We start from the raw sequence: 72,089 nt of genomic DNA on the forward strand, positions 1-72,089 counted from the left end.
TATATAAACAGTGAGAATACAGCAATAAACAGAAATGGGAAAAAATTGGATCTATCTCCTCAAGAAAGAGGATTTCCCAAAGGTGGCAGCAAAGCTGGGCATTATCCTGGAGGGCAAGTCGGACGACATGCGAAAAGCCCTTTCAGAGTATGTTACGAAGACACAAAACGACCCAGGAATGGCGGAAATTTGGGCTGAGCTGGAGGAATTGTACGACAAACCAGGCTCGAGCGGCAAGTTGCAAGTCCCAGACGCCGAACAGCTCATAGCTAGCCTGGGCGTGGAGAGCATGAAGGAGGCAGGAAGATCCAGGGGCCCAAGCCAAGAAAGAAGAACAGAACAGCAAAGGCCTAGCGCACCAGACTATGCAAAAGTCGCAAAGCAAGTCGGGGAATGGTCGTTCAAGTTTGACGGCACGGAGAAACCACTGGAGTTTCTGGAACAAGTGGAATGGTCAGCAAACACATACGGTTTGAACCTGAACCTCATTCCACGAGCCATGCCTGAATTGCTGCAAGGCAAGGCCCTAAAATGGTTCATATCAAACAATAAACACTGGAGGACATGGGGAGAGATCAGCGACAGTTTTCAAACGTATTTCCTGCCAAGGGGTTTCTTCTCAAAGCTCGCAGATCAGGTCAAAGAAAGAAAACAGGACTTCAGAGAGTCCTTCAAGGACTATATGGTTGACATGCAGACCATGATGAGACCACTCGGCTACTCCCCAAAGGAAACACTCGAGCAGATAAAGGAAAACTGCACGCCGGACCTGAGGATTTCCTTGAGGACGTATAAGATAGACGATCTAGAGTCTCTAATGGTGCTGGCTGACGAATATGAAGAACTCGAGAAAGAGCGAGAAGCATTTATTCAAGAAAACAAATTCTCGCGAAGCAAAGCAACAGCACCACAACAAGTCACGTGTAGAAGGTGCGAAGAAGAAGGCGGACACCAAGCACCTATCGACGGTCCAAGCCAATGGACTCCAAACACCTACAACCACCAGAGCACGTTATGGAGGCCACCCAATACCAACCAGAGACCACCCAGCGCAGCACCAAGAGCCCACAGGTCACAGACACACATCGTGAACCCACACGAAGCTTGTAGACGGTGTGGCGGTCACGGACATTGGGCAAGAGGATTTAAAAACCAGCGGCTGCTTTTCTGCTGGACTTGCGGCAAGGTGGGGGTTAGGAGTGTAGAGTGCTGCCAGAGATCGGGAAATGGCCCGCGATCCCAGCCGCAGAGAGGCGAGCAGGGGTCGCAAGGTGTTGTCTCTCCAAACTAACTGGCGAATTAATCGAAGAAGAGCAGCAGTTATCCGCAGCGGTACAGATTGGCAGAACCTCACACAAAGCCACAATCGACACCGGGGCAACAGCGAGCTTTATAAGCGAGGAGTTGGCGGAAATACTGGCTGCTTATGGAAAGATTACAAGGACGAGAAGGCAAGTTAGGTTGGCAGATAGCAGGTGCAGCGGGATAAACACGCAGCTCGATGTGGAGATCGAATTCGGCAATAAGCGATTGCCCATGAGCCTGCTGATCCTACCAGCGGTGGTAGACTCGCTGGTGCTAGGATGGACATACAGTGGTGATCCCAGAAAGAAGAAGGCACAACGGGTGGTTAGAGGAAAAATTGTCCGTGGCAGTGGTGCAAACCACCTCTGAGGAATGCGATGTGGAAAAATTCATAGAGCAGGAGCTCCCGGAATTTAGAACAATGAGTGGAACATCCAACATAGCCGAGCACCGAATCACCATGAAGGACGACAAACCAATCAAACAGTGATACAACCCGAAAAATCCAAAGGTTCAAGGGGAAATCAATGCGAAAGTCGACGAGTTGCTGGAGAAGGGATGCATAGAACACTCGACAAGTCCGTACAGCTCATGGTGAAGAAAAAGACAGGTCAGAGGAGGCTTTGTGTCGACTTTAGACAGATCAATGCCAAATCCATCAAAGATGCTTATCCGATGCCAAGGATAAATTACATATTGGACCAGTTGAGGGAGGCGAGGAACATAAGCAGTCTGGATTTGAAAGATGGATACTGGCAAATTCCTCTGGAAAAAAATAGCAGGCCATTCACGGCGTTCACAGTGCCAGGAAAGGGGCTTTTCCAGTGGAAAGTAATGCCATTTGGCTTACACTCCGCCTCGGCGACTTTCCAGAGAGCACTGGACCAGGTTATTGGACTGGAGATGTCACCACACGCGTTTGCATACCAAGACGACATCATCGTGATCGGACGCACACTGGAAGAACACAGTAGGAACCTAAGAGAAGTTTTCCGACGCCTTAAACAGGCAAACCTGAGGATAAATCCCGAAAAATGTCATTTCTTCAAAAGCGAACTGCTTTACCTGGGACACCGCGTTACGAACCAAGGAATTGGCACTGATCCCGAAAAAGTAGCAGCCATAGCCGAGCTGGAACCACCCACAAGCATCCGGGAACTGCGCCAATATTTGGGCGTTGCATCGTGGTACAGGCGATTCGTGCCCGACTTTGCGCGAATAGTAAAACCACTAAATGATCTATTGCGGAAAGGCACGAAATGGACATGGAATTCAGAGCACCAGCAAGTATTCGAGGCAAGGCTAGTGGCCGATCCTGTTCTGGCATGCCCAGATTTCGATAAACCATTCGTACTGCAGACGGACGCAAGCGATTATGGTATAGTGGCAGTCCTGAAGCACGAAACTGAAAGCGGCGAAAAGGTCATTTCATATTCAAGCCGGACAATGAATGGCGCGGAAAAGAACTATTCAACCAGCGAAAAGGAATGCCTGGCAATCGTGTGGGCAATCCGGAAGCTCAAACCATACTTGGAAGGATACCACTTCAAAGTGGTGACGGACCATATGGCGCTTAAATGGTTGAACAGCATCGAAAGTCCCTCAGGAAGAATAGCGACGTGGGCCCTGGAGTTGCAGCAGTATGATTTTGAAATATCATACAGGAAGGGGCAGCTTAACGTGGTTGCTGATGCACTGTCAAGACAGCCTCTACCAGAAGCCTTTAGGCTAACCAAAGAAACTCCGGAGGACACGCAGGGAACATGTAGCTGGATCAAGGATATGTGTGAGAAGATTAACACACAGCCACAGAAGTTTCCGGACTACATCATGGAGGGAGGCGCGTTATACAGGCATATCCCGCACAGAGCAGGCAGCGAAGACGTGGCAGCATGGAAGCTCTGTGTCCCACGCGGGCTGAGGAAAACAGTCCTGAAGGAGAATCACGACTCACCAGCCGCTGGACACGTGGGAAGTCGGAAAACGATTGCAAGGCTGGCGACTCGATATTACTGGCCAGGAATGCATAGGGACGCCCGAGCACACGTACGGAAATGCGAGACATGCCTCAAATACAAGCCTAACCAGATGCAGGCAGCTGGGAAGATGCTGACGCAAATACCCGAAGAACCATGGGCAACTGTTTGTGCAGACTTTGTCGGACCATTGCGCAGGTCGAAGCATGGCAACCAGATGCTGCTAGTGCTGATAGATAGGTTCTCAAAGTGGACAGAATAGGTGCCACTGCGAGCAACAACGGCAGAAACACTTCAAAAGGCGTTCCGAGAAAGAGTCTTCGCTAGGTTCGGAGTCCCGAAGGTGGTAATAACGGACAATGGAGTTCAGTTTGCGAAATGGGCATTAAGCAACAATTCACAGCACCATATACACCGCAGGAGAATCCGACGGAAAGAGCAAACCGAACAGTTAAAACCATGACAGCGCAGTTTGCGGGACAGAACCAGAGGAATTGGGACGAGAAGTGGCCGGAGATTATGCTAGCGGTAAATTCAAGTACGTCAGAGTCAACAGGGTACTCCCCGTGTTTCCTCACGCAGGCTCGAGAGCCTCGACTGCCCAGCGCCCTGTACGACAGGGAAACCATCGGCACAGGAAAGCAGACGGAAACGCCTGAAAATAAGGCCAATAAGTTGAAGGAGATCTTCGAAATTGTGCGCCGGTACATGGAGAAAGCTGCTCAGGACCAAGCCAGGCATTACAATCTGGGAAGGAGGCAATGGAATCCAACAAAAGGGGACACGGTCTGGGCGAAGAAGCACCATTTGTCAAAGGCAGCCGAGGGTTTCGCGGCAAAGCTAGCGCCGAGATGTGACGGACCGTATACGGTGGTAGATTTCGTCTCACCAGTCATTTGTAAAATCCGCCACAACGATACACTAAAAGAACGAACCGTCCACGTCAGTGATCTTAAGCAACAAACACAAGAACTCGGTACCGACAAGCAAGGACAACACGAGCATGCAACGACAAAAAGTGCGGACTATAGCGTCGGGCATAAGCCAGAGTCTATATAGACCGCAGGGTAGCACAAGCATGCAAAGACAAAAAGCACAGACTATAGCGTCAGGCATAAGCCAGAGTCTATATAGACCGCAGGAACACACGAGCATTCAACGACAAAACATTCGGACTATATCGTCGGGCACAAGTACCAGAGTCTATAAAGAACGCAGGACGCGCACACACATAAACGGCCACGATTAAAAAAAAAAAAAAGGAAATCACACACACATGAAATGCACTACGGATGATCCGGCAATCTGAAATGAGAGATATACATAAAAACCGGGGTCGCTGGGAAACAAACCACTTGCCAACTAAATGCAGAACGACGCAAGAAAGCGATGAGCCGAGCAGGGTCATTGACCCCGGCCCCAAGGGCGGGAAAGGTCAACTGTGCTATCCTGGGCCAAGCTTTGGGGAAAAAAAAAAAACATGAAATAGATAGGAAATTGCGCTTACCAAAGCATTGTGCGAAGTCAATATAAACAAGGGATGGGGGCACTTCGATTCATGTCGGCTGATTGGCACTAGACGATAGTGTCGATCGGTGGGCACAAGTTAATGGAAATATCGACACAAGGAGTCACGCTGTGGAACATCGATAACTTTGGGTGGCAACGCCACGTTGGGTCACGGAACCGATAACAACTGGAGACCGATCGATTTGGCGGAGAGTGACACGGAGATCGAGAAAATCATCGGGGGAAACGTCTGGGCGGGAATTCAAAAATCTACGGGGAATATGTCTGGGCGGGAATTTAAAATCTACGAGGGAAACGTCTGGGGCGGGAGTTTCAAAATCTGGAAGGAGGATCGGCGCTGTGGAACTCAAGAAAGAGCTGTGAGCGTCGTGGGAACCGTCTGGAGGAGCGAGTCGACTAGAAGACTACAAGCAAACGAGGACAAGTACGAGGAGAAGACACGACGACGTCGAAGGATGTGGAGTATACCAAGGCAGAGAGAACAGCGAGTCTCTTTTTCATTCCCGAAGTAAGGGGAGAATGTGAGGAGTTGAATAACTCCCCACAGGTAAAGAAGCAAGCAGAGTAAGCGCATGCAAGCAGTGGCCTACCAGTTACCAGTTATGCGGCAAATTCGCCGTAGTAACGGTAGTGCGGAGAGAGAGAGAGTGGTGCACGGAGCACCAGACAAGGACAAGGAGAGTCCGAGAGGGACAGCAATAGAAGAGAGCGGCGAAGGGCCGTGGGCAGAAGGAAGTAACGGGACGGCACCGGACTTTGGACCCTGATATTGGTGCCGTGGGCAGAGGGCGAAAGGGCTAACGGTAAAACCGTGGACTTTGGAACAGGAGGCAAGGAGACGGCAATAACTAGCGGTAAATGGAGGCCTATATTAACCGGCCGAGCGCAGGAAGCTGGATCAGTCGATTTCTACCAAGTCAACAAGTAACAGTCATCAAGTGAACCAGTAACCAGTGAAACAACGTGAAGGAGCAAGTAAAGCCGTGCGGTGTCATCAAGGAAACAAGATCGCTACGTCGAGACGTTCGGGACTTAGAGGTAAAGTCTCCGAATTGAGACACAGGTAGCTGAGGTCCTTACGGCATCACATGGCTAAGTCCAGGCGCTTTGTCACAGCTTCTGTCGCGATTTGAGCTTGGCATCCCACACGGCGTGTCCGGCAGAGTTAAACAAATAGAGTCCTTCGACAGAGAACCGTGGGCTCAGAAGGAAAGTTGTCTAGAACTAGCTGCCTGCCTACAAGGACTGCATTGGCGAACTCCGGCGTATGCCTGATCGTCCTGCAGGAACTGTACAAGGTCCTGCTGCGAATAGCCCGGAAGGACGCGCGTTTGTTCAGCTGGTATCTCGAAAGGCGTATGCGTTGAGAGCACAGCGGTCCACCGCTAGAGTCCCAGAACGGCAGCTTACCGAGTCGCCAACAAGGAGCGGAGCTGGTCGAGATACCTGGAGGCAGAACAAGGACAACGAGGACCCCAGGACGACGAACAACGAGCGTCGAGCCAGCAGCCTATACGTCGAATTCTTAAGCCTGCGGCAGAGAGGGTAGGGTGGAAGCGTTCGTCTAGAACCTGGCGTTTGTCCCAGGGACTGCGTTGGCGGCTTCCGGCGTACGCCTGAACCGTCAGATAGAAACTGAGCCGACGTCCGGTGCGACCGGCCGGGACAGAGCAAGGGACAGGAGGCTGCGGCTGCGAAAGGCGTACGCCTTGAGAGCACAGTGCCTGTTCACCCTAGTCTGGGTACGGTGACGCATCCCTAATCCCTTTAACCCAGCCGAGCCAAGGGCAGCAGAAGTCATCGCAAGCCAAACCGGCGAGGGAGACACCACTTCGCAGCCAGCACGATCCAGCGAGGCGTTCAACGTGGGAAGGAGACGACGGAAGAACGTAGTTCTACATTATCATTACACTACCCCGGCCGAGGGTCAAGTCGGCGAATAAAAGATCACTGTGTTCTCCCAATCTTCTGTGCGTTTTTCACTGATCAACAGGGCGGTCACGTATATATAAATTTGGTGGGACGAACACTTACATCTTCTGAGCTAGCCGCATGACATTCGTAGCGAGCAGATAACAAAGAAAATCAGTTCGTTACAGAAGCAATGCACCACACGTTCTCAAGAATTCGCGAAGCCAATGTTCGCGATTCTAGACGGTAAACCCTACACAATACCATTATTATAATACATTTGTCAAGGCTTTAAAATTTTCGAGGAAGTTCTCATTGCACTTTTAATAATATTTTATAAGTAGGACTTAAAAACTCTTTTGACTTACACTCATTTTAACTCAGTACTCTATCACTCGCTTTATGTAAACAAGTGAATCAACAACCAAGTCAAGGAAAAAACTTATATGTTTGTTACTTGTAAGTGAGTTGACATGGTGGCTTTTTATTCTTAATCCCGGATGCTATCTAAAAAACTTCCTGACCTGTGGTTAGCTTCACTTAGCAAACAATAGGCGGGTTATTCCTAGTCTCTAGTGGGGGTTCATTTGGGAACAGGTGTGGACTATTCTCTCAATTGCACAGGATCCCTTGGCACGGGTGGTCTACATAGCTTTCAAGTGACAAGCTTGTACGCAGCTCCGCACATTTGGCATCTGCTTCATCGCACAGTGGTCAATTTAGCCAACCTGGCGGATAAAAAGCGAATTAAATTAGCAAAATTCTTTAGACCAAATTCGATATTTTGCTTATAATTCTAGCAAAAACAGTTTATAAAAAATGTTTTTTAAATATATATTTTTAATATTTTTTTTAAATAAATCCAAAGAATGTTTAAAAATTTATTCAGCTTTATTTCCTTAGAGATTTTTATCCTATTCATCCAGTTCAATAAATTGAAGATCTTTTTGATAAGCTCGATATAAGAGGGTCTGACCTCAGTAACAGCGTGAGCATCCTCCATCGTATTAATCCTCGAATTTTTTTGAGTATCATTTATTTTTATAGTATCAGCACCGTAAAGAAAATTCCTGTAAAAAATTTGTTGAGCTCACCCAAGCGTATTTACGAAAATCTTATACTTTTACATTATAACCACATGCCATCGCGCGTAAATAACGCTAAATCTTTTCATAAGTTGTAACGAACACGGGAATGTGGCAGCGTACTTTGCCCACGGAGTTCGGAAAATGGGTGTGGGCTTTCTGTGCTACCTAGATAACCGCGCCGTCACATAAACTAGAATTGTAGACAGACTAAACTAGACAAAAGAAACAAAAATCAAATTGATTCTAGGTGTGAGGAATATTAGGTGTTGGGGATTCCTCTTGAAAACCCTCCCAGCCTTGCATAGGTCCGCTTGAATTTTCGGACCAATGCCCGTTATAATATAATGCAACATTTACTTTAGGTGTCCCAAGTCAGAACTGATTTACTTCACATCGATGCTGGTTTTTATATTTTATAATACAGTTAACGTCAGTTTTACCATTTCAGTTTACAATGTTTCCTTTATTCATTTTTCAACAAATTATTAATTATAGACTTTTTATCATCTATTATTAATTATATATTTTTAATCATACATAATCATCATAATTTGTGGCAAATACAAACGAAATTAATTAAAAATAATGAATATGAGCGAGTTTACTCAGCTCTTTAATGCTCAGCAGGTCATCCATAATGCGACCGAGGCATTTGCCAAATTGGACGACAAGGAAGAGAAGCTGATTGCGTTGTTTGTCGGGTTTTCAATGGAGACCACCACAGTTTCTAAAAAGGGCAAGAATCCCCGTATATGTGGGAGTTATTTTATGCCAGAGATCGAGCAGTAATGCGTTGTGGAACTGCGAGAAGAATTTGCAGCGTGCGATCTAGTTTTCAGTCATTTTTTTACAAAATAGATTTTATATTCAAAAGACATCAAAAATTGAGCCAACCTTGCATAAAGAAAACAGCTGTTGTAGTGGTGTCACGAACAAAATATCGTTTAACATCAGTAATTTCCGGTATTTTTTCTAAAACCGTTCGGTGCGAATGGTTTTTAATCGCATTTAATTATCGCATTTATTTTAAATGCGGCATTTAACCCTATTGGATTCCCTGTGTAAATAAATGCTCATTAGGCTTAATGCGTTTAAATGCGCCAATGGAATCCGGCTATAAGATTGTACTTTTCAAAAATGTCGGTTATGCCGTACTTACAACTTTCTTTGTCAGTTGAAATTCGAATGTAGTCGACAGTCATGTGGACTTGCTGTTAATTGCTGTAAGGATTACATAACATTGTTACAATATCATCAACCTAAGGCCAAATAATATGATTGGAGTACAAAGTAAAGTAAAGTAGGCGCGCGGCTCGACTTGAGATTAAGGCCGGCTCCACGCGGTAGCAGCCAAGATTCTGCAAGGCCAACTTGCTATGATCCCTGGTGCAGGTGTTGGGGTTGAGATTTATCCGCAGCCTGACTCGAGGCTCACGCCGGCTCCACGAAATGGCCGCCAAGATCCCCAAAAAAGCTACAGGCAATAGCGTTTCACTAAGGTTTGGCGTTCCTAGTATGTTTCCGTTTAGTAGACGCAATCCAAAATTTTCCTATGCTCACCCTATTCGTGGTAATACGACGCGTTAGGGGTTAGAGACGCGATCAAAATCGCGTAGAGTACCAATCCACACTAAATCTCGCCACTCCCGTCAAATTCCTTGTTGATTTAATAACAGTTGAAGCTGGCGCAAAAGTTAGCCGGTTATCGAGTTCTGGCTTGGTGAAGAACACTTATACAGAGCACTGTAGTTTTCTTTGAAGGTAAAACGCGTGTGCTTTTTACGAATGCCCAGAATTAGAAGAACGAAAGCGCAAATGGCGATAGCTGGCCTCAAGGAGTTTGAAAAGTAGTGTTGGAAATTACGAAAATATCGTTTAGTATTTTCCTGAGGTAACAGAGCTGCCAGATTATTGCGGAACTAGTAGGGCCTAGTCTCTCAAAATTTAATATTATTAATTACAAAATCGATTCTAATAAATTCCACACCCCTACAACACAGGATTAACCTTTGTCTTTACGACAAAAAATACTGAAAAAGGGTGAAAGCTATGGTATCGCCAAGTATCCGTTGCATGAAATGTTTCTAATTCCTTTCCAGTTAAGACTTCTAAAAAATCGAGTGAATTTCACAACTTTGGTTGCACGAACTTAATTCCTACCGGATCAAGCTTAGCCTTAAAATTAGCTGCTGAATTGCAAGGGGAGAAGTTACGTTTCATCACTTCGTCTCCTACCTGAAATGATCGAGTACCAAATCGGTCTTCTCGGTTTAGTTGTAAGGTCCTTCATTAAGTAAATTTAAGTTTTTAAGAACTTTATAATCTTTTCCATGACAAATCATATGCTATCCAAAGACAACAAAGAAGGGAGATTGACCTATAGACTGAAGTATATGACGACGCAGGGAACAGTTTATACTACTGAGATATATATCCCATTCTCTCTGCTTAGATCGGGTATACGCTCTCAGAGTGGCATTGATGGACCTGTTAACTCTTTGTGCTGCATTTGAATGTGGCGAATAGGCTACGGTACAGATGTGAGTAATTCCGCACTTAATAAGAAAGGAGGAAATATCCTGACTTTTAAATTGCGAACCGGTACCGCTTACTATGATTTCCGGCGTTCGGTAGCAATTTCCTTTTTCAAGTATGTTATAACAATTTTGGTTTTAAATTTCTTAACAGGTTTGAGAAAGGTGAATTGGGATGAAGATTCCTTTATTACCCTTTCTTGTTCTTGTTAAAGGACCAATGAAGTCTATATAAAGTCTTGGAAATATTCGCTCGGATGTTTGGAGGTTTTACAAATCTCACAGTTCTCGATATAGTTTCGAACGTCCATCACCATTCGGGACCAGTAAAACTTCCCTCGGGTGTTGTCTAAACATTTGGCTCTATAACAATGAGAGGAAGATGGCAGACACTTTCTCTAAGTTTGACTGGAACGACTAGTTTCCAGGATTCTTCCCAAGTATTGGACGAGTTGTCATTGAATCTAACCTTGGGATAAAGAAAATCATATATTACTTGAAAATCTGGAAGTTGAGACTGCATCAATTTTTCTTTGTTGAGAGTAGCCAAAAGATTTGAAAAATTCAGATTCCACATCAATTTCCGGAAATATCTCAATATCTTCTGTCTTTTCGATATCAACCGGTTCAAAGGGTCGCGAAAGACCATTCATTTTCACTACCTCGGCGATGTTCAATACTGAAATAGAATCCTTGGAGCGTGAGTGCCCACCGAGCATGTCTTCCTTGCAAGTCTTGCTGTCATAAGCCATCGGAGGCTGGCATGGTCAGTCACAATAGTAAGCTGATGTCCCTCAATGTACATACGGAATCGTTTAATAGCCAAAACCACGGCCAAGGATTCAAGTCCGGTGGTAGTATAGTTTTTCTGAGCCCGATAAGGTTTTTTAGACATAAATGAAATAGGGTGTTCTATTCTATCCTCAATACATTGAGCTAGAAGAGCTCCCACACCATTAATTGATGCATCAAATTGCACTATGTGGGCTTCGCATAGCTAGGATGTACTAATAGCGGAGCTGAGGTCAAGTCTTTTTTCAATTGGTCAAAGAAAGCTTGTGCATTGTCAATCCATTGAAAATCTTTACCCTTTAACAATTCGGTTAGCTGGAAAGTGAATATTGGTTAATAATTCGTTGATACCAACCGGTCTTTCCTACAAATCTCATAAGTTGACGTTTGGTTTTCGGTTCTCGAAAATTGAACACGGCGGTTACTTTATTGGGATTTACTTGTAAGTTTCCCTCTTTAACAATATATCCAAATTACTCCACGCTTTTTAAGCAAAAATGACTTTTTTTTGGTAGTAATAGTAAGTCCCGCCTTACGCAGTTGGGTACCGACTTCTGTCAAATGAGAAAGTTGACTGGCGGAGAAGACCAAGATGATGCTGAGGCTTTTTCCAGAATTCCAAGACTACTCGTGCGGTCTACTTCTTGGCATAACTGAATATCTTTGGCTGGGGACCAATTATAATATCTTTACTTGATTGCTTTTGCCTCACATGTGTCAATTCAATTAGTATTGTTTTTCCTAAACCACTTCGATCGGACGATGGAAAAAAAATCTATCACAGCTTGCAGTCGACTTATGTCGTTTACGTTTAGCTGAAGGGTGTAACTATCGGCATTGCACTCAGAAATTTCAGATTCTGACCTTGAACTACATTTACATGATTACATTTCGGGCAAGTTGGCTTAAATGTCTCAAGAAGACCACAAATATAACAAAATACACGTCTGGCCTTGAGTGAATCGAGTGTCCTGTTTCTTTACAATTCCAACATTTACAACGCTCAGCAGCCTGCATTGCGTTTATTTCTATTGCATTAGTTGTCTAAAGTTGTCTTCATCCCTATCTTTTCTATCCCTATCTAACTCAATTACATACCGCCTGTTTGAAAAAGGACGGACGGGCGATTTAGCTGCTATACTATGACAAAAAGGTTTCGTGCTTGTGGCACTCTGCTCTCAAGGTGGCTATATATGGTGTCGGGACATGTATTAATTCTAGTCGTAATTCAGGTTTTAGGTTTCTTTTCGGCTGTTCGGCTGTGCTCAGGGAAAATGGGTTTGGGGTTTCTGTGCTACCTAGAGAACCGCGCCGTCCCTTAAACTAGAATTTAAGACTTAAGGAACTAAAGTAGACAAAACCCAAAGAAATCAAATTGTTACTAAGTGTGTAGAATATTTGGTGTTGGGAATTCCTCTTCAAAGCCCTCCCAGCCTTGCATAGGTCCGCTTGAATTTTCTGACCAATGGCCTTAATAAATTAATGCAACATTTACTTTAGGTGTCCCAAGTCAGAACCGATTTACTGCAAATTGATGCTGTTTTTTATATTTTATAATACAGTTAACGTTAGTTTATCCATTTCTGTAAGCTGCCCAATGGCAGATCTAGCCATATCAGTTTACAATGTTTTCTTCAAAATCAATTAAGAATTATAAAAATAATTATGAAGGGATATTAATTTTGCAACAAATTATTAATTATAGATGATTTAAAAATACTAAGCAGTAGATATTTCAAATGCCTTCAAAATGGGTCGATAGTTTATAATTGGGCTATTAATTTAGTACGTAATACTATTTGGCTTAGACTGGATTTTTCAAAAATGTCGGCTATGCCGTACTTACAACCTTTCTTTGTCAGCTGAAACTCCAACGTAGTCGACAGGCCTGTGGACTTGCTGTTAATTGCTGTAAGGATTACATATAATTGTTAGAATAGCATCAATCTAAGGCAAAATATACGTACAATACCCATCTATTGATAAAAAAATTCTTATTGATAAGTATTATAATAGGATTGGAGTACAAAGTACTAAGACAACAACGTCTCTGGTTATACTGAGACATGCAGATTGCAAGACGTTATGATATATGGTGGTTCAGAATTTTCCAAACTTGGTTTATGCGAAGTCAACATGCAGATTGCGTAACGTTATGATATATATTGGTTCAGAATTTTCCAAACTTGTTTTGAGCGAAGTCGAGAGCTTGGCCTTAACGCCGGTGTTCGCTGGGCAGTGTAACGTCCTGATTTCCAAAATATCTCGCTGGCTACGTAATCGGGCGGCTAGCTCGGGGAGGTTGTGGGATCATTCCACCAAACTTATATTGGGTTATTGCCTTTGACCAAAGATAACGCAAGTGTTGTGTTGGGATCGTAAAGATTTATTTGTCTCCTCGCGGCTCTTCCTCTACTGCTGCTCCTCGTCGTTGTCCTCTGCGGCGTCCCTCTTCGTCGCTGTCTTCTGCGGCGTCGCTCCTTGTCGTCGACTGCTTGTTGGTGTCTTTTTCGTAACGGCTCCTCTGAAACTCTGGATGTTATGCGAACCTGACTGACGGGAAGCGCAAGGTGTTTCGTTATCGCTTTCGTTGGCTTAAGTTGCCAGGGATGCATCGGTGTGACCGTTCATTGAGAAATCCAGTATTTTCTTGTACCCATCGATTGCAACTATCGATCGACCGCCTCTCGTCCAGGCGCCCCCGTCCCTAATTTTCTCAATGGCCTCGTTGTTTTGCAAAAATTCTGAAAACGGTGAGTAAATTTGACATTTTGAGACTTTTCCTTGACTAACGTTTCTTTTCTTTCCAGCAATACCATGTTCATGAAGCCCCTGCCATGTCTCGGGGTGCTGAGCGGTCCAGGCGTGCCCCGAGAGTGACTTCCAGGACCATACATCCCTGGTCATGTCCAGCAGCCAGGCATCGGTTTACACCCGATTGGCGCAGCCGAATCCTCTTACCACAAGCAGGTGGTTCTTGCCCAGCTCCACCTGGATTTGTCCGTACCGCGAACTGGGTCGCGTGTTGCCCACGAGGAGCGGCTGCCACCAGCGCTGCTCCGGCAGGTTAAGCACCCACGTATCGTTCGAGTTAACGTTGACATCGTCCTATATTTGGTAGCCGCCAAAGATGACCATTCGATCGCCGTTCACAGTGGCCGAGTGTCCAGCCATGGGCGGTGGACAGGACAGTGAGTTGTGCAGCAGCCAGCGGTTCTTGCCAGATCATAGTTGTGCAGCTCGTCGACCGCTTCCCAAATGGTGGCCTCCTCCTCCGCCTCGTTCTGCGCGGCCACGTTCATGTGACTGTGTCTGCTAATTTTTACGGCTTTTTACGGCTTTTTAACCCTCCCTTTCCGGCTCTCGCGCTCCTGATTGTGTGTGTCTGTGTGTGTGTGCCAACCGTTAAGCTCGATACCGTGTATCGTCCTCCCCTTTTTTCGGTTAGGGTACAGTGCTCCTCGGATACGACGGACTTGTTGTGACTGCCCCTCCTTGCTTTGCGGTTTTAACGGTCTTATGTGTTTTTCTTTCTTTGCCCGTGTTTTCTTCCCGCAGGTTGCAAATAACCGGAAAGTCAAAATTTATTATTTTAATCGGCCCTTCGTATCTGGGAGCCAGTTTTGCCGCGAATCCTTCTGCTGCCCTTGATAGCTGGTGATTGACCCATACCGTGTCTCCGATCTGCGGTCTCCAAAGGCGCCTCCGGAGATTGTAGTGGCGCGCCTGATCCATCTGACCAGCTCGAAGATTTCGTTTAGTTCTTTCGCGTTTTCCGACACGGTTTGAGTTTCCCTTCCTGTGCCGGTGGTTTATTTATCAAATAACGCGCTCGGCAACCTGGGCTCTCTACCCTGCGTGACAAAGGCCGGGAATACCTTGTGGACTCTGCCACACTAGTGTTCACGGCCAGCCTCAGTTCTGCGAACTGGGCGACCAGTTTCACCTTTTTATTCGCCCTCTCCGTAGGATTTCCTTGTGGCGTGTACGGGGCTGTGAACTGGTGCCGCACTCTCAACTCTGCCAAGAACCGCATGAACGCCCTGCTTGTGAATTGGACCCCGTTGTCGGTGATCAAAACCTTCGGCACGCCGTACCTTGAGATAATCCTTTCCCGGATTGCCTTTTCCAGCGTTTCGGTGGTAGCCCTACGCATCGGCACTATTTCCGTCCTCTTCAATAACCGATCTACGAGCACTAGTAGCATCGAGTTCCCGTGCTTCGACCGAGGGAGCGGCCCAACGAAATCGGCGCATACTGTGACCCAGGGCTCCTCTGGGATCTTTGTGAGCATTTTTCCGGCTGCCTGCAGCTGACTGGGCTTGTACGTGAGGCAGCTCTCACAGTTCCGCACGTACTTCCTAATGTCGCTGTGCATGCCCGGCCAATGATACCTCGTTGCGACCCTCGCATAACCTCGTTATGGCTGGAGGACGGAATCGGAGTCCCGTCTTCACTTCGCCACTGGCTGTTCCATGATGTGTGTACTTGTGTGTGTGTGCTTGACCGTTACTTTGCAAGACGTTATGATATATGGTGGTTCAGAATTTTCCAAACTTGGTTTATGCGAAGTCAACATGCAGATCGCGTAACGTTATGATATATATTGCTTCAGAATTTTCCAAACTTGTCTTGAGCGAAGTCGAGAGCTTCGCCTTAACGCCGGTGTTCGCTGGGCAGTGTAACGTCCTGATTTCCAAAATATCTCGCTGGCTACGTAATCGGGCGGCTAGCTCGGGGAGGCTGTGGGATCATTCCACCAAACTTATATTGGTTATTGCCTTTGACCAAAGATAACGCAAGGGTTGTGTTGGGATCGTAAAGGTTTTATTTGTCTCCTCGCGGCTCTTCCTCTACTGCTGCTCCTCGTCGTTGTCCTCTGCGGCGTCCCTCTTCGTCGCTGTCTTCTGCGGCGTCGCTCCTTGTCGTCGACTGCTTGTTGGTGTCTTTTTCGTAACGGCTCCTCTGAAACTCTGGATGTTATGCGAACCTGACTGACGGGAAGCGCAAGGTGTTTCGTTATCGCTTTCGTTGGCTTAAGTTGCCAGGGATGCATCGGTGTGACCGTTCATCGCTGGGCAGTGTAACGTCCTGATTTCCAAAATATCTCGCTGGCTACGTAATCGGGCGGCTAGCTCGGGGAGGTTGTGGGATCATTCCACCAAACTTATATTGGGTTATTGCCTTTGACCAAAGATAACGCAAGTGTTGTGTTGGGATCGTAAAGATTTATTTGTCTCCTAGCGGCTCTTCCTCTACTGCTGCTCCTCGTCGTTGTCCTCTGCGGCGTCCCTCTTCGTCGCTGTCTTCTGCGGCGTCGCTCCTTGTCGTCGACTGCTTGTTGGTGTCTTTTTCGTAACGGCTCCTCTGAAACTCTGGATGTTATGCGAACCTGACTGACGGGAAGCGCAAGGTGTTTCGTTATCGCTTTCGTTGGCTTAAGTTGCCAGGGATGCATCGGTGTGACCGTTCATTGAGAAATCCAGTATTTTCTTGTACCCATCGATTGCAACTATCGATCGACCGCCTCTCGTCCAGGCGCCCCCGTCCCTAATTTTCTCAATGGCCTCGTTGTTTTGCAAAAATTCTGAAAACGGTGAGTAAATTTGACATTTTGAGACTTTTCTTTGACTAACGTTTCTTTTCTTTCCAGCAATACCATGTTCATGAAGCCCCTGCCATGTCTCGGGGTGCTGAGCGGTCCAGGCGTGCCCCGAGAGTGACTTCCAGGACCATACATCCCTGGTCATGTCCAGCAGCCAGGCATCGGTTTACACCCGATTGGCGCAGCCGAATCCTCTTACCACAAGCAGGTGGTTCTTGCCCAGCTCCACCTGGATTTGTCCGTACCGCGAACTGGGTCGCGTGTTGCCCACGAGGAGCGGCTGCCACCAGCGCTGCTCAACTGCTTGTTGGTGTCTTTTTCGTAACGGCTCCTCTGAAACTCTGGATGTTATGCGAACCTGACTGACGGGAAGCGCAAGGTGTTTCGTTATCGCTTTCGTTGGCTTAAGTTGCCAGGGATGCATCGGTGTGACCGTTCATTGAGAAATCCAGTATTTTCTTGAACCCATCGATCGCAACTATCGATCGACCGCCTCTCGTCCAGGCGCCCCCGTCCCTAATTTTCTCAATGGCCTCGTTGTTTTGCAAAAATTCTGAAAACGGTGAGTAAATTTGACATTTTGAGACTTTACCTTGACTAACGTTTCTTTTCTTTCCAGCAATACCATGTTCATGAAGCCCCTGCCATGTCTCGGGGTGCTGAGCGGTCCAGGCGTGCGCCGAGAGTGACTTCCAGGATTATACATCCCTGGTCATGTCCAGCAGCCAGGCATCGGTTTACACCCGATTGGCGCAGCCGAATCCTCTTACCACAAGCAGGTGGTTCTTGCCCAGCTCCACCTGGATTTGTCCGTACCGCGAACTGGGTCGCGTGTTGCCCACGAGGAGCGGCTGCCACCAGCGCTGCTCCGGCAGGTTAAGCACCCACGTATCGTTCGAGTTAACGTTGACATCGTCCTATATTTGGTAGCCGCCAAAGATGACCATTCGATCGCCGTTCACAGTGGCCGAGTGTCCAGCCATGGGCGGTGGACAGGACAGTGAGTTGCGCAGCAGCCAGCGGTTCTTGCCAGATCATAGTTGTGCAGCTCGTCGACCGCCTCCCAAATGGTGGCCTCCTCCTCCGCCTCGTTCTGCGCGGCCACGTTCATGTGACTGTGTCTGCTGATTCGGCTCCGGCTGTTCCCTGGCGTGCTCCTCCATCACCTCGCGCTCCACCTGCTTGTTGCTGCTACGGCTTTTTAACCCTCCCTTTCCGGCTCTCGCGCTCCTGATTGTGTGTGTCTGTGTGTGTGTGCCAACCGTTAAGCTCGATACCGTGTATCGTCCTCCCCTTTTTTCGGTTAGGGTACAGTGCTCCTCGGATACGACGGACTTGTTGTGACTGCCCCTCCTTGCTTTGCGGTTTTAACGGTCTTATGTGTTTTTCTTTCTTTGCCCGTGTTTTCTTGCCGCAGGTTGCAAATAACCGGAAAGTCAAAATTTATTATTTTAATCGGACCTTCGTATCTGGGAGCCAGTTTTGCCGCGAATCCTTCTGCTGCCCTTGATAGCTGGTGATTGACCCATACCGTGTCTCCGATCTGCGGTCTCCAAAGGCGCCTCCGGAGATTGTAGTGGCGCGCCTGATCCATCTGACCAGCTCGAAGATTTCGTTTAGTTCTTTCGCGTTTTCCGACACGGTTTGAGTTTCCCTTCCTGTGCCGGTGGTTTATTTATCAGATAACGCGCTCGGCAACCTGGGCTCTCTACCCTGCGTGACAAAGGCCGGGAATACCTTGTGGACTCTGCCACACTACTGTTCACGGCCAGCCTCAGTTCTGCGAACTGGGCGACCAGTTTCACCTTTTTATTCGCCCTCTCCGTAGGATTTCCTTGTGGCGTGTACGGGGCTGTGAACTGGTGCCGCACTCTCAACTCTGCCAAGAACCGCATGAACGCCCTGCTTGTGAATTGGACCCCGTTGTCGGTGATCAAAACCTTCGGCACGCCGTACCTTGAGATAATCCTTTCCCGGATTGCCTTTTCCAGCGTTTCGGTGGTAGCCCTACGCATCGGCACTATTTCCGTCCTCTTCGATAACCGATCTACGAGCACTAGTAGCATCGAGTTCCCGTGTTTCGACCGAGGGAGCGGCCCAACGAAATCGGCGCATACTGTGACCCAGGGCTCCCCTGGGATCTTTGTGAGCATTTTTCCGGCTGCCTGCAGCTGACTGGGCTTGTACGTGAGGCAGCTCTCACAGTTCCGCACGTACTTCCTAATGTCGCTGTGCATGCCCGGCCAATGATACCTCGTTGCGACCCTCGCATAACCTCGTTATGGCTGGAGGACGGAATCGGAGTCCCGTCTTCACTTCGCCACTGGCTGTTCCATGATGTGTGTACTTGTGTGTGTGTGCTTGACCGTTACTTTCGATACCGTGTATCGTCCTCCCCCTTTCTTCGGTTAATGTACAGTGCTCCTCCGATACGCCGGATTTGTTGAGACTGCCCCTCTTTGCTTTGCGGTTTTAACTGGCTTATGTGTGTTTTTCTTTCTTTGCCCGTGTGTTCGTGCCGCAGGTTGCAAATAACCGGAGAGTCGAAATTAATTATTTTAAACGGCCCTTCGTATCTGGGGGCCAGTTTCGCCGCGAATCCTTCTGCTGCCTTGGATAGATGGTGCTTCTTGGCGCATACCGTGTCTCTGTGGTAACCAAGGGCGCCTCCGGAGATTGTAGTGGCGCGCCTGATCCTGCGCCGCCTTCTCCATTTTCCGTCTGACCAGTTCGAAGATTTCGTTTATTTTTTTTTGCATTTACCGACGGGGTCTGGGTCTCCCTTCCTGTGCCGGCGGTTTCTTTATCAAACAACGCGCTCGGTAACCTGGGCTCTCTACCCTGCGTGACGAATGCCGGTGAATACCCTGTGGACTTGGCTGTTCACGGCCAGCTGCAATTCCGGCCATTTCTCATCCCACGTTATCTGGTCTTGTCGGGCAAACTGGGCGATCATTGTTTTTACCGTTCTATTGGCCCTCTCCGTGGGATTATCTTATGGCGTGTACTGGTGACGCACTCCCAACTCTGTCAAGAACCGCTTGAACGCGCTGCTCGTGAATTGCACCCCCTTATCGGTGATCAAGACCTTCCGCACGCCGTACCTTGAGACAATCCTTTCCCGGATTGCGTTTTCCAGCGTCTCTGTCCACTTCGAGAACCGATCTACGAGCACTAGTGGCATCGAGTTCCCGTGCTTCGACCGAGGAAGCGGCCCAACGAAATCGGCGCATACTGTGGCCAAGGATTCCTCTTGGATCTGTGTCAGCATTTTTCCGGCTGCCTGCAGCTGACTGGGCTTGTACCTGCTGCAGCTCTCACAGTTCCGCACGTACTTCCTAATGTCGCGGTGCATGCCCGGCCAATGATACCTCGCTGCCACCCTCGCGATCGTCTTCAGACTGCCCATGTGTCTGGCCGTCGGCATATCGTGGTTCTCGGCCATGACTCGCTGCCTTGACCCGATTGGTACGCATAGCTTCCATGCGACCACATCCTCGTTGCCCGCTCTGTGAGGAATGTGCCGGTACAGCCGGTCGGCCTCCACTAAATAGTCCGGATATTTTTGCAAAATTGGCTAAAGCTGGCAAAGGTTCCGAAAAGTTTAACGGCTGAAGTGCAAATTTTAGGTATTTTTTCTGCAGTCTCTCAATTCTATTGATATGAACAACACCTGAAAAGTTCCAAATAAAGGAAGCATATTCCACTCTTGAACGCACAAATGATGAGAACACTTTCAGTCGTGAGTATGGGTCCTTAAAAAGTATAGTGTTTCTTTGACAAATCCGAACATTGCATACGCCTTCGGCAGAATATGGTTTATATGGTTAATAAACAAAAATTTACTGTCGAAGAGGACCCCAAGATCTCAGTAAGTGCAGAGAGTGAGTGGTTATTAATAACATAAGTAGAAAGAATATTTAAGACACATTTACTATAGCGAACAGGTTGAGAGGCAAATTGTTCTGAATACACCATAAACTAATATTGTTAAAGTCCGATCGTAGCAAATAACTGGCATTTAAGGAATTCACTGGCATGTAAATTTTAAGGTCATCCGCATAAAGAAGATACTTGGCAGATTGATTGCAGAAACAAATGACATTAATGAAAATAATAAAAAAAAGGACCAAGAGAACTGCCTTGAGGAAGACCAGAGGTTGCTTCATAGAAGCTAGAAACAAACCCGATGACTTCAACATGATAGGATCGGTTTGCCAAATAAGAAGAGATCCAATTTAGAAAAGAACCGTGAATACCAAGGCAATCACTTACCAATCACCAACCAAGCTGGCATGATCAAAATTATACATAGGAATAAAGTTCACAATTGCTAAGAAATTATAAAATTCAATATTAAAGCATAAGTGCTGTAACGTACACACTTAGGCGTACGATACAATTTTTGAATAATAATATGTTAGGTTATAGGTATAAGCGTCGGACCGTGAATATTAAATATTAAGTTAGTAGTATGTAAGTTATAGGTGTAAGTGATCCATAATGAATAATAAGTTTTAAGTTGAAATTGAATATTAAGCTAAGTTCCTAACCCGAGTGGCAACGCCAACAGATTTTTAGTGGGTAAGGAAAAATACTAGAAATTAAGAAATATACTAGAAATCCCGAAAGCGGGAAAAAGAGAGCGTGGGGAAGGTGGTCTCACACCGATCGAGCAGGCGGTCTCTGGTGCCGGAAAAGTAGAACGGAGCGGACGCGCCTCCCTTAACTCGCTTGCCGGATAATTCGAGTTGCGCCTCGACCGCGCGAAGGCACGCGGTTCGTGAAGAAGTGGACGAGTGATTGTTTTGAGGTTAGTGTATGCAAAATTCCTATCCGTCAAACAAAGGCGGTGTAGCGGACTCGTAGGAAGACAGTAGATAAATAAAAAAGGATAATAATAATAATAATAAAAATAGAATAATAAAACAAAGTAAATTCCATGATCGTGATTCTTTTTATTTATAGTAGCCTAGCTCCCTTCCTCGTAGTGCATGTGACCTGTACGTGGACATCCGTCCCGTCCGGTCTGGTATCCTAACCTCACTCCCCGTAGTATTTGGGACCTGTACGTGGACACCCGGCCCGTCTGGTCCAGTATCTTGGTTCCTCACATCGTAGCATTTGAGACCCGACGTGGACACCCATCCCGTTCGGTCTAGTATCTTAGATTCCCCCCCCCCCCCCTCGTAGTGCATGGGGCCTGTACGTGGACATCCGTCCCGTCCGGTCTAGTATCTTAACCTCACTCCCCGTAGTATTTGGGACCTGTACGTGGACACCCGGCCCGTCTGGTCCAGTATCTTGGTTCCCCACATCGTAGCACTTGAGACCCGACGTGGACACCCATCCCGTTCGGTCTAGTACCTTAGATTCCCCTCCTCGTAGTGCATGTGACCTGTACGTGGACACCCGGCCCGTCTGGTCTAGTACCCTAGTTTTCCTCCTCGTAGCGCATGCGACCGGCACGTGGACACCCGGCCCGTCTGGTCTAGTACAATAGCTTTTCTCTTCGTAGTGCATGTGACCTGCGCGCGGACATCATTCCCGACTGGTCAATCGTACCGCCATCCTTTCACCTCAATCCCCCCTCGTGTCTGACAAACCCTATCCGGCTTGGCCTCGCCCGAAGGTCCAGCCCGGTGGATTTTTGGCATCCGATACATCGAGAACGACTTGCGCGCGACGCAACTCCCCGGTCCTACTCTCGCGAAATAGTATCCTGGCTTGGCCTCGTCCGAAGGTCCAGCCCGGTGAATTTTTGGCCTGCGACATGCGGAAAGCGACTTACGTGTCCCAATCGCGGAAGTGATCGGCGGGACTACCCGGCGTCCCCATACTCGCGAAACCGTTCGTCTGGCTTGGCCTCGCCCCAAGGTCCAGCCCGTGGAATTTTTCACCCAGGAGCAAGACACGGCGTGACCAGCTCCGACACCAACTCTCTCTCCCCCGGCGTCTATGAGAACCTTCGGCGTGACTCCCCAAACGACTCATTCACTCGTTGAATGATACTCTCTAGTCCGGTGTTTCGGTGATTTACAAATTTCTTGTAAAGGACTCCTGGATCTGACTGAGATCTGTACCCCGGCCAGAGAGCATCCTTACAAGTGGCGCCCGAACAGGGACACCGAGACTAGCTAGAGAATCACCCAAGTGGCTTAAAGACCCACTGAAGAAAAAGAAGGGTAGAGTCACCCGAACCGATCTCCGGAAGGATCTAGAAGACTCGAGAAGGAAGTTCACACCAAACTAAATCGAAAAGGATAACCAACGATGAGTAACCCTAAGGAATCTGACGGTGAGTACGAAGAAGCCGATTTTGTTAAGAATCCAGGTATAGGAGTCCGCTGGATATACGCTCGCCGGAAAGATGAACTCAGCGCTCTCGCCCTGGAGTTTGGTTTTAAAGCCGACGGAACCGTCGAGGAGACCAGGAAGGTATTCGCCAACCTCGTCAACACAGGGTCGTTCCCACAAAGTGTGTGGGACCGACTGGCTCAGTTGCAGGAGCAATATAGTAGCCGGACCCCAAGTCCGAACCCTCCAGGCAGGAACGGTGAGACGGGACAGTTCGCAGAATCCCTCACCATTCCCATGACGACCGGAGCCACATCGATCGGGACACCAGCCCGCCATCGAGGGATCCACCCAGGATCGACGCACGGTAGCTGGATGCCACCGGTAGACGCCCGCTTACCCGCCAATCTACAAGGACAAGACACACGGAGCAGCACGGCTCCAACTCAACATCTGCTCCCCGAGAAGATGCACAAATGGAATCTACGGTTCGATGGGAGTTCGGATCCGTTGACTCTCATCGCCGCGCTCGAGGAAAAAATGACGACATACAGGATAAATCCAGAGGAGGTACCCCGCGTTATGTCCGAGATCTTGGAGGGCCCAGCGGCACGATGGTTTCGCACGAGCCACCTACAGTCGGCCTCATGGGGAACTTTCAGGAGGGAATTCCTCGACTTCTTCCTACCACCTCGATATTTCGAGCGGTTGGAAGATGAGATACGGACCCACGTGCAGCGGAGAGGAGAGCCTTTCAAGACCTACTTGATCGAGCTCAGAACCAAGATGCAGCAAGCCGGTTATCGAGAAGAGGAAGAATTGTACCGGGCATATGAAAACATGGCTCCAGAATACCGACTGTATATTAAACGCAGTGAATTCGAGACTTTGACACAACTGACCCATATGGCCACAGAATATGAGAGTGTCAAACAACTCGAGACGACTCGACGCGAGCCAAAAGTAACCACGGACCGGAAGCAAGAAGAACCTCAACTTCGCCGATCGCCGAACCCATTCCGGAATCCGGTGAATTTAACGCAGACAGGACACGTGACCCATCAGATGATCGGTCAAGGAACCTCTCGAGTAGATATAAGGCGGGCTTGTAATCGCTGTGGAGAGAACGGACATCTCCAAAGGAACTGCCCCAATCCACGTCGGGATTTCTGTTGGGACTGTGGACGATCAGGAGTTTTAACGATAGAATGTTGCCGTCGAAATGCGTCGGGAAACGGAGAACGCCTCCGCCGGAACCCGGGTGCGGCGGAGACGAACGGAGCAGCAACCCGACCCCAGTAAAACCCCCGTTGAGATTACACGGCGGGCTCATCACAGCAGCGATAGAAGTCGGAGGACAACGTGTGGACGCCACCATCGATACAGGGGCATCGAGGAGTTTCGTCAGTGAAAGTTTTTCTCGACTGGCCGCGCGTGCAGACGAGTTACAGGATGTTGTCACTAGAATAGCGTTGGCCGATCGGTCATGTCTGGATGTGACAAAGCTCTGGCGAACCTCGGTTACGTTGGCCGGCACTACGGTGCTCTTACCCATGTTAGTAATGCCCACCATGTTAGATCGTATAATACTTGGAATGGACTTCCTCAAAGTAGCGGGAACTCAGGTGCGATGCGGTCGAGCTACCCTCGACTTGCAAAATGAAGCCCAAGCGGCGGGAGACCATTTTTTACAGCCAGTACTTATAAAGGCGCGGGGCAACCAGGAGAAAACGGTACACCCTGTTGCGGTTGGTGCCCATTTGGGAACTGCCAGGCCAGAAGAAGCAGAGATACCCAGTCCTATTCCCACGCGAACTATAACCCCGAACATCAATGCCGGTGCGCCCATTAGGTTGGGGACGGTAGAAGACGAAGAACAGCGACAGAGCACATTATTGAGTCCGGCGCAACAAAGCTTCATCGATCGGGAACTGGCCTTATTCGAGAAACTGCACGGGGTGTCTCACGTCGCCGAGCACACCATCGTCATGCGCGACGACAAGCCCGTAAAACAAAGATATTATCCCCGGAACCCCGCGATGCAACATGTCATCGATGCCCAAGTAGACGAACTGCTCCGTGACGGGGCCATCGAACCCTCCAGAAGCCCACACAGCGCTCCCATCGTATTGGTCAAGAAGAAAACTGGCGATTGGCGCATGTGTATAGATTACCGTCAGTTAAACGCACACTCAGTGCCCGACGCCTACCCAGTCCCGAGAATCAATCACATTTTGGAAAAATTACGCCACGCCCGATATATCTCCACGTTGGACTTGAAGCACGGCTATTGGCAAATTCCCATGGCTAGGGATAGTCGCCAATATACAGCGTTCACGGTCCCTGGGAGAGGATTGTATCAATGGAAGGTCATGCCCTTCGGGTTGCATTCTGCCAGCGCCACGTTTCAACGCGCTCTGGATAGTGTAATCGGCGTGGAAATGGAACCGGTCGCCTTCGCTTACCTAGACGATATTATTATCATAAGCGCGACAGAAGACCAGCACTTTACTCATCTCTCGGAAGTTTTCCGCAGATTGCGGGCCGCGAATTTAAGGATAAATCCAAAGAAGTGTTGCTTCTTCAAGCAGAAACTCGTCTACCTCGGCCACGTCATCAGCAGTGACGGAATCCAGACTGATCCCGAGAAGGTGTCTGCTATCAACGGGTTGAAGGTCCCCTCTAACTTAAAGGAACTCCGCCAATGGATCGGGATGGCCTCGTGGTATCGGCGATTTGTCCCTAGCTTCGCGACTATCGTGCAACCGATGACCGCGCTACTAAAGAAAGGACGGAAGTGGACCTGGGGACCAGAACAGCAAGCCGCCTTGGAAGAAATTAAAAGATGCCTGACTACTGCTCCCGTATTAGGCTGTCCGGATTTCGACCAGAAGTTTATTTTGCAAACAGACGCGAGTGACGTCGGCTTGGGCGTAGTTTTATCACAGGGCTCCGAAAGTCAAGAGAAGGTCATCGCATACGCTAGCCGCCGATTAACCTCCGCGGAACAAAATTACACTACCACGGAGAAAGAGTGTCTGGCCATAATCTGGGCAATCAGGAAGATGCGGTGCTACTTGGAAGGGTACCGATTCGAGGTCGTTACCGACCATCTAGCTCTCAAGTGGCTAAATTCTATTGAGAGCCCTTCTGGCCGAATAGCGCGTTGGGCGCTAGAATTGCAGCAATTCCAATTCGACGTACGCTATCGACGAGGTAAATTGAACGTCGTGGCCGACGCACTTTCTCGACAGCCTTGTGAGATACTGCAGGGTGCTGTCGAACTCGAGGACCACTGCGACTGGATCAAAAGGATGAAGGAGCAAATACAGGAGGAACCCGAGAAATTCGCTGACTACATGATCGAAAACGACCAGCTCTACAGGAACATGGGTTACCGAGCTGACGATGAGGACTACTTCCCGTGGAAGCTCTGTGTGCCAACTTCTCGTAGAAGCCGCGTCTTACGTGAATGTCACGATTCCCCGACCGCAGGACACTTGGGAGTCCGAAAAACAATTACGCGTCTGACCCAGAGGTATTTCTGGCCCGGTATGTATCGCGACGCGAAACGCCATGTTCGCCATTGTGAATCTTGTCAAAAGTTTAAGACGGAACAAACCAAAGCGGCAGGTAAGATGCTAACCCGGGTTGTCAGCGAACCTTTCGACATTCTCTGCGCGGATTTTGTAGGCCCGCTACCCCGGTCAAAACAAGGTAATACCATGCTTCTGGTGTTTCACGACGTATTTTCGAAATGGGTAGAACTGATACCACTCCGGAAAGCCACCGCAGCTCAAGTGCAGAAAGCGTTTCGGGAACGTATACTTGCACGAGTGGGCATTCCCCGGAAGTTCGTGTGCGACAATGGAACCCAGTTCACAAGCCGGGTCCTGAAAGACTATTTCACCAAGCTCGGCGTAGAAGTCCAGTACACGGCTCCATATTGTCCACAAGAGAATCCCACAGAAAGGACCAACCGCACTGTGAAGACGCTGATATCCCAGCTGTCGGAAGGCGACCAGAGTTCGTGGGATAATATGCTGCCAGAGATATCCCTCGCGATCAATAGCAGTGTATCGGATTCGACGGGGTATAGTCCCGCGTTCCTAACTCAAGGACGGGAACCACGCTTGCCTGCGATGCTGTATGATGAACTGACCCCCGGATCGGCGGTCGTGCATACAGGTCCTGAAGACAAGGCGTCTCACCTCAAAGGCATCTTCGACATCGTACGAGCGAATCTTCAGCGAGCGTCTCAAGACCAGGCGAGACATTATAACCTACGAAGGCGAGAATGGAGACCCACGCTCGGCGGTCAAGTTTGGCTGCGTCAGCATCCCTTATCGAAAGCAGTCGAGGGATTCGCCGCCAAACTTGCTCCCAAGTATGACGGCCCTTATACCGTTACGAAGTTCACATCTCCGAACTTGGTACGCCTGCAACGTCCCGGAGATCGACGGCGACGCATCGCCAACATATCCCAGCTCAAACCGTACTACGCAGAAGCCCCTCCGGATAGGATCGACGATAGTATTGTCGGATCGAACGACCCGATGCAGTAAGCGGCATACAGCCGCAGAATAGTATAACAACTAGTCTAGTAAACATTGTATAACCACGGTATAACCACTGTATAACCACCGAATAACCATTGTGTAACCAGTCGAGTAACTATTGTATAACCATTATAATAGATTAAGGCCGAGTCCTTTGTTAGCTACACCGTCAGGTAGGGAGTTCGAAGAGGTGGGGCAATATCAATAAGTTAAGTTTACCATTTCAGATGGATGAAGTAATTGTGTTGTCGGACGACTCCAACGACACGGAGGTCTTCCACATGGAGACGGGTCATCATGACGGAGCCGACGAAGCGATGGAAAGGGAGTTCCTCACGTCGGACGGCGAAACAGACGGTAGCTCGGTGGAGACAGACGACTGTTCTCAGGCTCCGGAAGGATCCCGGTTCGCAGGACTCCGCGGAGGCTTGTGGAGCCCCCGACCCGACGGGTCGCGACAATATCATCATCCGACGTCGCCCCAGTCCGCTCCCTAACGCCTGGAAGACGACGCCAGTGACCAGGATTCGGAGATGTTCAGCAGGCCCCCACGTTCCAGGGAAAGCTCACCAGGTGGGTCCAGCGGTTACCCCAACGGACGACGACCAGGGGAGCCGTACCATACGGAGTCCCGACGGCCCACCTCGGGGGAGGAGTACCCGTGGACCCGACGCGACCCTCGGTCAGGTCATCCGGGTTACCCAAGGCCCAGTCTTCCGCGATTCCCGGACGTGGAACATTCGTACCATCATACGTCCGAAGACCAGGTCTGCCGGTATGCGGGACACGTCTCGTTCATGCGCATCGACGTCCGCTCGGTGGTAGTCAAAGTCCCGGGGTTACCAGCAGAGGGACCCTACGTCGACGAGCCGCCATCCCCGCCTCTGCCCCCGGCGTTGGAAAACAGCAGAGTGATAGATCCCGACGTTGATGTCGAGAAGGCAGTCGGCGAGAGGATAGGACAACCGAGGACCCCGCCCCGGCGTACTGTAGTGCCCCCCGTGTCGGTTTCTCTAGGGGTTCAGACATCCCCAGCCGTGGAGCGGGTCAAGGAGACGAAAATGTCTAGCCAGAGTACCCAGACCTCTCCGGCTAACCAAGTTCGGGTACAGGAGGTAGAACCCGTACAGGAAGCGGGACTCCCCGAACCCAGGGTCATAACATCTGACTCCCCGGATCCCGTATACCTGGCGGGATTCGAACTGATCTCCGACAGCGAGGACGACGAAGGGGAAAGGCCATTATTCCGCCGGTGCTTCCAGACGTCGCCGCAGCAGGATCCGCGGGACGTGGATACCTCGGCCAGATCTCGGCCAGATTACCCCTATCGAGGCGACGCTGGACAGCGGTGGGACGGGGACGTAGATCCCCAGCACTTCCCTAGCTGTGCTCATCCAATCGACCAGCTGACCGAGTGGGAAGATCGCTTGCTGGACCAGGTCCTAATGGACATTTCGGAGATCGATTCGACCGAATCCGCCGCTAGGAATACCCCACCGAATGCCACGACGACGGACGGCGTAGAAGTCGTATCGAATTCCGCACTGAGGTTGACGGAACCCACAGGAGGGGAGGACGACCTCTGCCCGTTGCCGGAGGGCTGGATTGGTGGTAGCGGTTTACGTTACCTACCCAGGCGTATCGTCCGGGAGATCGAGAGGAAGGTAGCGACCCGGGCCGGCCGCGGACGCCGAGTCCGCATAGCCATAGGAGGTGACGGACTCCGCTTCATCGTCACCATCAAGAGCGACGGGCGCCTCTTTATCGCGCCGCGGGAAGAAAGGGGGGGGTGTAACGTACACACTTAGGCGTACGATACAATTTTTGAATAATAATATGTTAGGTTATAGGTATAAGCGTCGGACCGTGAATATTAAATATTAAGTTAGTAGTATGTAAGTTATAGGTGTAAGTGATCCATAATGAATAATAAGTTTTAAGTTGAAATTGAATATTAAGCTAAGTTCCTAACCCGAGTGGCAACGCCAACAGATTTTTAGTGGGTAAGGAAAAATACTAAAAATTAAGAAATATACTAGAAATCCCGAAAGCGGGAAAAAGAGAGCGTGGGGAAGGTGGTCTCACACCGATCGAGCAGGCGGTCTCTGGTGCCGGAAAAGTAGAACGGAGCGGACGCGCCTCCCTTAACTCGCTTGCCGGATAATTCGAGTTGCGCCTCGACCGCGCGAAGGCACGCGGTTCGTGAAGAAGTGGACGAGTGATTGTTTTGAGGTTAGTGTATGCAAAATTCCTATCCGTCAAACAAAGGCGGTGTAGCGGACTCGTAGGAAGACAGTAGATAAATAAAAAAGGATAATAATAATAATAATAAAATAGAATAATAAAACAAAGTAAATTCCATGATCGTGATTCTTTTTATTTATAGTAGCCTAGCTCCCTTCCTCGTAGTGCATGTGACCTGTACGTGGACATCCGTCCCGTCCGGTCTGGTATCCTAACCTCACTCCCCGTAGTATTTGGGACCTGTACGTGGACACCCGGCCCGTCTGGTCCAGTATCTTGGTTCCTCACATCGTAGCATTTGAGACCCGACGTGGACACCCATCCCGTTCGGTCTAGTATCTTAGATTCCCCCCCCCCCCCCTCGTAGTGCACGTGGACATCCGTCCCGTCCGGTCTAGTATCTTAACCTCACTCCCCGTAGTATTTGGGACCTGTACGTGGACACCCGGCCCGTCTGGTCCAGTATCTTGGTTCCCCACATCGTAGCACTTGAGACCCGACGTGGACACCCATCCCGTTCGGTCTAGTACCTTAGATTCCCCTCCTCGTAGTGCATGTGACCTGTACGTGGACACCCGGCCCGTCTGGTCTAGTACCCTAGTTTTCCTCCTCGTAGCGCATGCGACCGGCACGTGGACACCCGGCCCGTCTGGTCTAGTACAATAGCTTTTCTCTTCGTAGTGCATGTGACCTGCGCGCGGACATCATTCCCGACTGGTCAATCGTACCGCCATCCTTTCACCTCAATCCCCCCTCGTGTCTGACAAACCCTATCCGGCTTGGCCTCGCCCGAAGGTCCAGCCCGGTGGATTTTTGGCATCCGATACATCGAGAACGACTTGCGCGCGACGCAACTCCCCGGTCCTACTCTCGCGAAATAGTATCCTGGCTTGGCCTCGTCCGAAGGTCCAGCCCGGTGAATTTTTGGCCTGCGACATGCGGAAAGCGACTTACGTGTCCCAATCGCGGAAGTGATCGGCGGGACTACCCGGCGTCCCCATACTCGCGAAACCGTTCGTCTGGCTTGGCCTCGCCCCAAGGTCCAGCCCGTGGAATTTTTCACCCAGGAGCAAGACACGGCGTGACCAGCTCCGACACCAACTCTCTCTCCCCCGGCGTCTATGAGAACCTTCGGCGTGACTCCCCAAACGACTCATTCACTCGTTGAATGATACTCTCTAGTCCGGTGTTTCGGTGATTTACAAATTTCTTGTAAAGGACTCCTGGATCTGACTGAGATCTGTACCCCGGCCAGAGAGCATCCTTACAGTGCATATGATGAACATCACAACTAGAAATACTAAATTCAGCAAGGCTTACCGAGGAATGAACAATAGATGATGAATATTAAATCTAATAGCCTATGCAAATCAATAAAAATGTAATTTATTTGGGTAAGGCCCATACTCTAACAATTATCGATGACAATAATTTCATGTGGCTGGTGTACATTGCCAGGCACCATAGCATGGGATTGCGGATCACATGACCATACAACAGATCCCAAATTGAAATCTCCTGTCACAACAAGACCAACAGTGTCATCTATGCTGGCATGTAAGCTGGCGATGATATTCATATGCGCCTGATAAAGCGTAAAGTCACTTCCAGGGGGAATATAAGAAGCAACTATTACAGTCTTCCCAGACAATCCAGATACCTCAACAGCCAACTGGTCCAGAAGAGAGTCCTCTTTTGAAAGTACAGCTGTGCAGCAGGAGAAGGTACGGCGGATAGCCACGATAACGCCTCCACCTCTCTCGCACTTCATTCTGCTGAAGTCTCTATCCTTGCGATAGACATGGAATAAGTTAGTATCGAAGAGCTCATTGGAGTTGAAGTTGGGGTTGAGCCATGTTTCAACCAATATTATTATGTCATAATCGCTGTTGGAAGTGCTCATGAAGACGGACTGAGTTTTGGTTCTAATTCCAGATATGTTTTGAAAATAAATTTTAAGGCAATTACTTCCAATTCTTTTGTCTGATGAATTGCCATAGCTTCATAACGGAAGTAATGAAGTGGTATCGTAAAATCCCTAGGTAGCCTTTGCCTCGCAAGTCCAAAAAAGCCATTCAGAGCCGTAATCCAGTCCGGATACGTATTGGTAGTGGAAGATTATCATTAGGAAGGTTATGGTTGCAATCCATTCGCACAATCGTAGAAGACCTACATGCAGATACTTCCAGAGTCGGTGAGTGCCCTTGGGAGCGAAAAGCAGAAAGCTCATTATCAAAGAGAGGCAATAGAAGAAAAACTTGTGGAGAGTTGCGTCCGTATAGAAGAATCCCCCGTTGGCAACCATGAGCAAGTGAGCGGAACTCCAAAAACACCGCTAAGCCATCCAAACGTCGGTCGAAGCGCCGATGAAGCGGGAAGTGAAGGCAGCGCAACTCGGAAAAGAGCGCTGTATAGAAGCGGACCCTTTTCAAGTGGGGAGCTGCATAAAGAAAAGGGCAAAGTCATCCGGTTTCGTTGTTGTTGCAAATATAGGTGCGAAGAGTGTGATAATTCAACGCAATCGCTCAGCCATCCATTAGTAAAGCGAAGCGGCGAGGCAACAGGAGATGGATAGAGCGCCAATATGAAGAGCTCGCTACTATCATAAGCACGGGGTACATCAGAAAAACCAGCCGTCAAAAGCGACTGAGTGAATGAAGTTGCATAATGATGAGAGAGCGAAACTGCGAAGAGAGAGCCGTACTGTTGTTGTTGCGAAAACAGCTGCGGCTGCGCGCCGTGATTTGAAAGAACGATGTAGAGGGCGAGCGGCCTAAGAACCAGCTTATGCATTTTTTGTTGGTGATGAAGTTGAGAACTGCACTTATAAATGATGCACGAAAGTGAACCGCTAATGACGTCAGAGCCAGTGACGTCGATTACTGGGGGAAAGTTTGGGAGGGGTAGATGTACGCAATGGTTCTCCACCCAATGTGTCCACCACGGTAGAGTTCAAATGCTGTCTATCCCTGTGAATGAATCGGCTCACCTTAACTGATTGTGGCCAGAAATCACCGCTGAAGACAGTCTGATAATACTGCTGCGGGACTCCAAGCTTAAAGTTAATGAACTTTAGGGTGCTAAGATCTTGGAGACAACCATAAAGCCCTCTGTGGGAGGGTTATGGTCTGACAAAACTGTATTCGTATGATGGGAAGTAGATGAAGCCGGAGGTTTGTTGGCAAATTTTTCCTTCTTCCGCTTGTTGGTGTTAACATTAGCCGGGGGCTCCACAGATTCGGGAAAAGCGATTTGAAACTTTGTATTTAAGTGCAAGTATAGGTTTTTAAGTTCACGAAGTTCCTCAATGATTTCGTCTATTTTTGAGTGCGAATCATTGCTCACTACAGCAGCTATCACATTGCTATAACAGATTCGGCATAATCGCTAGCTATTTTATTGCCTCTTCAGGCAAATTAACACCAGAAGTGTAGAAAGTTCGATGACAAAGCGATGAACATCGAACTGCCTCAAAACTGCGAAGTTGCGCATGCGTAACGGCAACATTGCACTCAGAGCACGTAAATGGGGAACGAAAGCTGATAAGAGTTTGATTGAGAATTGACCAGCAATACGTTCCTTCGAAGCTCAGTGGATTGTTTGTGGAGGAAACAAGTGTCAATTTTCTTGGCTTTGACTAAGAAAGGTTGGACCATGGAACCAAAGTCTGGATTAAAGAACCTGATCAGAATTTGCTCCCCTAGAAAGGATGTCAGCAGGATTGTGGACTGTGGGAATAAACCGTCATTCAATGCTGCCTGTTAGTTCCTGAATAGAATCCTCTCGGTTACATTTTGAAGGTTCCTCTTTAATCCAAGACAAAACCACGGATGAAAAGTACCTTCCATCGAAACATCCAATCTGCTTAACTGAACTCATTGGTTGAGACAACAATAACGCTCCAGACAGTTCACGCAAGCTCCATAGGCCTCAATGTTGGCATCACAAAATCCATGAACTTCTTTGGTACTTTTTGGATTTAATACTAGTCTAGCAAAGGTAAATCGCCGAAAACGACCGAAACTGCTGCTAATGTCAATCCAAGTCGATTGCAAGTTTTAAGGAAGATTCTCATCCCAAGTCATCTTAGCCTTCCACAGATTTTACAAAAAGATCTTGCATTTTGCAATTACCGGTCCGATAAGGCCAAGGGGGTCGTAGAAATGGGCAACAGTTGATAGGATGGAAAGCTTACTGGGTTTTGAACTTTGGGATAGCGATAACAATGAAAATAATAAACTGTCAAAAGAGGGATCACATGCAAGGTCCAGTGTCTTGGTTATATCACCTCCGTCATCAAATTGTAGAAACTGCTCCTTGTCAGCCTCAGCTACAGCTTTTTAAAACGGCTGCATGACTAGAACACCATTTTCGGGCCACCATTTTGAAGAATCTTAGAAGTCTGTTGCATTTTGTTTATAACCTAAGAAATTGAGTTGCCCCCAGAAATAAATCATCTACATAGAAGTCTTCAGGCAAGGCAGTGGATCCACTTGGAAAGTTATGGCCTTCATCCCGAACTAGCTGGTGCATAGTCCTTATCGACAAAAATGACGCTGGTTTTGTTCTATAAGTTACTGTATCTAGCTTGTAAACTAGCAATTATTCATTAGAGAGTCGCTCCATAAGATACATTGGAAGAAGTTATCAGGAGCACCCATACGGACACACCGAAATCTAATCAAAATGTCAACGAGTTTTGGTTGAATAAATGGGACTGCCAACAGCTGAAGCTACGGCCGATCCGTCAAAAACCACACGTAGTTTGGTTGGTGAACTGTCCTTCTTGATAACGCAGTGATGTGGGAGAAAGTACCGACACATATGTATATCCACAGGATAAACTAGAGACATATGATTAAGGTGAGGTAGACGAGGTTGTGCTCCAGATGTGCATATGACTAGCCTTAGTTAATGGATTTGAAACTAAATGACAGATTAATCGAGTAATCACCTGTAGTTAATCTGAGAAACGTGTCGGCAAAATGCCCTCCTATGTTATGATGGAAACTGATTAATTTGAATTTTCTTACTCCCAAACCGACAAAACAACATCATCGAGATGATTTTCTAGTTTACCATTTGAAACACAACAAGCTGACAAAGTTTTTGTATTAAAATGCTTTTGTCCTCCACCAGAAACGATCCAACCAAGGCGAGTTTTCTGAAGAAGCGGTAGCCCAGGGATCAGCTTTATCTGCCCAACACATAATATTGTAAATCATAAAACATGCTAGCTCCAATTAGTAAGTCTATTCGTTGAGGCTTGTTAAAAATGGGATCTGCTAGTTGGACATTTGCCGGAATATTCTAATTCTCAATGTTCAGGGCTATGCTTGGCTGGTTATCTGATTAACGCCGAATAATCAGATGCCTGAAATTTTTAGTAAATTTCGACGGTTTATCCTTGCTGAGCGAGTCCTTTTTAGCTGTAACTGCTGTGCGAAACGAGAAGTGCCTGAATCAAGCAATGCCCTGCATGAAATGAATTACCGGAACGGCTTTTCACGAGTACAACAGCAATTGCGTAAAATCAGAAGCTGGACCTTGAACGACTAGCGAGGTAGTTGGCGGAGAGCTGGAGGCTTTAACTTCAGAAGTAATGGCAGAATCAGTTTCGATTTCTGGCTGCAAAGAGTTTGTATAAAAGTGCAATAATGTGTAATGCCTATTTCCACAAACGCGGCAATTTTTGCTTCTATGTACAAGCTCGAGTATGGTGCCCAGGTTTTAAGCAATTGAAGCATAGAGACAGCTTCTTGATCTCAGCATGCCGCAAGGGGGGAGAAAAATGTTCAAACTTAGGACATAGATAAATGGGATGCTTAGACGCATTGCAAAATGCACATGGTAGATGGTTACTCTAATAGGCAACAAACTATATCCTGCTATTAATATAGCTACTTCTACTATTTGTGCCCACTTGACAATGTGAGGTATATCTCCCCATGGCATGTTGAAGGTTCTCAGTTTTCGGCACTGATTCTCCAAAAAATCATTGAATTCCTTCGCCGAGGGTATTTTGTCCATGGAGGTGGCCTCTTCCTAACAAGTTTGAAAAATCCAATTTTTGCAACAGCATGTAAATGAAGGAACCAGCAATCTCCTGAGCTGATCCCAACGAATCCAAAGACCGCAAAGACCGAAAACTACCGAATTTTATTTGCCGCCGAAGAATCCACCACGTATCGTCTTGATATGAGACTGAAAAACAAGACGTTTATTAGAATACCGTTTATTAAGCAGATCTAAAGCCACTGGATAGTTGGCTGATGAAATATCTAACGACTTCATGGCATCAAGCGCTGGGCTAAGTAAACAGGAACGTAAGTGCTGCAGCTTTTCGATGGTGGTTAACTCTGGGTCTTTATCAATATTGTGTAGAACATCGACATGAAACTTGCGTACTCAGTATATCCTCCAAAAAAAGATGGCAAATTTAGTTCGGGAGTTCGTTGGATGTTCAACTTTTTTTATGTGACCGTTTTTAAATGTGACCTCTAAATCGCAACTCAAGAAGTAACGCCATTTCATCGAAATCATCTCGACAAGTTTGGTCAATTTGATTAAAATCGAGAGACTCTATGAAGTCTTGATTACGGATATAAGTGGTTTAAATTTGATTAATAAGGTGTAAGCGGACATCCAAATCGATAACACTAATTGATCAAATTTTGCCAGGAGTTCGTTCACTGCCGATGAACTTAAGTCGATCAAAAGAGCTCCGAGGGGCCTGGAGTTGATCACGGCCTCCATGCTGGTGAGGGGATTTCCGAACTCCGAGGTCTGGGCCTACCGTTCGAATCCTTTTTTGATGCGTGTGTTTCGATTCCGCTCCCTGCTCCTCCAGACAGGAACGAAACTCCCCCATGCGCCGATCTGCGCCGACGAAGTTGGTGGCGTTGTCGCACCACACCTTCTCCGGAATCCCGCGACGACTCACGAACCTTTGAAATGCCAACAAGAACGCATCAGTGGTTAGGTCAGGCACTAATTCTCAGTGGACCGCTTTGGACGCAAAACAGACGTACGACTTGTACGGTGGCTTACCACGGATACGATACGTTGTGCTGAAGGGACCACAAAAATCAACGCCTCAAATATTGAACGGGCGGAGAGCTCGAAGTCTATCTGCTTGCAAGTTCCCCATAATTTGCGTTAAGAGTTGCGGCTTGCAGCGAAAGCAGCGCATTCACGACCGAACTGTTCGTCGGCAGACTTCTTTTGCATTAACTAGCCATATTTTCTCGGGCAGGCGACATACGAGAGCTCGTGGGCCAGCGTGACAATTCGTAACGTGCAGGTATGACACATAGGATCTGACGAACTGTGAGCTTTTAGACAGCAACAACGGGAATTTGGCTTCGTACGGGATAGGAGCATTCAATAACCGACCCCCAACTCGTTGCAATGTCGAGGAACAGCAATCTGATGAATAGGGTTTAACTTTTGAATATTCGTTGCTACCCGTTTATTTTTCCGAATTTTACTTATGTCGTCCCTGAATTCGTGAGACTGGATAGCTTCAACAATTTTCTCAAAAGCGAAATCCAGTTCTCTTGGCGAAACACTTTTTTCAAAGGGCTTCTTTGAGTATTTTTCTCAAAGTGTTGTTGACAGAGTTGTTGTTCAGGAGTATGGACTTTAGCCTTGGGCGGCAAGTCCTCCACAGACCAAAATTTCTGCAGGATTGTATCAATTGACTCCAACGCTTCCTCCTGACAGCTGAGATGTACCATTTTTTCAGCCTTTACATTATTTTCAGAGGCACATCTCCCTGACACTATCCAGCCGAGAACTGTCTTTTTTAAGATGGGGAATTCAGGCCCCTGCTCTATCTGGCCAATAAAAGTTCAAAGAACGTATCAGCGCCTATAAGCATATCTATTTTTTGGTTCTTAGAGAAGAAGAATCGGACGACAAAGGGCTGTTCCCTAATCGCGACTTCACAATCGTGTGTATTTTGTTGTTTGGGCATTAGTTCCACCAATGCCTCGCATGCTCATGCACACGTCCTCTCTCCCTGAGCGAGCTCATCGGTCACAAAATTTATTTGTGAACCAGAACATTCTTGCCACTTTTGTTTTGAACATTCACAACAGCAGTTGCAAGAATGACTCGATCCGATGCAGTCGCATGCAAAACATGCGAAGTGGATGGAGACTCCTGCATGAGCGTTGGTTGAGAAGGGGGTGGCAACGCGAGATTTGTGTTTAGAGAACATATATGTAGCAACGAGCGTACTCTGCATCTGTTCGATTTTCATTTTTTGACCGTGTGACCCTTTCTTAAGCAGTTAATGCATAAGGGTGCTCTTTTAGAGAAATCGAATCTTTGCTGAACTGTTAGGGCTGTTTAGCTGAGTTGCAATACACGCATTGAATAGAGTCGTTCCTGGCAGCGACAACGAAAAAATCCCATTTCCATTCTTCTTAGGGTTAGATTGGGTCAGCTTACCAGTTTTGGGCTTGGAGGTCTCTTCCGCTACCATGTGTTGGTATCGTCTGTTGAGAGCCGCCTCACATTCGCTCCAAAGTGGAAGCGAAGTATAGTCTCACTGTTCTTCCCACTTTCTTTTAGTTCATCCCCAATAGTCAGCAAGGAGTCATACAAGAGTGTGACCGTGTCGATGAGGGTTCTCAAGGCAGTAGCTGAAGGCTGGGAAATTTTTTGCAAATTAAAAAGTGTCGATATGTTGTCAAAAAAAGTAAGACAATCATTATCGTACACCCGCTTCAGGCTAGCAAAGGCTTTAACTTTCCGCAGTGACTTGAAAGGCCTTATCTGTGTCTATAGGGTCTCCGGCTAAACACGAAATTAAATGATTGAATTTTTCAATATCGTGTCGTCTTTGTCAACAAAAGCTTCGAAAAGGCCTATAAAATTTTTAAATTCGGAGTGTTTTCTGCTAAAAGGTGGAAGAGCGACGCTATGTAAAATGGAAATCAGCAATAACTTTGTCTCTCTTCCAACTCTTCGCGGTATACATCTTTCGTACCTTTCACATCTATTTGGTTTTGCAACAGTGAAGCATTTTCAATGTGCGTATTTAGAATCTCTAATCGACACTCAAGCTCAACCGGATTCAAAGATAATTTAGCTTCTATTAAATGGCGATACGTTCGGTTAATAGTTTTCATACCAACATCTCGTTGGTGTTTAAGCTCTTCGATATCCTTGAGCCAATAAAAAAATTGGGTTAACTGTTATATGATTTGTGACGACCCACCGTCACAAATATATAAAATTCAACTTTCACATTATAACTTAAAAAGAACATTACAAATACTGGCCTTTTATTATTCAAACGCGCGTCCAAAGCCAACAGCACCCGGTCACACTTATTCGACGAAGTTATCGATTGCCGATAATAATCGCCGAATAAACCCGATTACCCAAAGCGGGATTATCATCATCATCCGATCTGGTACACTAAGCAGCGCCTATATAAGCGGAGACACAGCCCCAGACCAGTAACTTGCGTACCGACGATTCTCGAGGAAACAACAGCTAGGAGGAATACCCGGGTAAGGGTTCTGGTAGTTAGTCTTGGTAGTGGTGGTGGATCCGTAAGAGTTCGGTTTGAATTCGGCTCTACGACCTGGTGAGGATCACCGACGCCTGGAGTGGTTTTGGAATACACACCCAGGCCCGGTCGTGATCGCTGAGCCCGGCTCGGTTTTCGTAATTCCGGCCCATCTCAGTGAGTTCCTACCAGAAGTCACGTTTCCGGCTTCCGACCCGGAAACGATACGGAATAAAACGGCAGGTCGAAACTAACGATGCCCGGCAGCTCGAAACTAACGATGCCCTAAATTCCCACATCCCACTAGAAAATCCAAGTAGTTCGTTCCTCTAAAACGACCCAGAACACTACGAACCCGACGTACTCGAACGACGAGACACGACGACACCAAGCAGTGCAAAACCGGCCCTCCCGAAGCGCCGACGCCAAGCAGTGCGCCCAATCATCGCGCAGCACCAACGCCAAGCAGTTCTTCGAACCATTGCACAGCGGCAACATCAAGCAGTGCAACATACGGCCCTTCCGTAGCGCCGATCCCGCACACAAAGCAGTGCGATACTCAACGAGCTGCGATATACTCGGCCTATTATACTATTAAAATATAACCTTACTCTGTAGCGTTCGATTTGTGTTATTCTTTGGTGAAAGGGAGGTAAACCGATGAAAAGAGAAAATAAATTTCTGTCTCGAACCCTGGCCACGGAGAGCTATACCGCCTCCCAAAACAGGGTCGTTACAGATTCTACAGACTTGTGCTTCTAGTATCTTTAAATTTAATTCAGTTTCATTTTCCATTAAATAAAATGCCGTTTTTTTCAATGTTAAAATTAATTCTTAGAACTACATTATTAAGAAGCAGCTTGGTTTGGTTAAAAATATCACCATGAACTTTTCCGAATAACTCAACCTTATATATATTTTGTAGAGTTTCTTGAAATATATTTTTTATAGTTTCATTAGTGGCTGGATAAACGTATTTTCCTGCTGTGATTCTTCCAAAATTCTGGAAATAACCTTGGCAAGCCAAGTGGCTTTCTGATGCATCACTTTCATAGTTTAAAATTGATTGCAAATACGCTCTATAATGATAATTATTATCACTCTGCGATACTAATATGTTTTTAAATAAACTGAGGAACTTCTAAATATTAAATGTAAAGTATTATTTACGACACCGACAGCGTTTCCTTCAAGGACGTTGTTATCATTTTTTTTTTATTTGCACCACAAGCCGTAAATAAACACTTGATAAGTCTCGATATGTTTCACCATTTCCCAAGCAAACAATTTTGGTTAAGGAGGCGCCGTCCAAGGATGCAATAGGATTGTATGAGAATTCTTTAGTTCTTAGATTAGAACTTTTCGTGGGGTGTAGTGTAAACAAATCTTATTCGCTTTTCAAACATTCACGTTTTTTTTTTCGACCCTCGATTTTTATTTTTTTTACCATTTTGAGCGCGTGTCATTTTATTTATTGCTTTATTTGATAGATTTTGCAACGAAATTTTTGGTCTGTTCTTGAATATTCAAATTTATTACTTATTATTATTATTACAATTTGTCTCTGCAGCCTGATTTTTTATAGGTGTAATACCCGAAAGGAATATGGGTTTTATATAATTAAAAAGACCGCTAAAAAATTTCCAATTCCCCATCCTTGCTACATAATTTGTGGAGACACATACTGATTCACATAATTTTCGAGATAAGATTTCACCATGATGACTATTCTTGTTCTAAGAAAACATTACAAAAATCGGAACAGCTGAGGTTTCAAAAGGAACCTTATATCCAGTTAAATCAGTAATTAGTATTGAGATTTCGTTTGGAGATCATATATCTAAAGGATAATATTCAATGTTTTTAAATTGAATATTTCTTTCTTTTCAGTTATATAGCATTACACGAAGACATCGAGGTCTTTTACAACCTAGGAAATACATTAATAGAATCATTACTTAGCAATGTGAAAAAAAAATGATTTGAATAACACATCTATATATCGAAATTTCTGTTATTGATAAGATGTCCAATTAATATTGTTTTTCCCTATTTGCACCGGCTTAGTTCGAACCGATCTTGACAATTTTTTCTCGTCCTGTTATATATATTAATCTTGAAATGATAATGCAACCGCTTTAATTTTTTTTTAGCTTAACTCTCAATTTGCGTTGTTGATAACTAAGCTTTATTTTTGGGACTTCTAGTTTTTTGATATCCCCTTTTTCGTCTAAAAACGAAGTAACTCTTATTTTGCGTTTAAAGTTCAATATATTTCGTTTTTTAGTTGATTTGAAATCTTCTCCATCACTCTCGGTAGTTAAGTCAATGAACTCAAACTTTTTTTTCAAGTGATACATCAGACTTTGTTTGAACTTTAACAAAATAAGGAATTTTGTTTGATTTAAAATCTTCGTCATATCTTTCAGGGGCAAATCGGGGAACTTAGAATGTTTTGGAAGTGATGCATCAGACTTTGGTTTTAATTCAGACGTCGTAGGTTTTATATGAATCCAATCTGTGGTTTGCGATTTAGTTGTTTTGGTTGACATAAATGTCGATTTGTGTTCATTTTGAATATTCCATGATTTATTACGTTTATTATTTTGGTAGAAACTCAGTTCTTGTCTAATTTTAAGCCATTTATCAAAATCACTATTTTATTAATATCTAAATTGGTAAAAATTTTGTACTTATCAATTCATTTCCTCGAGAGTTGTTTATTAATTTATGAAAGGTGTGGGGGTTCAAAAAACTTACTTTTTTTAAACTGTTTGTTTTTAATCACTTTTTACCATTTTTCCAAAAACTACTGAGAGCAACGAACTTAGTAGAACAGGTAAAAATCCACCTTTTTGAATAAGAACTTTTCTCTTAGAGTTTAATGTGCGCTTTGGACATGACAGGTAGCGCAATGCTTTTTTATAATTTTTTAAGGAATTTAGATATAAATAATATATATTTTACTCTTTTTTAATTTAACAGTGTTTTACTTATTTTTTGTTTATATTAGGATTTTTTATTTTTTTAAATTACACTAAGCTTTTTTATGCTTTTCTTGATCGCGTTTCTTGGCGCTGTTCTTCTCGACCTGAGCATCAGATACGCAATAATTACAATATATAAGCTGCATGAATCCTTTTTATCGGGGATCATTCCCAAAAAATTTTATTAAGGAATCCATAGTTAACGATCAGGTTTGGTCCACTAATTATTTTCTACTTAAACTTAAACGCATGTGTTTATATGTCAAAATTCGAGTTTTTTAAGAATACAAAAAGCTAAGAAACAAATTATTTAATGAACATCGAAGTTGAAATTTTCTCTTATCAATTCTACAATTGATGAAAAAATTGGGTAATTCAGTTAAACTTTTTCCCGTACTTATATCGATAATGTTAGTTGATAAATATTTGGTTAAGAAGCTTTTTTTGTTTTACTCCGAACAATAACTGTTTAGATACTTGTTAAGTGGTGAAAGTATATCTTCAAGGCATGTGTACGGTATATCACCAGCTGACCAATCCAATCCATTTATATTTCGTTGTTGCTTAAGAGTCTCATTATCCAAATCTTTGCTGTTAAACGGCTGTTTAAAATGAAAGAAATTAGGTGTCACAGTTCCAGACGGCATGAATGCTAGTTCCTTAACAAAAACTTGTTTATTGTTTCCGAGTAAATATTGAAATTCTACTATAATGCTTGAATTTCGACCTGCAGTGTTCATGATTGAATGAGTTTTTTTTTAATCAACTAAGATAGAGTTTGCAAGGGCTTTCCCGCCTTTATATACCCGCAAGACTAGTGATCAGGAAAAAGACAAGTGGGGTTTAGTGGACTGTATGTTTTTATTCTTTGATTTTGTACTGAAATCAAATTCACAACGAGACGCTATAGTTGCGGCGTTGCCAACTCAAGAGAAGTGAATACATAAAATACAATAAGAGAAAAGTTCTTCTTAAAATATAAGGATAGCGATGGCAATATACACCAAAATTATAAGTTGATTTAATTATATGCAAGCGTTCGGGAACTTCCCGGCCCGCCCTGAAACACAGTTTCTATATGGGGCAAGACTGTAATCTTCGTGATCGGTCTGATCATCTCTCCTGTCGGTGTCTTTTTCTTTACTGCTCGAACAAGATTGTCCTTCCCTGGATAGGTTTCAATAACCCGTGCTATATGCCATGCTGCTGGTGGTGTATTAGACTCCTTAACCAATACAACTTCATCAGTCGATATGTCGGTTGTTGACGTTGCACACTTTGGGCGCTGTTGTAGAGTAGTCAGGTAATCCTGATGCCACCTTTTCCAGAAACCTTGGTACTTAGATTGCCAGTATCCCATTCGGCCAACGGGAATGTGACTTAAATCAGGATCCGGTAGGGTGGTAATCGGTCGGCCAATCAAGAAGTGTGCCTGTTATAAGAAGTTAGCTTCTGTGTCCGGCTTGTAGCGTAAAGGGCGTAAGTTTATCATTGCACTGATTTGTGTGAGCAAGGTGCGCATCTTTTGAATTGGTTCCGTTGTCGCTGTGTATTTTGCTGCACTTGCCAAGTAATGATATGAAGCGCAAGGCTGCCAAGAAAGTTTTTGTGGTGATCAAGCAAACAAAAAGGCATATGTAGCCCTTGCTTATCCGCGGCTTGCGTACTTTGGCATCATTTAGGAGAATTGGTCCTGCATAATCACAACCAGTGTTAACAAATGGAAGTGCTTGAGTTATACGCACGCTTGGTTAATCCGCCATTTGCTGACGACGTTGTCGAAAGTAAGCCAAACAATCTTGTGTAATTTTTCTTATTAGATTACGTGCTCCAAATATCCAGAATTTTTGCCGAACAATAACGAAGAGTGAGGATGTTTACTCGATGCACGTGCTTAAGTATTAACTTCGAAATGTGATGAGCTTTTGGTAGTAACACTGGGTGTTTGGCCTCTGTTAGTAGCTGCGATTGGTGCAGTCGTCCGCTGTTAAGGATAGTAAATAAATACAACCTTTTTGTTTGAGTTCTGTATTGAAACTGTTTCATTTTATTTAAAACTTCTTGACAAGAAACTTATGTGAAAATCGTTTTCTAATCTTAGTTATGGTCTACGCAGAGACCTAATCTTTTAGTCTGGGCGGGGGAGTTATTTATTTTGCCCCCCGCACAAGAACTCTCGGTGAAGGCACATCTGGGAGCGATAATATTAGATAGCTCAAGTGGCCTGCTGTTACAGATTACAAGTGTATTTGAAAAACTGAACCCTTATCGGGTCCCAGATCGTAAATTATGGCTCTTGATCGAATAACACAGTTCTACATGACATGTGCAGAGCTCATTAAATCTTAGACATAATATTTATCAGTGTTCGTCTGAATATCCGCCAACCCTCAGAAAATTGTGCTCTTAATCATTGGCGCTAGTTTGATCAGTTGCGAGCGGTTCCTTAATGGTCTTTTTGCGAGTAGCGATTGGTAGTCATCATGCCTCAAGCAGAGAATCCTTGCTGTCTTCATCTCATTAAATGTTAGAGGCAAAGAGGCCTCTCTGCGAGTTGGATTTCGTGCGCGCTGGACAAATCGCATAACGTAGCCGATAATGTGAATGAGTCTTAGCCAAGAAGACTCTCGTGCGACGAGTTCATCAAGTGGATGCAATGAACTTGGATCATCAATTGTAGCCAAACAGGTGCTTTTGACTTCTCCTTCCATGCGATTGTCTGAAATAGATAAACCAAATCGTGAGTCGTTCAACTTTACCGAGTATTGCTCTTGGTCCCGTAGCCACCCAGGTCCATTCCACCACAAATTAAAGTCCATCAGATCTGCAGCCATCAGACCCCTGGATGCATAGTCTGCAGGGTTTGATTTGGAGTCCACGTGACGCCAAGCTTGCCTAGAAATGATGACTAAGATTTCCGAGGTCCTGTTCCCAACAAATGTCTTAAGTTGCGCCGGTGCATATGAAAGCCAGGAGAGAACTATTGATGAGTCCAACAAAGCAAAAACGGTAATCTGATTTTGTCGCAATCCAGAAGTGATCGAGCGTATAAGTTGGCTCATAAATAGTGCAGCGCAAAGTTCCAGGAGCGGCAGCGATCGTTGTTTTAGTAGAGCTACCCTGGTTTTTGCAACCACTATTGACACCGAAATTGAGCCATCATTGTTTACCATCCTGCTGTAGACCACAGCAGCGTAGGCCTTTGCTGATGCGTCGGAAAATCCGTGGAGTTCAATGTTGTTCACGTCGCGTCGTTGGAAAAAGAGCGAGGTAACTGAAATTTTTGAAGAATGTCTAGATCTGCTCGCCATTTTAGCCAATTGTCTGCCAATTTGTTTGGCACTTGATCATCCCAATCCAGATTGACAGGCCAAAGCTTTTGAAACAATATTTTAAATTGCCAGTATGGCCCAAGAACTTTAACTGGCAACGATTGATCGAGCAGTGCCCTTGGAGTCGATCGCTTGTATGCAGGGAGTTTTCGATACCCATTTACCGAGCTCAAGATTAGCGCAAGACATTAGCTCAATCCACTCGTTTCGGCTTCGTAGTAGTTCATCACTATTCGATCCAGTAAGAACGTCAGCAACGTAAAAATCCTCCAGCGTTTGGGAATTGCTGTTGATGATCGGCAGCCAGTACGCGAACGGCCAGAAATAGTGCGCATGAAGTTCCGTAAGTCACAGTGCATAGTTGGAAATGCTTGACTTGATCGTTTGGGTTCTCTCTCCAGATAATTTTCTGGAAGTTTTTATGCCCTTCTCTGACCCATATTTGGCGGAACATTTTTACAATGTCCGCTGAGAACGCGAATTTGTACAGATCGCGCTGGATAATAGGTCCTGTATAAAAGGTATCATTGGCATCCCGAAAAGATCCGTCGAAAACAACTCGCAGTTTTCGACCCATTCATGAATTGCGTCTGGCGGTACTTCTCTCATGTGTCCGAGATTAATGTATTCCCGCATAAAGTATACGTACTGTGTAGGCAGCTGCCCGTTCTGTTGTAATCGTCGCTCCACAGATTGCCCTTGGGGCCGGGGTCAATGACCCTGCTAGGTTCATTACTCTCTTGCGGCGTTCTGCATTTAGTTGGCAAGTGGTTTCTTTTCCTGCGAAACCAGTTTTCATGTATATCTCATTTTAGATTGCCGGCTCAGCTGTAGTGCATTTTGTGTGTGTTTTTTTTTTCTAATTAGGGCCGTTTATGTGTGTGCGCGTCATTTTCGTGTTTTTCCGGCTTGGCATGCGGCGGTAAAGCTCTCGGGCTGTACCGTCTCCCCTCTATTCTCGGGATAACAAAGATCTGGTCGTAATCTGCCGTCATTCGTAGAGAGTCCGCTTACGCTACGGATTGTTGTTGGCCTGTGGTCTTTTCGGTATCTTGTACTGTGCATCACCTTTTTCTATGCGGCGTATCAACGGATGACTCTGGCTTCATGCCCGACGCAGAATACGTTTGCCTCGTTGTCTGGGTCACTGTGCATCCTTGTGTCCTGCGTTCTATAAAGACTCTGGTATACGCCCGACGTTATAGACCGTTCTTTTGGTGCATGCGTTTGTGTCCTGCGTTCTATAAAGATTTTGGCATATGCCCGACGCTATACTCCGCACCGCTTGTTGTCTGTACCGAGTTGTTGTGTTTAATGTTTAAGCTCATTGACGTGGACAGTTCGTTCCTTTTGTGTTCCCTTGTGGTGGAGTTTACAAATGACTGGTGAAACGATGTCTACCACCGAACATGGTCCGTCATATCTCGGCGCTAGCTTTGCCGCAAAACCCTCAGCTGCCTTCGGCAAATGTGCTCCTTCGCCCAGACCGTGTCCCCTATTGTTGGATTCCATTGCCTCCTTCCCAGATTGTAATGCCTGGCTTGGTCCTGAGCAGCTTTCTCCATGTACCGGCGCACAATTTCGAAGATCTCCTTCAACTTATTGGCCTTATTTTCAGGCGTTTCCGTCTGCTTTCCTGTGCCGATGGTTTCCCTGTCGTACAGGGCGCTGGGCAGTCGAGGCTCTCGAGCCTGCGTGAGGAAACACGGGGAGTACCCTGTTGACTCCGACGTACTTGAATTTACCGCTAGCATAATCTCCGGCCACTTCTCGTCCCAATTCCTCTGGTTCTGTCCCGCAAACTGCGCTGTCATGGTTTTAACTGTTCGGTTTGCTCTTTCCGTCGGATTCTCCTGCGGTGTATATGGTGCTGTGAATTGTTGCTTAATGCCCATTTCGCAAACTGAACTCCATGGTCCGTTATTACCACCTTCGGGACTCCGAACCTAGCGAAGACTCTTTCTCGGAACGCCTTTTGAAGTGTTTCTGCCGTTGTTGCTCGCAGTGGCACCTATTCTGTCCACTTTGAGAACCTATCTATCAGCACTAGCAGCATCTGGTTGCCATGCTTCGACCTGCGCAATGGTCCGACAAAGTCTGCACAAACAGTTGCCCATGGTTCTTCGGGTATTTGCGTCAGCATCTTCCCAGCTGCCTGCATCTGGTTAGGCTTGTATTTGAGGCATGTCTCGCATTTCCGTACGTGTGCTCGGGCGTCCCTATGCATTCCTGGCCAGTAATATCGAGTCGCCAGCCTTGCAATCGTTTTCCGACTTTCCACGTGTCCAGCGGCTGGTAAGTCGTGATTCTCCTACAGGAAGGCCCCGAGGGACACAGAGCTTCCATGCTGCCACGTCTTCGCTTCCTGCTCTGTGTGGGATATGCCTATATAACGTGCCTCCCTCCAAGAGGTAGTCCGGAAACTTCTGTGGTTGTGTCTTAATTTTCTCACACATATCTTTGATATTTATAACCAAGTTGCCTTGGTTATAAGCTGATGTCGTCTTGGTAACATCTCCGGTCCAATAACCTGATCCAGTGCTCTCTGGAAATTCGCCGAGGTGGAGTGTAAGCCAAATGGCATTACTTTCCACTGGAAATGTCCTTTTCTGGCACTGTGAAAATCGTGAATAGCATGCTATTTTCCATCTTGCAATCTAGACTGCTTATGTATCTCGCCTCCCTCAACTGGTCCAAGATGTAATTTATCCTTGGCATTGCATAAGCATCTTTGATTGACTTGGCATTGATCTGTCTAAAGTCGACACAAAGCCTCCACTGCCTGTCTTCTTTTTCACCATGACAATCGGGGAGCTGTACGGACTTCTCGAGTGTTCTATGCATCCCTTCTCTAGGAACTCGTCGACTTTCGGATTGATTTCCCCTTAAACCTTTGGATTTTTTGGGTAGCATATCTGTGTCTTTCATGGTGATGAGCTGCTCGGCTATGTTGGATGTTCTACTCATTGTTCGAAATTCTGCGAGCTCCTGCTCTAGGAATTTTTCAACATCGCATTCCTCAGAGGTGATTTGCACCTCTGTCACAGACAATTTTTCCTCGAGCCATCCGTTGTGCCTTCTCCTTTCTGGGATCACCACTATATGTCCAGCACACTTGTGCCTTCTCCTTTCTGGGAGGAAATTCCATCCTAGCACCAGTGAGTCTACCACTCCTGGTAGGATCAGCAGGCCGAACTCGATCTCTACCTCGAGCTGTGTTTTTATCCCGCTGCACCTGCCATCTGCCAACCCAACTTGCCTTCTCATCCTTGTAATCTTTCCTTCAGCAGCCAGTATATCCGCCAGCTCCTCCGTTATAAGGCTCGCTGTCGCTCCGGAGTCGATTGTGGTTTTGTGTGAGGTTCCGCCAATCGCTACCGCTGCGGATAACTGCTGCTCTTCATCGATTAATTTGCCAGTTAGTTTGGAGAGACAACACCTTGCGACCCCTGCTCGCCTCTCTGCGGCTGGGATCGCTGGCCATTTCCCGCTCTCTGGCAGCACTCTACGCTACTAACACCCACCTTGTCGCAAATTCAGCAGAAAAGTAGCCGCTGGTTTCGTCATCCTCATTCCCAATGTCCCTGATTGCCACACCGTCTGCAGGCTTCGTGTGGGTTCACGATTAATAGTAGTAGGTGGCCTCCATAACGTGTTCTCGTGATAATAGTTGTTCGGAGTCCATTGATGTGGTCCGTCGATGGGCGCTTGGTGTCCTTCGTCTTCTTCGCATCTTGATTTGTTTAGCGAGAATTGGTTCGAATCTCGCTCTTTCAAGAGTTCCTCATACTCATCAGCCAGCACCATTAGAGACTCTAGATCGTCTATCTTATACGTTCTCAGGTAAATCATCAGATCAGGCGTGCAGTTTTCCTTTATCAACTCGAGTGTTTCCTTTGGGGAGTAGCCGAGTGGTCTCATCATGGTCTGCATGACGACCATATAGTCCTTGAATGACTTTCTAAAGACCTGTTTCTTTTGCTTGACCAGAATTGCGAGCTTTGAGAAGAATCCCCTCGGCAGGAAATAAGTTTGGAAACTTTCGTTGAACTCTCTTCATGTCCTCCAGTGTTTATTATTTAAAATAAACCACTTTAAGACCTTGCCTTGCAGTAATTCTGGTATGGCTCGGGGAATGTGGTTCAGGTTCAAACTGTGTGTGTTTTTGCTGACCATTCTACTTGTTCCAGAAACTCCAGCGGTTTTTCCGTTCCATTAAACTTGAAAGACCATTCCCTGACTTGCTTTGAACTTGACCGCCCTATTGATCAGTGAAAACGCACAGAAAGATTGGGAGTATACAAGGATCTTTTATTCGCCGACTTGACCCTCGGCATGGGTTTTGTATGGACAGTGTAGAAATATGCTCCGCCGTCGGCTCCTTTTCTACGTTGAACGGCTCGCTGGGTTGTGATTGCTGCGAATCCGGCCTTGCTCGCAATACCTTCTGTTGCCTTTGGCAACAGTCCCAACGCAGTCCCTAGCTCAAACGCCAGGTTCTAGACGAACGCTTCCACCCTACCCTCTCTGCTGCAGACTTTCGAAAAAGTACTCATACTGCTGACATGATTCCGGTCGAATAAGTGACTGAAATCGAAAAATTCAAAAAGATTATAAAAGTTAAACATATTTCCCATACAATGACCTACGATCTTTAAAATGTATAAATGCGATGTTCTACCTGTGCCATGCGCAAAAGTCGTGCGGCGCCACACATTCTTCTATAATAGCACAGCTATTATAGAATAACAAACAGCTAGAGACACAATAAGCGTGGTCGAGGCGGACTTGCAAGCAGGCAGGAAGGAGTTGGAAGATGTACTGGAAAAATTCACCGGACTAAAAGGCGTGTCCTCTACAACGGAGTACTCGATACTCATGCGGGACGACCGCCCGATCATCAGCAGCAGTATTTCATAAAAAACCAAGCGATGCAATGGATCATTAATGACCAAGTTAACGAACCTCTACGCGACGGCCGGCTAGAGCCATCGAAGTGTCCGCACTGCGCGCCAATCGTTCTCGTGGGAAAGAAGACAGGAGACGTGCGAATGTAAGTGGGCTACTGGCAACTCGCTACCTGGGACCAACCACATTCTGGAGATACAAATCCCCTCTCTTAATTTAAAGAGCGGATATTGGCAAATTCCGATGACGCCCGGCAGTACAGAACACACAGCTTTTACAGTGCCAGGCCGAGGCTTAAGCCATTGGAAAGTCATGTCATTTGGACTGCACTCCGCGCCAGCGACATTCCAGCGCGAGTTACCGCTGATGTCTTGCAGATGTCATCACCTCATCAAACCCCTTAGGGCAATGTCCCACTTACGGCGATGCCGTTCAACCCGGACATCAAACCGTCCACGCAGCTAACTCTGGATGCTGAAACGTGTAAACAACTGGGCCACAGGCATCCGGCTGAAAATGCTGATCAGTGTATTTCGCAAACACAGCACAAACTTAAATAAAAATCAGTCTTAAAGCGACACTGAAACGAAGAAGTTGACTTTATTATTATCAAATATAAGACCCCAAACCAGCCACACCCGGACCACATTCACCTTTATTATCTAAACCACGATTCATACCAGCCACTTCTGGATAAAAAAATAAAAAGACCAAGGATGGAATTCACCAAGATCGTTATAGTAACCACTATGTAATTTTGGTTAGCCAAGGGGTAAAATGAAAAGGGAAACCAGAAAAGGGAAATAGAAAAGAGCAAACGTTTTTGTGTGTCGACAAAGGAAAAGTGGATAATAAAATAAAAACAATGATCTTAGTCAGCAAGTTAGTGAGGCCTAAGGAAAAAACTATAAGTAATGTGTTTGTATACCGAAAAAACCCCAACAAAAAACCAAAATAGATACATATTTTTTGACTGATTGGCACAGAATTCACTGCGCATTAAAAATGGTTACTTAAATCAAAAAAAATGTATGTATTTACTGTGAATTGCAGAAAATATGAGTATTTAAATAAAAAAAAATATATATCTATGTATCTATACCAATTTTGACAATCAATCGCTGTTCGACACAAAATGCATAGCGCATTATTATGGATATATAAAATAAAATGTTTAATCAAAATCGCACACCGAAATTTTTTACGAAATAACTATATTCAATGTGACCATCAATCGCTGATCGGCACAAAATGAAACGCGCATTATAATGGATATATAAAATTAAAATGTTTCAAACAAAAACATACACTACAAATTTTAATTTTATATCTGTATTAGCTGTGACCATCAATCGCTGATCGGCACAAAATGCAAACAAAATCATACACTACAAATTTTTATTATATTAGCTGTGACCATCAATCGCTGATCGGCACAAAATGCTTAATAAATTAAAATATACCAAAACAAAATCGTACACTTAAAATGTTATCTTGCATCCATATCAATTGCGACCATTAATAGCAGCATATAATGGATTCACGTATTCAAGTTTTTTGGGAACTCCAAATAACACAAACTCACATTTGCAACAAACACCCATACAAAATATATTATGTTCCTGGTTAAGCAACCCCTCCACATAGAGGAAAGGGAAAGGGGGTACCACTCGCGTCGGCCGCGTTCCGGTCTTTCCGTTCTTTTATATACATACTGTAAAGCCAGCCGAGCAAGCCATATGAACGAAGTGGTGTTCATTGGATTGGAGTGGTGGATATTAGATTGAAAAATAAATACTCGTTTTTTATACCGATTTTAAAACGAAAATCTTTCGTGGGCCACCCGAGCAAGCCATATGAACGAAGTGCTGTTTCATACTTAAGCCGCAATGTTAAAGCTATCCAATACAAAAAAAAAAATTTGAAAAATAAATACTCGTTATTTTTTATACCGATTTTAAAACGCAAATCTTTCGTGGGCCACCCTGTATATATGATATTTGGTTTAATTTTTTTTTGTTCCCTCCTTGTCCCCTGCTCTTGCCACGAAACCTGACACGTTTGGGTCCCAGACTCTACGAAGAACATCTACAATGTTGCAGAAAATAACACAAGCTTGCCGACAAAATCGTTGAAAAGAACTCATAACTAACTTACATTGTTTCCGTTTGCATAACAGTTTAAAATTAAAACCGAATTACAATTTTCAAACCGAGCATACAAAAATCTTAAAACTCATTATTTCCACTACTGACTAATAACTTTGCCCCACGGTTGACACACTCACATATTAAATATGTCTGTTTTACAAATTTCCAGCCTAATACAGAAACACAAGCACTAGTAACTAATAGCATACACTTAGCCACATATCTATATCCACATTTATACTTCCACATACTATTTTCAAATTAACATGAGAACGTTTACACAAAAAAATAAAAACACAATCGTTTTGACACATACAAAAAAATAAAAATAAATTTACACATAGGCCCATTCTCTTTAATTCTTTAAATGCGCAAATACCTTTTTTTTTATCACCTAATGTCAAAGAAAACAATAGTAAACCAAACTTGGTCTCAGGAGTAGCACCAGCTTAACATATATTAGGGAGGAAGAAATTTTGATCATGGATTCGGGTAACGCATCGGGGGGTTCTAGGACAACTAGTAGAATAAGTAGAACCGGCATACCAAAAATGCAGTTAACTATATAGGAAATGCTAGCACTATCTTAAACACATCAAATCTTAAACACATCAATACCACATTAAATACCACTTTAGGCCCCTCCGATATACTAGCCTTCGTTAAACATTTGCCTACTTTAGAGGAGACCCCAGGTACCATCCAGAAATTTATTGTAAGATAATTATGTAAATAAGAGGGACTGACCAAACCCCGTTCGGACAATTACTACTAAGAACTTCGAGAAACAAAATTACAGGATAGGCGGACGAGTCTTTAAATAATTTGGACACCAAAATCGAATAGGACAGTCTTAGGGAAAATCTCAAACGCATTTCTGCAAGCAAGAAGACAGAACCAATACTCATCGCCGAAATCCAGAATCTCCGCAGTGGGTTGTCCCTGGGTAAATTATTTTTTTAAAACTCCGTAGTGAACTATTGTCACTCCCTGCAGACCCAGACCGCGGAGTGAGTGCAACATCTAAAAGAGCTCTTTACGATGGAATTTGCCTTAACGCATTCTTGGTTGGTCTTGGTGACCCACTGAGAAGGGTCATCTGAGCCCGAAATCCAACAACGATCGAGAGGACATACGAGTGGTTCCAAGCTGAGCAGAATTTTATTCATCAAAAACGAAAACAAACCATAAAACAATAGATTCCACTTAGACCGTAATAGGCTCTACCTCAGAAGTTCTTACCAGAACAACTCTGGTGGCAGAAATAACTACTCTCCTAATACTTATGGGCAGGATTATCGTGAATATTCTTACTCCTTGCTCCGTCAAGACTCGAATCAAAACCAGAGTCGTTCCAATAACAATATACAGAGTAATGACATCAAAGTGGGGGGGGGGAATAACACTGATCAAAATCGTAGCAGCACTTCGCAAAGGCCTGCTTCCAATTCTAACAACATTGACGACATATCAAATTTTCAACAAGAAGCCTCGACCGACAAATCGGATAAATAAACAAGAAAACGCATGGTACCTACATAGCTATCACACAATCTAAGTATCCGAACCCACTAAAATTCTTCGTGACCGGTTCTACTTATCCTTTCGTGGACCCAAACCTTATTCCGCAAGACTCCATACAAAAATTAGAAAATAATGTCCTAATCACAACAGTCCTAGATAGCTATTCCCTGATCTTAAGAGTGACTCTACCCCTACCTGTAGAATTTATAGAACATGATGGTATTCAGTTATTACTTTCCAAATTCCACCCATACTTTGATGGTCTCATTGGAATGGATTTCCTGACAGACCAAAAGGCGAAAACAAATATTGAAAAATTTAGTCTCATTAGTTCATTCACTTAACATAATAACATAAGTTAATAGGGGATCCGACGAAATAAAAATATTATAAAGCTACCAGCTAACCTAAATGAAGGCGATTTTCTTTGCAATCCTCTTGAAGTAGACAGCAATCTCTTTGTTTCCGGGGTACACTTTACTGCTGCAGACCGCCATAGATTTCTGGAAATAAATTACAATTCCAAAACTGGGCAGATCCTTTCTCTCGACCAGCCACTGAACGTGGAACCATATTACAAAGATTGTTACGATCAAATAAACGGGCTAACACTCAATCCAAGTTACCAACAGATTACGCTAGAAATTTTTTGAATACTTCAGGACCTATTTTACGACGTCGCGACACCCCTCACATTCTCCAACTCGGCCAAGCATCCCATCGCGACTACCGAAAATATCCCAATTCACGTAAAAACGTACAGATGAGCAAATATCTGAAATGACCGACCAGAATATAATAAGAAACAGCCATTGTCCTTTGAGCGCCCACGTTTGTGTAGTCCCTTAAAAATCGGACTCACCCGACCAAAAGAAATGGAGATTGGGAATAGATTTCAGGAAACTGAATGACGAAACCGTCACGGAGAGCCCCCATATAAAAGACATTCTCGACAACATTGGCAGGGCCAAATAGCCAGCGTGTTCCACCAAATCCAGACGGACCCCAGAGGCATGGCCAAAACTGCTACTATCCAAAGTGCAATGGACAATTTACTAGGAGAACTAGTAGGAGACATCTGCTTGGTTTTTCTTGACGACATAAATATGTTCTCTGCCTCCCTCCAAAAGCACTTGGTAGACATAATTTATTAATTAGTATTTCAAAGTTTACGCCAGGCGAATTTAAAAATCCAAATCACCAAGCCGAATTTCGAAAAGAAAACGAATTTTGGGACAAGTTTGGCTATCACTTGTCGGGCGGTAACAAACCAAACCTTGACACAATATTAGCAGTAAAATTATGCACCAAAACGACCAAACCAATAAAATCCTTTTAAGGTGTATTGGTTTAATATAGGAAATTTATAAAAGACTTTTCTAGAATAACGAAACATATTTCCCGACAGCTTAAGGCTGACAAATCCGTACTTATAGATGCAGAATTTATGGAGGCGTTTAAAGTTTGCAAGTCTAACGAACAACCCGATTTTACAACACCCAAACTTCCAAAAACCATCTACCCTTACCACAGTCGCAAGTAACTTCGAAATTGGAGCTGTTCTGTCCCATGTCCCCGACGGGTCCAACACATTGATTTGTTTCGCGAGTAGAACCTTGAATGAAGCGGAAAACCGGTATTCGACTATAAATAATAAGATGTTTGCGATGATCTGGGCGGTTTAGTACTTACGTCCATGGCATGGCATGGTATATCAACAAGTTTAAAATCATTACCGACCATTTTACAGGTTGCCTTTGGGAAGCCCAGCAAAGAAGCCCACTCTGCAATTAATACCAACCAAAAATACCTCTCGCTAATCACCAAATGGGCCTCTAAATGGTGCATAGCACTTAATGCAAGCAAAACAGTACACGTCCTTTTTTCCAGGCGCTGTACGGTAAATTTAATCGGACCAAAATCGCCCTCTATGAATGGAGTTGAAATAAAAAACGAAACTAAATATCGCTACTGGATAGGAAACTAATCCTGCATCTGCATACAACGCAACTTATTAACTGGCTTCGTTCCACAGCTTTTGGTTTAAGCTGGATTCTAGGAAATCAAAGTAAACTGTCAACAAGTAGCAAAATTACCCTCTACAAACAATTAATTGCTCCGGTCTGGCAATACGCCCTTCCTATTTGGGGTTCTTTGATATTTAACACAAGGTTCAAACAAATTGAAGCCACCCAAAATAAGCTAATTCGACGTATAGTTAAAGCAAGCAGGTATATTAGAAATCAGGATATCCGAGAACTCTACGACATTAAATCGGCAGAGGATAAATTCCATCAAGCTAGTAATAGACTTGCTGCTTCTCTATTCTGCCATCCTAACCCTGAGGCAATACAGCAATACATTCATCCCTGAGAGGCTGGAATGGCCTAGATATAAAGCACAACTGGAACGTCATTTTCCAACCTCAGCAGTGTCCTAATCACCTACAACGGCAGTATCCTACTCTAATCCGCCTTGAGCAGCAGCTACTAGAACGACAATCCCTAGAGAGGCAAAAACTCCTTGCGGAAGAACGTGTAAACTTACAAAGAACTTCGCTCTTTGGAAAATACTACTTTCATTTTTTAGCCCAAAAGGTAGTCGGCAAAATTCGTATTTCCCTCCATTAATTGAGAACGAGGTTGATTTCTTGATCACAAAGTCTGCTGTCCCCATAAGGTAGGGGTATAATTTGGAGAAGATGGGTTCGTCACTCGTAGTTCGAGGTGTGACTGAGGTGTTAAAGGTAAGTGCCTCGTTAGAGGTCGAAAACACCTTTATTCTTTTCAGAATGATTTTTTTTAATTCGGTTTTCGTCGAACTCGGTACAACTATGTCATCGATTCTGGTGAAATTAACATATTTGCAGTCAATGAATTTGAGTTTTTAAGTGACTTATGCGTATTTAATTACGCTGTTTCATAAGTCAAATGCCACCCCGGTCGGTAGCTAGTCGAAGCCGCGTTATGGCATCGAACGTGCTCAGCGTGTCTAACAGAAACGAGGACAGAATACCCTTGCAGACTTTGAAAAACATCAAATTTGTACCGATTTTTTCCTATGGGAGCCATAGAATACGGACGTCTGATCGGTATGCAAAATTTACCCTGATCAAGGTATGCATAAAAAATGAAATTCCGAATGATTCATGGCAATAGCATAAATACTGCGAAAAATATCCTGAAAAGTATAAAATTGTAAGCGCTTTCACCCTGTTGTTTCTGTGGGAGCTATAGGATATAGACGTCCGATCGGCACGCGCTTTTAGCCTGATCAATGTATGCATTAAGATGCATGTCAATAGCTTTTGCACTGCGCGAAATATCTTCAGTTCTTTCAAGTTATATCCGATTGTTCCTGTATGGGATATACACGTCCGATCGGGGCGCTTTTCAAACTTGGGCTGCGCTGCCTTTTAAACTGAGGTAGCAATCGGTATTAAAACAGACAGACAGACGGGCATGGCTATATCGACTTTGCACGAATTTCTTGTTCAGCTCATTAACGTTTATTTCTAAATCAGCGGAAGCGACACCCAGGAGGCTGTTACAGGTACCACTGAAATGTTTTGCGTCCAGCGTTGGGGCATACTTGTACCTAGATATTGGTTCCTAGATATTTGTACCTATATTGTTGTACCTAGCTATTTTTACCTAGATACGTACATAGGTAAACTTTGTTAATAATACCTTTCATAGGTAAAAGAACGTGAGAATACCTTTTACTTTATTTAGGTAAAGATTGTTATTTGTATTACAAATTTGCTGTTGGGTATTTAGTTATTGAAATATATTTTGTTACCACTTAATTTAATTTTTTATTATTTTCGCCAATATGTTTATACAAAATATTATAACTTGAGTTGAAGATGTTTCTTTGACTTGTTTCTCCAACCAGACTTAATTGCCAGAGCGTATACATAATATCATAAGACATGTACAACTTCGTGATAAAAAAAACAAGAACGGAAGTAAACTTCGGCAAGCCGAAGTTTATATACCCTTGCAGTTAGTGCAAAAATTAAAATATTCTTGTTGACATTAAAATTATGATTTACTTGCTTGTATGTTTAAAAGCATTGAAGCTATGATGATCTGCAGCTCAATTGTTTGTGTTCCTATGGCATAATAAAATTAAAAGCGTAACTGTCGAATTATTAAAAAGTCAAAAAGAATTTCTAAAAAAAATTACAAAAATAAAAAATTTTGTTTTTAATATTTTTGTTGTTTTTATGTGACTTTTATGTTAAAGTCGTCCGATTTTGATGAAATTTAAACCGTAATTCTGAAATATTAAACCATTACTATTTTTCGAAGAACTAAAAAAAATTAAAAACAGCAAAGTTATAATTTTTTAAATTTATTTTTCCGATTTTCCTATGGGAGCTATATGCTATAGTCCTCCGATTTTGATGAAATTTAAACCGAAATTCTAAAATATTTAACCATTTCTATTTGTCGAAGAACTCAATAAAAATTATGAAACAGCAAAGTTATAATTTTTATATTTATTTTTCCGATTTTTTCTATGGGAGCTATATGCTACGTCCGATCCGGCTCGTTCCGACTTATATACTACCTGCAATAGAAAGACAACTTTTGGGAAAGTTTCATGCAGATAGCTTTAAAACTGAGAGACTAGTTTGCGTAGAAACGGACGGACAGACGGACACGGCTAGATCGACTCTACTAGTGATGCTGATCATGAGTATATATATTTTATAGGGTCGGAAACGTCTCCTTCACCGCGTTACAAACTTCTGACTGAAATTATAGTACCTTTTGCAAGGGTATAAAAACGAGGACAGGATCTAACTTCGGCAATCAGACTTTGAAAAACATCAAATTTGGACCTATTCCTATGGGAGCCATAGAATTTAGACGTCTGATCGGTACGCATTTTTACCCTGATCAAGGTAGGTATAAAAAAATTAGATTTTAAAGATTCATGTCAATAGCTTTTACACTACGTGAAATATCTGCAATTCTTGCAAGTTGTTCCTATGGGAGCTATAGGATATAGACGTCCGATCGGGGATCTTTTCAAACTCGATCTGCGTTCACATGTTTTAAGACGACTGTGAAAGATTCAACCAAATTTCATCTATTACCATCCTGTTTTCTCGCCCCAATATTTTTTTTTCGGGTTTTAAGACATTGGCTAGCTGTCTCCTCGACGTTAGATCTCATTCTACGTAATCCTAAACAAAAACCAAATATTATTTCCTCTTGTTGTTATGATAGCTCTAAGAGTCCATCTACAAAGTCATGATCCGATAAAGTCTGGCAAACAAGTGGTTAGTAAAAAAGCACCAAGATATATCTGGGAGATTAAAATCACTCAAAACCATCAAAGGATGCCTGTCAGAAAGTAAAGATAAAACAGATAAAATAACAGACAACTGATGTTCATAGATAAGTATATCAAATCCAGGAGGATATAAGAGCAGGTTAAATAAAATAAAAAGATCTGTAAAGAAACTTTTACACTTCAAATTCTGTTACATTGGGATAATTAGGTTGAATTATCTCCGATGTAATTTTGAAGTTAACAGCAATAAGCTCTATAAGTGACAAGTGATAAAGCTGTTAGGAAAACTTTGTAGTTGAAAATCTGCGGTTTTAGCCAAGTTTCTCTGAAGAATATAACATGTTCATTAAGGCAGAAAAGTTGTCGAACATCGGATGCCGATTATTATTTGTTTGCCTGTTAGGAACAAATTCTTTAATTTTTAGTTCATTAACGGGCCAAATTTTTTTTTTTTTAAACATAAAGGGGGCATCCTATGAGACGGCCCGTTTTTTAGCTTTTGTTGAAATTTTTTGTGGAACCAAGAAAACTTTAAAATTGTTGTTTTTCAAAATACTTAATTGTTTGGGACTTGTAAAGCTACAAAGTGGCCTTGTTAAACAAATGTATCTAGTCCATCGGCGACCACGATTCAGACTGAACACCTTACACCTTACCTTGGTAATTTAACTAGGTAAATATTTTTATTTATCTTAAAAAGTAGCTACGTAAGATATTTTTTTCTGTGTTCTGTAAAAGAAAATATAATAATTTCACTGCAAATTGAAGGAAAGTTAATTCCTCCGCATATGCAAGATATATATTTTTATTCATTTTACACGTTAATGTAATGTTTAATATTGAAAAATATTATAATTCATCTGCAACTTTGTGACGCTAAAGAGAGCACAAAATCAATAAAAACTATAAAATAAAAGTAAGGGAAAACGAATGAGGTCCATAGAATATAAATAAATAAAGCATAAAAATAAATAAATATTAGGCTAATTATTAATTAAGTTTGGTAAAAATAATGAAGTCTTGGCTCGCCAAGAGCGAACCGTCAAACTCGCCAAAGGTCACCCTGGCAAGGCATTCGGTACGCACAGCCACACTCTTCACCGACGAGGGGTATAAAAGAAGGAACTATCGTCCAGTACATTTCACTCTGCGACCGACAGCGATCCGCTAAGGTTAGCCTGCGCCTTGGTGTGTGCACTTATCTGGGAGTCTTGGTGATCAGGTCTCGTTACCCGGTCCACTCCAATACATTGTTTTATAGTTAGCTATACCCCTTTCCCACAACCGTCAACAGTGACCACCGAATCTCACTCCCCTTCACTCCGCTCATGGACGCTAGCGCATTGGAATTCCTGTACAAAATGGAGGAATGGGCTACGGCATAGACAGACATGCGCTAAGACCAATAATCTTGAAAATATATTTGTTGTGTATTTATATTATTTGCGTTACGAGTATCGAGAGAAGAGTGACAACAAAAACACATGGTGTGCCAGATGATCGGAGCTTTAGAGTGAAGATATGGATATGGATATATAACTATCGATTTTATATAATAATAAAACGTCCTATTATTTTAAATTTACTGTTTAATCAGTGACCTGTTAAGTGGTATATTTTTCTATATATGTTTCACATTTCACCAGCCACTTTTTGCCTCTCTCTGTGTTATTCGTGTTTATCTGATAAGAAGGCTAATTTGTTGGTGTCTTGTTTCTCATTATTTAGGCATGATTTTTTTAGTTTTGTTGAAAAACTTTTAACATTTTTATATAATTTGTTAATAAACTATGATTTCTAAAAGTTAAGGTGAAGTTTTACTTTCACTTAAGCACTCGATCCATACAATCTTGAGCACCAACGCGATGGTTTATATGGCAGCTGTATCATATAGTATTCGGATTCCTCTAGTTTTTGGACACCATTTTACAATCAATATAAAAAAATGTCGTGAAAAGCTTAAAGTCTCTTGCTTAACGTTAAGAATTTTTGACCGCTTTCCCCATACAACGCCGTCCAACAAAAAAAGAGTCACGAAATTCATTCCAGGATTCACTAAACAAGCACGATTCATGAAGCTTTTGAACAAATAAAAACCTGTTTTACGGTAGCATCCGAATATGTTATCTCCTCCGTGAGTAGGAAATCGAGGAGGTACATGACTACAGTTCCACAGAAAGTGGGCGCCAGGCAATTTACTGGAGCAAATTACATGTAACTGGAGGGCTACAGATTTGTAGTAAAAACGGATCATCTAGAACTAAAATGGCTGGACTCGATAGAAAGTGGAATGTAGCCAGTTGGGCACTCGGATTGCAACCGTTCCAATTTAAAGGAAGGTATCGAAAAGGAAAACTGAATGCAGTACACCGCCTTGTCTCGAAAACCGAAAGTAGAGGTAAAAACAGTCAATAGTCGGGAAGATTGGATACGGGAAAGATATGAGGAAGTAAGGAAGGATTAAAATAGCGAGTAATTCAGGATATAAGGGGTAAGACTGTACAAAAAAGGCAATAAAAAAAGAGCATTGCAACCGTGGAAGCTATGCATCTCTGTTAAGGAAATCCAAACAGTGCTCAAAAAAACCACTCCCGACCAATTGCAGGCCACCTAGGGGTGTTCAAGACCAGGATGAAAATCAGCGAGAAAATACACTATGAAAAAGTTGCGAACCATACAAATTGTCACAACAAAATTGCGCCGGGAAAATGCTCACGAAGATCACCGATGCACCATGAAAGACCGTGTGCGTGGACTTCGTCGGACCACTACCACGCACGAAACATGGTCACACCACAATGGTAGTGATCGTGGTAAAGTTCACAAAGTGTCCAAAAATAGCAACGGCAAAAGCGTTCTTTAAAATGTTCCGAGAGCGGATAATCAACCATGGAGTCCAGTTTACTAGGAAGAAGACAAGGACCGCCATAGAACAATGGGAAATGCAGCAACAGCTTTTAACTATTGTAACAAGTCTATCCCGATTAATCCTTCAAAAAACTTGTGGAAACTGAAGAGTAACATTCTAATTCTCCCATTTCCTTGAACGTTGGTATGTATGCTTCCTTCAAAGTTTTGTGAGATTTCGTAATCGTCTTAATTGCTATTGGGTCTTGTAACTCTTTCACGTATTGTGATTGAGCCAGTTCGGGACGAATACAAGAGAATGTAGATCCTGTCTCAATATTTATTGTTCTTTCTAGAGTGGTTTTGATCATGGGTTGAGTGGCCTTTCCTAATTCCTAAATATCCTGTTGGTTTCGCTGATTGCGAAAAATTTGTATCATCCTCTTCGATGTTATGCAAGTTATCATTGGTTGTCGGCCCTCTCTGAGTTACTAGTCGAATTATATGACCGTTTTGAATTGGCCGAATTATTCGACAGCTTTGAATTGTTCGAGTAGTAAGATTGTCCAGAATAATTCGATTTCCTAGACATTCTTGTCTGGCCACTACCTTCTGCCTCTCTAGTCGCCTGGATTGCTTGCTGATCCTTTCTAGGTTTGTAGTTGTTATAATTTTTGTTGCCTTACGACTGTCTATCTCGATTATTTTGTCCATAATTCCACAACTGTTTTTCTTTTTTTGATAATTACGATATGGTCTTGAATAGTTGGAAGCTTCTTCCTGATTAAAACTGTTCTAAGTGGGCTACCCATCATTCGAATCCTGAACATCCATTCATGTTGGGCAAGTGCAAGTCTGCGACTCCGGTACAGTGTTATCCTGCTTTTCTGGCTCCTGTTTCGGAGTTTCCTTACCCTCTCTGTCCTGTGACTCAATCGGTCCTTGCGCCTTTGCTTCTTCAAGGTTACCCAAGTTCTTTTATCTGCAGGCTATTTCGTAAGCCTTATCTCCGTTTAAGGCAGACACAAAAGCGTTTAAATCCATCTCTTCATACCACCTTGTCTTCACACCCTTTAACAACTTGCCTTGCTCTCTGGACTTGGTCGGGCTCACTAGGGCTTTCGTTAGGGTTATAACTTTGGGGTATAAGGCTTCTAATTCCAATTTCTTTTCTTTAATGTGGGTTAACAGATTCCTTGTCCTTGCCTGGAGGTGTGAAATCAGGTCGTTACACAGTATTTTCTTTATCTAATCCCAATTTAATTCCGACTCATCTAAATCGAGGACTTTATCAGCCGCTCCTATTATCTTACTCCTTACCGTTCTAAGTGTGATTTCTCCTATGTTAGATCTGTCGTCTCCCTTGATTAGGCTTAGCACCTGCTCTACTGCTCCTATAAATCCGACTAATTTACTAGAGTCTCCATTATATTTGGCAATAATCTCTACCAGGTCTATTACCTTGATAGCCTCCAAAACATTTGTAGTCGCCATTGCTTTAGGCCTATCCTCCTATGGCATAACAATTCTGGAAATAAGGCTCTTACGCTGTCCCTACTTCCTATATATCTTTTAATTATTGTTATATGTGCCATTGTTTGTTGTTTAGTAGAGAGAGAGAGAGAGTACTTAGAGCTTCAATGTGTACTTAATTTAGTTTGTATTCAATTTCTTAATCGTTTCTTCGCTGTGTTTTTACTGTGTAGATCCGCGGTTTTCCGTGTAGTGAAATGGAGTTGTGGAATTAGTTCAAAATAAGTACTTGACATTTCAGATTTATTTAAAAATGGCAAAAATGGGTTTCATTATAGGTTTATAATTTTTTATTTCTTTATTTCCTCTTAATCTCCAGTCTGTCTCCCACTATAATATTCAATAATTCAAATAATAACTTTCATGCTTGTTTATTTTTTTTTTCTGTTTATTTATTAATTTTTTATTTCCTATTTTTTATTTTATTATTTCTCTTGTTTGCTACTGCATGTGATTCTAGTCATACTCGAAATGCTGAAGCTAACTGACTTTTAGTCTGCTGCATCGAAGTCCCACTGTATCTGAACCGATCGAACCTCTCACCCCACTTTTGTATTTACTTGAACTTGCCGACAACCGTTGCCAACTCGACCCAAGCTGTCTGCAACCACTGTCAACGACCATGAACGAACACCACCAATACTTTAGTTCGCAAACATTAAATTCAATTTCCACCTTAACTCTTCCGATTCTTAAACACGTTCTAGGTGCATATCTTCCGATTAATTTATTTTTCCCTGCGCTTGTTCAGCTTCGGGAGCACTTGTCCTATTTGCACTGATTATAACACTCCTTGATTGCATGTTTTTATATTCATTTCTTCATTTATTTCTTGCCGCATGATTATTGTACTTTATCTTTATTTATTATATTATTTTAACTTTTTATTTTTCCTTTACGCTATTGCACCCACTTCACTCTACTCATTTTTACATAATAATGATGAAGATAATGTTGTAAATCCTTGACATCTTTGGTCGTCTTAAATCCTTCCTCAAAGTCCTAGGGCTGGATCCGTTCTTGGTCGAAGGGGTACCGGCTGCTCCAGTAAATTGAAGAATGGTATTTCAATTTAGTTCGGGGAGTCTCCCAATAATTTAAGAGTTGCAAGTCGAACTTAATTCTTTATTTTAATATTCGTCTTTCAATGCTTAAATGTTCACATAAAATTATGCTGAACTAGCGGAATGGAATTGAAATTGGAGCGGATGCTTATGTGGGACTTGGATCTGCAAAGGCTCCGATGTTTGTGTTTGATTGGCAACTTTATTGCCAACAAAATATTTGGTAGCTAGATGTTTTGGCTGACTTGGGGGTTACGGTGGAGGAACCCCGAGGGTAATTGCTGAGGCGGTCACTCGTGCATCGAAAGAGACGTGTTTCTTAAATCTTAGTTTTCAGTTGTCATTTTTTTGTATTATGTTTAAAATGAATCAATGTAATCTGTAGCTGGTGCAGAAAGAAAATAAAAATATATTTAAGCAGTAATTGCTAAAGAAATCATTAAGCTCTTACCAATCAAAAGTTATTAAATAAAGAGTAAGTTTTAGGTGTCCCACTTATCAGATTTTCACTCAGCTTTTTGTAACTTTTACCTTGCCTAGATGACGTGACAAATTGTGGACCTTTTACATTACCTAAGAACTTATTTTCTCAAACACCTTACACTTTACCTAGATCCAAAAAAACTAATACCTTTCCCAACACTGCCGAAAGTATCAAAAATGATTCAGCCTCAGAAAAATAAAACGACTTTTCAGAGCTCATAAGCAGAGACTGCGTCGCCGTAGCCATCAACGGCACAGGAGCTGCACCAAAGCTAGCAGTGGCCTCCGCCTATTTTGCCGGGGAGGAGGCCTGTCCACCGCCAGGAATACCCGGGCTCGTGGACCACTGCCGGACGAACAAGATCCCTTTCATCATAGGATGCAATGCCAACGCGCATCATGTGATCTGGGGTGAAATTAACATTTTCGCAGTCAAAGAATTTTAGTTTTTCAATGACTTTTGCGTTTTTTATTGCCTTAGTCCAGTCCGACCCCTGCCAGCCAACTTTCGCTCGATGAACGGCAGTCAGGAGCGCTCCCTAAAAAATGTAGGAGGTCAGCTTCAGCTTTGGCGTCTTTGCCCAGATTGACACTGAGAAGAGTTCTGCCTTTTGTAACTAGTATAACTCTGTGGCTTTCCCCAGCTTGTTTCCTGCCTAAACTTGGCCGCCGAGGGGTCTACCTCCATCGGTTGTACTTTATTCTGGTCTACGGTTTCAGGATCCCTGCGCCTTGGCCAGTGGTTGTCCTTTTGATGCTTGCCGAGGCCCTGATTCGGAATAAAGTGCGGATTTTTATCCTCAACTTTCCATAGTTTTCCCTGAAACTTATTGTTGCGTCAATTGCCCTCATTAAAAAGGGCATTTTTTATGGCTTTTGAGTAAGATGCCACAATCGCACTTCCTTCAATGCTCTTTTCGGCCTCCGGCACTAGCACTATCGCGGACAGGAGGTCTTTCGGTTATGTTGGCAGCACCAGTGACTTAAGCGGACTTTTAAGCCCTGCCATGAATGCATAGAGAGCGTCGTCCCTAACCTCCCTCTTCAGAATGGTTGCCGTTTCCGTATAATGCGCCAGAATTGCATCGAAATTAAATACGGTGTTGTGGGACGTGAGAAGTGATTGAGCGGGTCCGCAATTTTGGTTTTTAATAATAACTACGGCCTCGCAGTGGGCTACGCTGCAGACGTATCTTTTGAATACCTCATACGCATCTGATGCGGCCTGCCTCCACGATAAGTACTCATCATGGCCCTCATTAAATGTTGGAAGCGATTTAACAATATCTAATATGACATCGCATTTTATTCCAGGGTTCGCCCTTTGATAATCTTCTACCTAGGGCGCTTGTACCGTTAGCGCGCTTACTTGTGTTCAGCTGAGAGCTGAGAGAGTTTTTTTTTTTTTTTTTTTTTTATTAACTTTGCTGTATTTATTGAATCTTCTCTTAGCTTTGAGACTAACAATAAGTTTTCGAATCTTAGAAGTTAAACATTAACTAACAGTGGACTGTAATTTTGGTTGCGCGTCCCTCAAGTTGGTCGCTGGGTAGGTAAGTCATTGCGACAAAGACGGGATTGGTTGCACAACCTTGTTAGACCTCTTGCAAGGTGGTTGGGGTGCAAAGATAGCTTGGTGAGGTACTTATCCTTTTGTTCTGCGATAACTGCTTATAGGCTTTAGTACTGAATTGTACAGCAGGAATTTGTAGTCTAAGCTAAGGGAAGATCGAGCGTTGATGAGCCAGTGTAGGCTACTGGCTTTCAACTTTAAGTGTGTTCTTTTGGCTTCAATGTGCCGGCGCCATGTGAGTCTTCTGTCGAGATGTACTCCTAGATACGTTACTTCGTTTGATTGCGGAAGCAGGGTGTTATTTAATGAGAGGGGTGGGCAGTTTTGCCTATTCATGGTGAAAGTAACGTGCTTGCATTTTTGTTCATTTACTTTAATTCCCCAATCAGATAGCCATTTTTCAACGTCGGCCAAGTGAAGAGCTAGTTGCGCAGTTGCTTGTATTGGACATTTTGAACGGCTGAGTATAGCTGTATCATCAGCAAAAGTAGATGTTGTCAGTCGACTGCTTGTCGGGATGTCTGCTGTGTAGAGGACATATAATGTTGGCCCGAGCACGCTACCTTGGGGGACTCCAGCCAAAATAGAAAAATCGTCAGATATGGCAGTGTTACATCTCACAGCAAATTTTCTGTCGTGTAGATAAGACTATAAAAGTTTGTGAGTCTTGCTGGGAAGCATTGTCTTGATCTTGTACATTAGGCCTTCCAGCCAAACTCTATCAAACGCTTGAGAGACGCCCAGAAATATGGCGGTGCAGTACTCACGTTTTTCGAACGCGTTTCGAATTTCTGATGTATAGCTGTATCATCAGCAAAAGTAGATGTTGTCAGTCGACTGCTTGTCGGGATGTCTGCTGTGTAGAGGACATATAATGTTGGCCCGAGCACGCTACCTTGGGGGACTCCAGCCAAAATAGAAAAATCGTCAGATATGGCAGTGTTACATCTCACAGCAAATTTTCTGTCGTGTAGATAAGACTATAAAAGTTTGTGAGTCTTGCTGGGAAGCATTGTCTTGATCTTGTACATTAGGCCTTCCAGCCAAACTCTATCAAACGCTTGAGAGACGTCCAGAAATATGGCGGTGCAGTACTCATACTTATTCGGTTGACCTGCTCAATCGTTCCGTGTTTTTCTCGAAATCCGAATTGGTGTGATGGAATTCCATTCTGGATTCGTAGATATGTGTTTATCCGAGTCAATGTGCATTTTTCAAAGAGTTTAGATAAGCATGATAGTAGGCTTATAGGTCTGTACGATGTGGGGATTCTGGGGTCTTTTCCTGGCTTCGAAATCATTATAATAATTGACTTTTTCCATCTTTTTGGAAAGTGGCCATGTTTAGCGATGGCATTGAAGAGATGTGTAATGGTGCGAACGGCACAATATGGAAGCTCCGTGATCATTTTAGGGGTAATGAGGTCGCAGCCTGGAGATTTTTTCGGGTTCATATGGTTTTTGATGATGCTAACGATTTCCAATGGGCGAAACTCGTTTGGCTCATGTTGAAGCTGGGTGTCATATGCAAAAGTCGGCAGAGTGAATGCATTGGTGGCAGGATTTGGTTGAAAGACATTTTTAAGGTGGTCGGCGAATGTGCTGGCTCTATCTTTATCGCTGCGCGCCCAGCCGCCTGAGGGGTTTCTAATAGGCATCACGGTTTCTTTCGGTGAGCTAAGAGATGGGTGGGCTCTCCATAGTGAGTGTTTTGAGCAAGTTGATGACAGTAGCTCTATATAACGGCGCTGAGCATATGATTCTTCTTGTTTTAGAGCTTTAGTTAGTTGCCGTGAGGCGTATTTCAAGTTCTGCCTAGCAGATGGCGATCTATAGAATTGCCACTCCCGACGTAAGCGCCGCTTTTCTAGGACAAGCTGTTCGATTTGTAGATTTGTCTTCTTTTGCTTGCATTGAATATTTGAGGTTTGGGGTGTGGAAACTAGAGCCGCAGTGACGAGTACGGACTCCAGTGTAGTTACAAAGCTGTCAATGTCAGCTTCGTCGTTGAGGCGAGGACATAGCTCAATATGTGAGCAATATATTTTCTAAACTTGAGCAAGTTGGTTTGTTGTGAGGTCAGGTTAAACTGGTGTTCTAATGTTCCTGGTTGTTGGAGAAGATGAAATAATACCGGCGAGTGATCAGATGAAAGATCCGAAAGGCATTCGGCGCTTATAAGATTTTTGGGAATATTTTTGGTTATCGCTAAGTCAATAAGATCGGGTAGTTTCTTTGGGTCTGTCGGCCAGTATGTTGGTCTACCAGAAGAGACATAGTCAAGCTTGTTGTTGGATTTTATGATTGCATTGTAAAGCTGCTTCCCTTTTGGAGTCACGAGGCGAGATCCCCAGTGTGTGTGTTTGGCATTGTAGTCTCCTGCTGCTATAAAATGGTCACCTAATGTGTTGAAGAACTGCAAAAACTCATATTCGGTTATATTGAAACGAGGGGGGCAGTATACGGCGGCTAGAGTTAGTTGGTTGCCGGTAATCAGTTGTATGCTTATAGATGTGGCCTGTAGATAGTTTTTAGCAGTTTTGTTATAATAGTGGTGCTTAATACGACTTCTGATTAGAATGCCAGTCCCACCATGTGCTTTACCGTCCGGATGATTTGTTCCATAGAATGAGTAGCCTCTTATTTGAAAATTTTATCTGTTTGTAAGGTGTGTTTCTGAAAGAAGCATTACATCGATGTGATTGTCGAGTAGAAATTGAGTTAACTCAAGTTTGTGCTGTGAGACGCCGTTAGCGTTCCACGTAGAAATTCGTAGGGACGTCATTATTTTGGTTGTTGTGAGACCAGCATTTGAATCAGAAGATTTTGGTTTCGCATTAAATCTTGCATAGTTGTGCGCATAAACGACATAAACTCCATTAGGCTTTGTTGCAGGCTAACTATCATTGCTATTTAATACTATTTTGTATTAACAACGCGAAAACTTGTGAACGCAGTAGTTCGAGACGATTTTAATTGCGAAACTTGTGAAAACTATGTCGAACGCGCGACGAAAAGGAGTGGCTACGATGACGTTCGATGGATCACTAACAATTATATTTCAATAATTTCTCTTAGAATCTAACTTATGCTACGGTGGCGAGAAACGGGGCGAATTCGCAAGAGCGAACAGACGAAAGCTTTATTGGCTCCCGCTCTCGCCCTACAACTAGTGATTTAAATACAAGCGCTGAGTGCGCAAACACCGCCCCCTCTGAAGGGACGACGTTCTTCAGCCCAGAACGGGCAACAGGGCCAGTCGGTGGACAGCTCGCCGATATTCGCCGTCCTGCGTCCTGACGTCCGCCACGCGAACCTTGCTATCGGCGCCGGCGTGCACCGCTACCACTCGTCCGATCCTCCACTGCTGGGGCGGAAGGTTGTCTTCTGCGACGACGACGAGCGCTCTCACGACGAGGTTGGGCTCCCCCTGGTGCCACTTGGACCGCTGCTGGAGGCTGGAGATGTACTCCCGGGACCATCGCTGCCAAAACCTGTGCCTGAGAGACGAGACACCTCGCCATCGTCGCAAGCAGGTCAGGCTGATCTGGTCCGGGAGCGCCGCAGATGGTGGGGCCAGAAGAGGGCCGCCGATGAGCAGATGCCCGGGGGTCAGGGCCTCGCCGTCGTTCGGGTCGCTGCTTAGAGCGCCGAGGGGCCTGGAGTTGAGCACGGCCTCCACGATGGTGAGCAGAGTTCCGAGCTCCTCCGCGGCCAAGAGGTCTTGGCCTACCGCCCGAAGGAACAGGTGCTTTGCAGACTTCACACCTGCCTCCCATAGTCCGCCGAAGTGCGGTGCTCTGGGCGGTATGAACGCAAACTCGCATCCTTTTTTTGATGCGAATGTTTCGATACCGCCCCCCTGCTCCTCCAGACGAGCTCGAAACTCTCTCATGTGGCGATCTGCGCCGACGATATTGGTGGCGTTGTCGCACCACACCTTCTCCGGAATCCCGCGACGACTCACGAACCTTTGAAATGCCAACAAGAAAGCATCAGTGGTTAGGTCAGACACTAATTCTAAGTGGACCGCTTTGGACGCAAAACAGACGTACGACTTGTACGGTGGCTTACCACGGATACGATACGTTGTGCTGAAGGGACCACAAAAATCAACGCCACAAATATTGAACTGGCGGAGAGCTCGAAGTCTATCTGCTGGCAAGTTTCCCATAATTTGCGTCAAAAGTTGCGGCTTACAGCGAAAGCAGCGCATGCACGACCGAACTGTTCGTCGGCAGACTTCTTGAGCATTAACTAGCCAGATTTTCTCGCGCAGACGACTTACGAGAGCTCGTGGGCCAGCGTGACAGTTCGTAACGTGCAGGTATGACACATAGGATCTGACGAACTGTGAGCTTTTAGACAGCAACAACGGGAATTTGAATTCGTACGGGATAGGAGCATTCAATAACCGACCCCCAACTCGTAGCAATGTCGAGGAGCACCAATCTAATTTATTTTCCTGAAGAAAAGGGTTTAACTTTTGAATATTCGTTGCTACCGGTTTATTCTTCCGAATATAACTTATGTCGTCCCTGAACTCGTGAAATTGGACAACTTCGACAATTTTATCAAAAGCGAAATCCAGTTCTCTTGGCGAAATACTTTTTTCAAAGGGCTTCGACACCTTTCTGCACCTTTGAATAAAACGAAAAACCCACACGAAAACTCTCAGGTGCGACGAAAAGGACTCTATTTTCTGAAGCACATAATTTGGCTCTGGGCTGACTACGAGAGCTATTGCCGATTTGCGTAGCTCCATCCACATTACATCAGCCGGCAGTTCGAAATGTTTATTTACAGGCCAATTATTTTCTGAGTCTAGCAAGAACGAAGGCCCACCGAACCATATGGACGTTGTAAGCTTCTCTACGTCACATCCTCGAGACACTATATCTGCTGGGTTGACTTTCGTGGGAACGTGTCTCCAAATTGCTTTCTCCGACCACTCCTGAATTTCTGCAACCCGGTTCGAAACAAAAACCGACAACGACGAGGGATGAGTTTTA

The sequence above is a fragment of the Drosophila gunungcola genome, unplaced genomic scaffold, assembly GCF_025200985.1.
Source record: "Drosophila gunungcola strain Sukarami unplaced genomic scaffold, Dgunungcola_SK_2 000065F, whole genome shotgun sequence".
In the NCBI taxonomy this organism is placed as follows: domain Eukaryota; kingdom Metazoa; phylum Arthropoda; class Insecta; order Diptera; family Drosophilidae; genus Drosophila; species Drosophila gunungcola.